The 72089-nt window shown below is 38.6% G+C and overlaps 3 protein-coding genes and 1 non-coding gene across 4 annotated transcripts in view; 1 reads left to right on the forward strand and 3 right to left on the reverse strand.

Annotated features, from left to right (window-relative positions):
• The first annotated feature begins 19490 nt into the window (after positions 1-19490).
• mrps5 (mitochondrial ribosomal protein S5) lies at positions 19491-45202 on the forward strand. The gene is made up of 12 exons (XM_015001461.2): positions 19491-19591; positions 20913-21065; positions 23732-23857; positions 24530-24643; positions 25986-26105; positions 29358-29392; positions 39105-39195; positions 39411-39457; positions 39620-39677; positions 43021-43083; positions 43234-43370; positions 44686-45202. The coding sequence occupies exons 1-12, from the start codon at positions 19543-19545 to the stop codon at positions 44908-44910; spliced, it is 1218 nt and encodes a 405-aa protein (XP_014856947.1). The 5' UTR covers positions 19491-19542; the 3' UTR covers positions 44911-45202.
• A 1403-nt stretch (positions 45203-46605) lies between these two features.
• Positions 46606-46698, reverse strand: trnai-uau (transfer RNA isoleucine (anticodon UAU)). The gene is given in 2 exon segments: positions 46606-46641; positions 46661-46698. It is a non-coding gene; the product is annotated as a tRNA-Ile (tRNA).
• Positions 46699-57266: 10568 nt separating this feature from the next.
• Positions 57267-63407, reverse strand: malb (mal, T cell differentiation protein (MAL blood group) b). Its single transcript, XM_015001462.2, has 4 exons — positions 63173-63407; positions 59222-59389; positions 58993-59124; positions 57267-57887 (listed from the first exon to the last, which is right to left on the reverse strand). Exons 1-4 carry the CDS (start codon positions 63263-63265, stop codon positions 57813-57815), a joined length of 468 nt encoding a protein of 155 aa, XP_014856948.1. The 5' UTR covers positions 63266-63407; the 3' UTR covers positions 57267-57812.
• A 2242-nt stretch (positions 63408-65649) lies between these two features.
• The window catches only part of LOC106926484 (myelin and lymphocyte protein-like), an 8930-nt gene continuing 2490 nt past the window's right edge, over positions 65650-72089 (reverse strand). The window contains exons 2-4 of the mRNA XM_015001459.2: positions 68159-68323; positions 67911-68048; positions 65650-66770 (exon numbers count right to left, since the gene is read on the reverse strand). Coding sequence (XP_014856945.2) covers positions 66696-66770; positions 67911-68048; positions 68159-68323 — 378 coding nt within the window. The 3' untranslated portion in view covers positions 65650-66695. The remainder of the gene's footprint in view (positions 66771-67910; positions 68049-68158; positions 68324-72089) is intronic.

Here is a 72089-nt window from a genome sequence, read left to right on the forward strand (position 1 = left end):
AGCTGGCACTATTGAATTCGTCAGAATGCATGCCGGCCGCGTGTTTTTTTTAGAACAGCTGAGGGACTAGGAATGTTTTTCAGCAAGTCCACAGAGCACATTCACTTATTGGATAATGTTGTCAAGTGCTGTTTAGTCAGAGCAGCGCCTAGAAGGTGGAATTCTAATTTTAGGCTGCTGCAGACAATAAAGATGCACCAAAATGATGTGCGTGCTGCGTTTCATATCGTTTTGGAAAATCCCGGTCGCTCGGATAATGACACGTTGAAGATGGCAGCAGGATACGATCGGTGGCTGTCAAAGGCATTAATTACTGCCTATTTTCACATTTTCAATGAAACATGCACACTTTTCAGAGTGCTGCAAAACAAAGTGATGGACATTGAATTTGTTCTTGCATGCATCGACGACGGTTTCAGTTATTAAGCGCGTAAGACTGGAGTTTGACAGTTTATACGACCAATGTAAGCAGAAATGCGGCGCACTTGGTCTGACAGCGTACAGACAGTTGGTTAGAGATTAACGGAGACGCATTTTGTGTATCATTCTTGACGACATCAGCAATCAAATGAAGGGTTGACCATTTCAATTAAGTTGCTTTTCTCAGTTTGTGGATTGCACAAAATTCTTTGAAATATTGTGACATTTTGATGACGTGAAACTGCAGAGCCTGTCAAAGTATGCCAAGTTCTTTGACTTTGTCAGACTAAAGGCGAATCTCATTGGACTGTGTCGCTCAAAAAAGGTAAATCTCTTTAACAACTTCTCAACTTTTTGGCCAGGAAGGATCTCATTGCAACTGTTGCTGAGGCAACATAGTTGCTCCAGCTAATGCCACTGTGCCAGCTACAACTGTGTCAGTGGAGCGGTCATTCTCAGCACTGAAAAGACTCAAAACGTACAGCCGGAATAGGACTGAACAAGGAAGGCTTTCTTCCCCGGCAGTGATCTCTATTGAGACGATGACACTTTTAAATATGAAGGAAAATAAGAAGGACTTTTTCCTGAAAGTGACGGATGTTTTTGTGCAGAAGGAGGGCTCATGGACTTCAATCATAAGTAAAGGTAAGATGGCAATAACATTGTTTTTTTGTTTAGTTTTTTTGCCCCAACTGGAGGTTGAATGGGAGAGTCCATTCATATGATTGGCAGAAACAAGGAAGCTATCTGATTGGTTGCTGATCATCCAATCAGATAGATCATTTATTAAAAGAGACATTTGTGAATTGAGTGAAGAGTCTCAAAAGTCACACACAAATGCGGTGCAACTCACAGGACAGAAGTAGCTTGTAAATCAAGAAATATTTGTGTTTGCATCAAAAATACATGTTTTGGATCTTGTTCTGTGCATTTTTGTAAATCTTGTGCATTTGTGAATTATGAGATTTCTCCTACTTCCTTTTCTTCAATTTAACATGTAATGATAAAGAGCAATATGAGTCTTTCAGTAACAGAAACAAGCACTTGCACTCTGACAATAATCTGCCGGTGTAGGTTTTGTCCCAGCAGTTTTGATGCTACAGACTAATAAAACACAGCAAAACTAAAAACAAAAAGAACTTGACAAGTCCCCCATCATCCAGGAAACAGCACACAGGTTTCCGCATTTGTCAATGCTGCACAAAAATGTCATTTTCTGTGTGTGTCCTGCTTGAATGACAAGCAGACTATTAGTCTTGATGAATTGTTTTCCTTTGCTTTTATTTGACACAATAAGCGTAGACAAAAAGTTCAAACTAATTAACTCTACATGGCTGTGGAAATTGAGGGTTTGTAGTCTCAGTAGGTGTGAGATAAAGAACACAATGAAAGCCAGCGCCATAAATACGCTGCCTCCCCCGGAGGACGACTCTGAATTCTGCAACAGCTGCCAAGGAAGTCGTCCGACCGGCTGAACGCTTCTTGTAACTGTGATAATTCCTCGGCTGGAGACAGATGGTTTGCGGGCTCCTCTGTTGCTTTGGGCTGTGTCCGGGTCCGGCTTCAATGTGTCTCATGGCGCTCTTTAAGATGTTTTGTGTTAAAAAGAAAAAAAACAAAAAAAAAAGAATAAACGGCGAAGCTTAAGTTTTAGAAAAAATACAAAACGGGATAGACAAAACAGTTTATAGAACTGCATGTCTACACGTGTAGAGATCTGTTTTCTTTTTGCCTCCACGATGTCTGAATGTAATTGCAAGCACATGTCACTTTTGATCAGTTTGCAATAGCTTCCTCTATGAACTGCACATGCTACCATTAATGCTTAAGTGAGTCCACTGATCAGGAGCTGCTCAGCTGCAGGATGTTAATGATGTCTCACAGAGAAGCAGTCGTCAAGTGGCGGGACAAACAAATTTATCTTCACCAGTAGCTGCTGGTCAGCTGCAGGACGTTGACTGCCAGGATGTTTTATAGAACTGCTAAAGACGGATTCTTAGCAGAGGGCCTCTTTTGGTTCCTTTACCAGCCACCATTGGCTTATGTTTTATTTTTTATTTTATTTGTTAGTTTTTATCATTTCCAGTTTTAGTGAGTTTAGCCCACTTCGTGCCATATAGCGGCTAGCATGCCGCTATATAGTTATAGCGGTTAGCCTGGAAGCTAACTGGAAGCTCTCAGTTAGCTTCCAGGCTAACTGAGAGGACCCTGAGGGCTGGACGTGCCTGATCGCCGCTATAATAATCCGGGAAGGTGGGTTGGAGACTATGGCCGCCCACGTTTCCACGAGGAGGGCAGTCCGCCATCGAGCTTTCAAGTTGGGAAACTGTATAACAACCTGTCATCCTCTACCGCCAAACCCAGCTCTCACCCCTAAAATCCCTCTGTCACCCAGCTCATTTATTATCATAAGGTTGTCAAAAAAACCTTTAAGATGCGTCCTAGCCCTTATAAGTAGAGATGTTTAGAACCTTTTGTAACCCATATTAATACCTTCTGAGATTCCCGATTAATTGTCAAGTGACGTTTGTCCAGTGGAGTAGGCAAATAAAAAATAGATTTCAATAAAATGAGGCGACTGTGGACTGAAGCACCCTTAGGGGTGAATAAGGGATAGGCTTTGCACTGTGGAGATTGACAATTGTAGGGCCTGGTGCTTAAGTTTTTACTCTATGTAAATGTCAGTGAGTCAGTCTAGAAAAATCACATTATGGTAATTACTGCTATGTCATTAAACCTTAAGCTAATCCTGTCAAAGCACAATGACTTTACTGTAACACTTCATTAACAGTTTATGTATGTTATATTGTGTCTTTGAGTGACTGGAAGTATCAAACATTCAGGTTTCTTAGCAATGGGGGTGATTTTAATAATAAATCTGTATGGTTAAAAATGCTGCTTAAGAACGATCCTGTGAAAGATCACAGTTAATCTGCCATCTGTTTCAGAGCTGCTCTGACCTTAACCCCTAGAGATGCTCATTTTTGAAAGAACTCCATCGGGTATTATAACCATGCTTCCATTTCGTAGCATAATTTCATTTTAATAAAATCCTTGAATGAGTTGGACAAAAGGTGTCATTTTGCTTGACTGAAGGAGTTCCTTGTAGAACTGAGCTCTAATGTCTGCATATTGAACATTTTCAAGTTCTGGAGTAGATATCAGTGTAAAAACACTGCAATTCTTTGTTGACAACTCACACATACAAAGCAGAAGTCGCTGAGTGGTCACTCTGCACTTGTATATGGAAATCCTCCATTGCAGTCGGGGCTCTGAGAGCATTACTTCAAGAGCGGTGCGCTGCATGATTTGCTTTTCATTTCAAACCTGCGAGCCAAAACAGCTCGGTGACTGCCAACTCTTGAGGCAGATATCAACTGTGGCTTGACTTCACCTGTTTAGCCACATCCATTTCACAGATGAGCAAGTTGGCCGCATGAGGCTTTTCTTAAAATTACTCGAAGCATACGACCGGAGCCCTTCGGAAACAACAAATTCAAATTAAAGCTCCGCGGAGCCTCAAGCGGCCCTCGCAGCCAAGCGCTGCTCAGGCCTATAGCCAACGCGGATGTTCCAGCACCGCCTCCTGCCAGCCACCGCTGACACTCGCGCGCCGTCCTCCATGCGATCCACTTTGATGCCTTCGGCAGCGTTCCCTGGCAATGCACCCAAAATGTGGAGCAGATTGGGCCATGTAGCAAGGAGATACAGCTGTTTGATTATCCTAGGGGGCGCAGTGGAGTCAAATTACAATAAAACTCTATTGGGCTCCTTAGAGGTTCACAAGTGTCACTCATAAAAAGTCTGGTGCAAATCGGATGATGCGTTTGTGAATAAGAGACGATCGTATGCATATGGCGAGGGACTGCCATTTTTGCCACGCCCCCACGGGTCAGTAGGCATTGACAGAGTTCATCATCATCTTATTTTATGTCAGTCTGCACAAGATTAAACCCATATGAATTAGAGAGTAAAAGTAAGACATACAGTAGAAAAAACAGGTTACTTCCTGTCGGAAGTGGGCAGGGCTAAGGTGATGTCATCAATCGACCACCTAACTGTGATGAGGGATGGTCTATAATGAGACATAGAAAGTCTGATGCAGCTCTGACCTTGCATTTGGAAGTTATTTCACATTCATGTTTCATGGTGAATAGTCAAAGTTTGGGACTTAGCCACGCCCACATGCTTTGACATACAAAAATTCCTGTGATAACTTTGGACCTTTAATGTCTCAACTCTCTGCTGACTGAGTTTGAAGTCTGTATCTCGAAAGCTGTAGGAGGAGATAGATCAGATGCGACGTCTATGAAAAACAGTAAATGGCGGATTTTGATCCGAAATTGCCGACTTCCTGTTGGGTTTGCACCATGGCTCCAAGAGACTTTTTTGTAGGTCCTGACATTATACACATGTGTACCAAGTTTCATAATTCTAGGTTAAAGCATGGCTTGGGGCTGATTATTTAAAAAATTCTAGGGGGCGCTGTAGAGAAATTAGGCCACGCCCATCAACGACTGTTACGGATTCCTGTTCGGGGATGAATAAGGATGCATCCTAGTGAGTTTGGTGCAGCTGGGCTGAACGATGTGGAATCTAGAGCCAAACGTATGGCGGCGGCGTCACCTCTGCTTCGCCGCGCTGCCACGGCCACGCCCTCTACTGAAAACTCTTGGCGCTTTAAAGCAAGTGACACCAACATGTTATCTGTCATCCAACACAGAATCATCTTGATTAGGTTGATAGAGCCATAGATGGAGCTTTACAAGTCAAAAAAAGGCACTTCCTGTTCTGAGGGGGCAGGGCTTAGATGACATCAGACTATGACGACATAGGATCGTCAGGCATCCCACCAGGATCACTCATGTCAAGTTTCGTGCAGCTGGGCTCAAAATTGTGGAATCTACAGCCAAACGTATGGACACGGCGTTACAGGTGACTTCGCCACGCCGCCACGCCCACCTGCTCCATCAAAACCAAACAGGGTTGGAATCCACGACACACCAACATGTTTTCTGTCTGTGGACACAGTTTCATGTTGATTAGGTCAAAGGGGTCAGATAGCGACCGTTCACAGTAAAACATGACACTTCCTGTTCTCAGGGGGCGTGGCCTAAGTGATGTCATCATTTGACCTTTGGGTATTGTAGGGGACCCGATGATGATCAATCACTGAAAGTTTGATTGCTGCTGTGAGTTTTTTTGTAAAAGTTATAACCGTTTTCTTTTTCATGGCGACTAGGTGAACTTTGACCCCAGGTAACTCCATTTAGAAAAAAAAAAAAAAACGCAAAACTGTGATAACTTTGGATCGGCCATGCCTTATGAACGATCTGACCGAGTTTGAAGCCGATCGATCGAAATCCCTAGGACAAGTTCGATCAAATGCGAACCCTGTAAACGGCCAAAATCGGGTCAAAATCGGAACTTCAATCCAAAATGGCTGACATTCTGTGATACTTGCACTATGACATTAATTGTAAATTCTGAGTGTCTTGGGGAGCTCTACAAGTGTGCCAAATTTCAAGTCTCTACGATAAAGTAAGTGAATAGGAAAGGTTCTTTTGAAAGTTGCTAGGTGGCGCCCTTGAGCCGTTTCTGTTGCAATTTTTCCGTGGACATTAAAATACGTAAATTTTACACGGGCTCTATGCGCCCGCCAAGTTTGGTGAGTTGTTGAATATGATAAAGCCCCCAAAAAGCCAATTTATTTGGCACGGGAAAAATAATAATAAACAGCACGATTACAATAGGCCTTCGCAGCGCTTAGCTGCTCGGGCCTAATAAATAAACCATGATAAATAAGTCAAATTGTTCTCATTTAGTCTAATTCGTTCTATTGTGTGTTCCGTTCAGAATACTCACCCAGGGGTGCCTAAAAAAGAAAAAAACCTGATTAGCTTTTTATTCTGTAAGCAAGCATGTAGTTTATGCCAGTACTTTGCTTGCAGTGAGCTCAAAGGCTTGACGTTCCTCCATCTACTTGAATAGTTCTGCATAAAAACCACATATGGCCGACCGTGCAGAGCTGCCCACAATAGTTCCACTTATGATTGAGGTGACAGGCACATAATAACATGGCGCAATGGTTAATGGCTCCCACACAGTCAGGCCTTTAAAATGTATTTCTCTCTGAATATATAACTCCTGCTTCCTCCCCTCCCCTTTTAAACATGATGGGATAATGCATCTAATAAAGGCAATGATTAGTTCAGAAGCCAAGCACCAGTTCACACAGAGCACTCAGAGTCAACGTCTCCACACGCATGTTCTTTATTGTCAATTTGTAATGAACATTCTTACTTTTATTAAAGCTGTGAGACTCCATCTGTGCATTAAGATTATAAAGTATATAAAGTAAGCAGGTGAGTGGTGAACACACCCATGTTTTCTCGTGTCAGTATATTTCTAATGTGTCTATTAGATCTCTGAATCCACTTAAGAGACTCACTGGTTGTACGTTTGAAGCCATTTGCCTGGAAAAATCAACACTTGTTTCAAGAACATCCGGATCCAGTTCGTTCAGTCATATGGAGTCTGCCGGTACCATAGGGCTGTAAGACAACCCACAATATGATTTACTCATCTGTAAACGTCACAAACTCTTTAGCAACTCTTTTGATTTTCACTTTGACTCCCACAAAGAGGAACCTGGCCGATGGGAAAACATTCTCTACTAGGGGTGCACCGATTGCAGTTTTCTGGCCGATTTCTGATCACCGATCTTTAAAAAATATGACCTGCTGATTCCGATTACTGATTTTTTTATTTTTTTTTTTAAATAACCAACACTGCGTTACAAGGTCACAGTTCACGTTCAATGTTGCAATCTTATTTTACTGAAAAACATTGTAGCCTTGACGCAATATAAACTTGTTTTAACTGCCCATGAGGTAGAGCTCTGACATACAAATAAGGTTGAGATTTTTTGTGCAAACTTATAAATAAAACAGACTACTAAATTAGTCTTTCAATTTTTTACATTTAAAAAAAACTTGAACAGTTTTAAGGCTCTTACCATAAATAAGTTGTATAGCAGCACATTGATGGTGCCGTTCCACCTTGTTGAAACGTCTTGTTGCAACAGCTTCCTGGGCTGACCTAACTGTTTGCATCTCGTGGAGTCGGGAATATTCAAGCGACAAATGCTTAAAATGTCCAACATTCTCCTCCCCGTTGCAACAATGTCTGCGCCGCCGCTGCACAAGGTGTCCCTCATTTACAGCAAGTTGCAGTGTGTGTGTGCCAGGCAGGGTAAACTTTTCAAGTTGGCATCTGTTACAACCCCACCCTAAGACCCTTAAGGTAGGTCTTAACACTGGGTTTAACATAAAAATGAGTAATCTGAACAGTTTATGTCAGTAACAAAAATGTAGTTTATTTTTCTGGTAAAATCACAAAAAAAAAAAAAAACATAGGGGAGCATTAAGCTTCAGGGTCTCCAAGGCCGAAACAACAAACAAAACACCCCTTTTAACTATAAAATAAAACAACCACTTTCTAATACAGAACCTGAACTCTCTGGTTTAACACAAAACAGGAGAAAACGGTTAACAAAAATGGCAGAGTACCCCTACCGGCTTCAACTGTGAACAGAAAAACACAACTTTAGTTAAACACTAGATCCCTCACAATATGCCCACAGCACAATCACTCATGTTCCCACAAACAGTCAGACAAGATCACATCAGATCAAGGCCCAGGGTCGAAAGGGATCTGGCATCTCCAGCATGAATCTCTTTATGGGGTGGCTGACGAGCTCCAATACATTTCACCTGTGGCAGCCAGGTAGCGCTGAAACACAGAGACGGAGAGCTCCCTCAGGAAGAGAGCCCCTAGAGGTCAGTGACCGTAACAGCATCATCTAATTGGTCATATTACTGCTCACAAAATAAATTAACTGAATTTAATTGAATAAAGTGGACATAGGTGATGTTGACCCAAACCAGCACAGCAGAGCAAACTACCAGAGGTAAAAATAAATAAATAAATAAATAAAAAACAATAGAAAAGAACAACTGTGGTACATTCAATGACCCGCAAATCCATCACTGAGCATGGAATACTTTTCAAAAGTAAGTTTGGTCCTGCTAAACCATCCCAGTATATTTTTTCAAACTCTCATACTTTCCCCCGCTACAGTTTACGGTTCTTAACTTATCGTTTCTGGCTTTTGGCTGGGATCTGTTCGTAAAGACATAGTTCCTCTGTTTGTGTGTAAAAGTGTGTAGGTGTGTGTACCGTCTCGCGGTAGAACTGCAAAATCATCACTGTTCCAGTTAATGTTCTGGATATTTATGTGAACTCAGGCATGCTACTGAGAGTGCTATAAAAAAAATAAGGGAATAGGAACAAATAGACCGTTAAATGAACAAGGTTTTATATTGTGAACCCTGCTCATGTTAGTGAGTGATTTCATGATTGCGTGTATTGTCAGTAGACCTGGCAAACATTTGAGGGAATTAAGAAGAAAATACTGCTAAAGTCCCCACCTGTCCTGGAGTTTAAAAGCTTTATTCTTGTTGCCTAACGCAGCCCGATGCCTCCTCCTTTATGTATACTTGACGATTTGCTTATATTTGCTAACTCGTGCCATTATTACTGCTTATGAATTTGTAAGTTATTTCTTATTTTTTTTAATGTAGCTGTGCGTGTAGGTGGTCGTGAAAAGAAGGCGAGGAAGTTTTATGTGTGACTATAAAGGATATCTTCCAATTTCCTTGCTGCACTGAGCTGTGACAGCACTCCAAATGGCTCAAAGGTCAAATTAGTTCCATTGGAAAATAATTTCAAATGGGAGAGACGATGCGTTTATGTGCGCGCATGAGCATGAAAGGCGGGGGAACCACAGGAGCTTTTATCAACTTTATGCTGGGGATGTTATATGACATCCTTAGAGTTTGAAGCAGTCGGCATGAAGGGTGGTTTCACTGCGGTGTGCTGTTTATTGTACTGTCACTTTAAATAACTCAGACAATGTGTAACTAATGGCGATGATGTATATCTTATAGTGGTTGAAGGAATGGGTGTTAGTTTAGCCAGGTGGATAAGTAGCAGGGCACCGTTTTATGATTATGACATTATTTGCTTTGAGATAAATCACACATAAACCCCTTGTAGAAGTATTTTACTTTGCCTAAAAATGTCATGTTCTCAGTCAGAGAAAGTTATGAGGAAAAAAATCTGTTGTGACTTTTAGGGTACAGGTAGAGCTAATACAAATAACCTCATGTCCCTAAATCCTCTTAAGCAGTCAAACTGAATAAAGTTGGAGATGAAGGAGTCTGAAATAAATTTGAAAGAATATGGGGCAGCGGCTGAATTTAATTCAACACGGCGAGGCGAATTTGTCAACTGCTGTGCCAGAAATCCTAATTCTGATTCCTAAAGCAGCATTAACTCAAGGCAGGAAGAGTCACTGCAGCATATAAAACGCAATGAAAAGGTTGAAAGAACTTTTGATGAAGAAAGATAATAAAAAAAACTTAGAAAGAACCCACAGGGAACCAGAGGCAAACAAAAACAGGTTTCCAGAACGGGTTAGCAATTCACACCAACAAACGCAAACGTGGAAAATCCGGGACGTCATGGGGTGTAACAGGAGGAGGCAGCAACAGAAGTGTTTACATACTGGGAGAGTGAATGTGGAGCAATGGACCTGGACTTATTGGCTAATTGATTGTAGATGTGAGGAGAGAGAGAGGAAGTGGGAGAGTACAAAGGGGACTTGGAAATAAATCCAACACTAAAGGATAACTCGACCTAAAGAAAGATAATTAAACTAGAGTAACAAAAAACTGAGATATAAGAAATAAACTAGAGTCACTGAGAAGGACTGAACTAAAGTAAAACAAAAATAACACTGAAGAATCATAACCAGACATCAAAACGACCCAGGATCCTAACTAACAAAAATGCTCCACTACTTTGTTTCAATGTCCTCTCTTTAGTTCCTGTTTTTTTAACAAAGGCAACTGGAAATTAAAAAAAGTACCAGAGTAATCAACGCCATGATCGTTGATTAAATCTAAAACTCAGAAGAAACAACACATTGCTTTACTTCTTCTTGGAACAAATGTATATTCTAGAGTCGCTTCAGGATCGTCATGGTGAGTATGTGGAAATTGAATTGAAACTGAACATTGTGAAGGTGAATTTAAGTTGTTCTGCAGGGGTTTTTTTGCTGGGAAGGAAGGTTTGCATGTGAGCCTTTTTCTTTGCAAAATGTCCTCTTTAGCGATTTCCACGAAAAGTCACACGTCTAATTCAAAGCTAAAAGTTGGAATTACCTGCAGCGGAAGGTGTTGTTAGATCAGCACTTTTGCAAATTTGGCAGCACTGAGAAGTCTCCGCGCCAATATGTGCAGTTTTTCATCATTAAGCCTCTGCACCTCACACGCACACACACACACACGCTGGCGCGCATATTTGCAATTCACATTAAGCCTCTGTAGCCGTTTCTCTCAGTGAGAAATAATTGTTGGGCTTATTTTCTGGAGAATGTTGCTGTTGGATAATGACCCCTCACTGTCCCTGACCCTCAGTGAGGAAACAGAGTGCTTCCAGCCTGACTGACGGACGGATAGACGGGCAGACCGCACAGCGGGATTATTTTATGGTGGATGCAGTTTGGTGATTTTAATTCCACTGAACGTGGTGTGGCTCACAGCTACATTTCTCCATGTCAATGAGAATTAAACTTACATGAGCTGAAAGTAACTTTAATGTTCAGCTGCAATGCCCTCAGCTCCACATGGTTCCATTTTATGCGCATATTAACTCTCCTCTGCCAGACTCCTACGGCAAGCCAGCCATTACACTGTTTACTACGAGAGGGCCAAAGATGTTTTGCAAAACATTTTTATTTTTTATTTTTTCCCGATTCCTAGGAAGATTCCATGTCAAATTCTTTTACTGGACAAGGCCAATGAAGAAAATAATAATTAAAAAAGATTTATTAAAAATATGATGAATATAAGATATTATATCTTCTACCTGCTCCTTTTCGAACAGAAAATATAAAATTTGCATGTCACATGGGCAGAATAATTTGTTTTACATTTTTATTTCTTATGTTTGTTTTATTCTATTTTGTTGTGTTTTTTTCTTGATTGTCTTTTCAGTCTGTTCAAAATACATAAATAAATAAATAGTAAAAAAAAAAGAAGAAATTTGTCAGTTTGATTCTGTATAGCTTTCTTTATTGATTTTAGCTAAGTTAGAATAGAATAGTTAATAATGGTCAAATAAATGCCTTAAGATGGTCCTTAAGGGATTGATGATGTTCTACCCTTTTGCATTGTAATTGCTTATAAATTAGCTGCTTGTCTGACGTTTGTTGTGTAGCACATGTCTGAACCTTTATAAAACTTTGATAATGAGCTGTAACAGCTGACATACCTCTTGTTTTGAAATGAAAAGTAGTGACATAAAAGTTGGAGTTTTGATCATCTAAACGCAACAATCCTGTCAACAACAAAAAAGAAACGGGCTGCTGGAGAGAAAAGACTTTGACTACTTATCAAATCTTTTGTAAGCTCCTCAGACTTAATCAGCAGATTAAAACAAAGCCAGGTAGGATTTGCAGACAGCTGCTTAATGGCTTGCATTTTTACCGTCAGAGGAATTGCTCTGACCCTCCTCGAGTTCCTGGCTTTTTTGCAGAGAGGGGGGGGAGGGAAGAGAAAGAGGAGGAACGGAGGTGAGTGTCAGAAACAAAACAGGTTTGCAGTATCGATCCAAGCCATGTTAGAATGACCTGAAGACAGGTCGCCTGGGAAACGCTTTCATCTCGCTCTCTGTCTCCTGTATCGCTGCATCCAGATCCGGTTCTTCTGTTTGCTCTGCCGATCTTTAGAGCTGATCAGATGAAACCCAAAGGTGCTTCCAAATTTAAAAATACTGAAACCATGAAAAGTAGTTGTTTACGATATAAAAAGAAAAAAATATCCTTCTGTAATTGAAAGTTTAGCTTTCTAGTAATTTGGTGGTATTCTTTTTTCATGTGGGCTATTCTTCTGTTAGCAAAAGGAGGTTTTCTCTCTCTGTTCTTAGATTAATTACTCTCCATCCCTCAGTTCCCTCTCCTTGTACTTTCTCACAGCTGTTCAACATCCCTTTGGTGAAACTCACCTGGTTCCCATGTCAATGATCATCTCTTTGATTATTGTTTGGTGTTCGAGTCCCTTTGTAAGTAAGTTTCTTGTTTCTTTTTATTTTTCATTGAAAGTCTTCCAATTAACATCCTGCTCCCAAATTTCTGTTGCACTTTGTTTCCTGCTTCAACCACTTAACCATGCATTAGAATGGCCCTGTCAAAGTTCAGGCCTGAATCTAATTGGGAAGACATAAACATTGATGCGCGCAGTAATTCTCTGTTCATTTTGACTGAGGTTGAGATATTTTGCAAAGAAGAAGGCAAAAAATAAAATAAAAAAAAAGATATTTCATCAAAGGCGTACCCCCAGTTTTAACCAAAATATGGTTCTACAAAAATATTGACTCTGATGGGCTCAAAACAAAGGCAGATCATATTTTAGACATTTTGCTTTCATGTAAAATAAATAAATAAAAATGTATTTTTTTTTCCACTTCACAATTATAAGCTTCCTTCTGTTGGTTTATCACATAAAATCCCAATGAGGATACTTGAGCTAGACACTGTGTGAAGCAAAGCGGTGAAACAGGATGACATGACATTTTTTTAAATAACATAAGAGAACAAACTTTACAAATGACTAATATGAGAACAACAGATTAAATGTATAACTAACACTACCCCCACCCCTGCAAATAATATCTCCACATTCTTCCAGTGGCCTCTGTATGTACTTCTAATCTTTTAACTCTCTAAACTAGGCCAGCATTTTTGTCTGCAGCTGTTTCATCTTCTGCAGTGTAGGCTAAAATCAAGGCTGCGCGTTTACTGTTTTTATGTGCAGCGTTACGAGTCCGCCTCCTCCTCCTCAGGTCGCTTCCTCTGCTTCAGGTTAAACAAAGCTTTTAAAAAAAAAAACTTTTTCTTTATGGCGACGGCGCGACTTGCGTCGTTCTCGCCGAGTGCTGTTTTGTATTCATGGTTTTTTCTAATGCGCTTTTGTTTATTCCCACTGCGGATCTAGAGGTGGATAAAGCTGAAGTTGACCGTTATATCGACTGTCTCCCTCACACGGGAGGAAACAATCCTCCAAAATCACCGTTCAGACAAATTCTGTTCGGCTCCTAACTCCCCGCTTGCAGAGAGACGAAGGTCTGACAGCGGGTGTGATTGTTGTCTAATCTCTGAAGCCACATTGAGAAGATGGATGGCTGAAGTTTTTTTTTTTCTTTTGTTGTTTTCAATCCCTCTTCCTATATTTTTTTATCCAGTTGTCTGTCTATCTTGATCCTTCTCAGTCAAGCTGTAACTGCATGAATGCTGAGTCGACACGTCCCTTGAATGCTGCATTAAAGCTGCACTATATTGCTTTTATAAACAATATGTTTTTCATCAGTTTGTTAAAATTGAAACAATAAATTGATAATATGAGGAAAAAATTGAGCTCCTCTGCCTCCTTTATGTAGTCCTAATGTCATCTGTAGAAATGTGCCGTTCTTAGTCAGCAACAACCAATCAAAGCCAGGAGGAGGATCTAAGCGCTGTCAATCAAGCCTGTGTACACATTGCTCGGACCCTCCACCTTGCTCTCTGCTACATTACAGCTTGCTCACCACATAATAGCCTGCCATGAATGCAGGCTACGCTAGTTAGCGTAGCCACCAATGACAGCGGATTAACAGATTTCCTGTTACAGCAAGTCGTTTCTCTGCCATTTGCACATTGAGCAGCACATACATGAGCATGACTGACAGCGATAAGACCTTCCTACTGGCTCTGACTGGTTGTTTTTGATCAGGAGTGGTACATTTATGGAGATGGCAATAGTAGCACTGAGAGAAGGTGGAGTAGCTCAATTTATTTTTTTCGCAGATAATTTGTCTCAGTATATTTTAACAACACAGATGACGTTTTAGGAAATATATAAAAGACATGTTGTTTTTTTGTTTTTTGTTTTTTTAATAAAAGTTATGTCTGAAGTACGATGGTCAGAATTACTTGTTTTCAGTTTCCCCACCACAGACAGACGAACAAGCAGTACCCAAGTTTATTGACAAGAAGAAGAAAATGCAAGCTTTTCCATCATGAGGTGAGGATCATTATGAGAAACCTGAGAGATGAGCTCGTCTTTACAAAGGAGAGCCATGTTGGGACAGCAGATCCCCGGTGGTAACACTGCAAGTTATTAAGCTGTTGCTAACCCTTGCTGAAAAAGGCGGGTCGCTCATCTTAAAGTGGTTTAGGGTCATTGAAATGATTCTGAGGAGGTCTAAGAGAAAGTGATGTGTTCACATGAGGCCAAAACCAAACTCTTTCACATCAACCCCATGTCCTGTTTGGAAGAAAAACGATGAAAGAACACTGTTTCTACTGTATCGCAAAAATGCAGCTCATCCTGACTGCTGTAATTCCAATAAATATTTTTCCTTTGATAATTGAGAAGTGTGTCATTATTGAAATGCCTTATTTTCATAATTAAGTGTAAAAACGTAGATCATTTGGTTTTTAAACTGTTCTTTTGCTTTACATAACTAGCCTTTTGAGAAATCCCCGTTTCATTTCCTTTAAGCAACAGAGATCTTTGTTGAATTAATGCAAATTTAAACCTGAATTTGTGTGAATAATTTAGGCTGAAACACGCTAAAAACTAAACCGACTAACAAATTAAAGTCAGTTTTAGGCAGACCAAATCCATCCACACATGATGTCTAATATCTAGTTTATTCGTGTTTCTCTGTCTCTGCATACAGAAAAAAGACAAGCTTGGATTTATTGAAGTGTGAAACAATCATTTTTTGATTATCCTGTATGCAAATTAAAGTGTCAACACAGTGAGCAGCACTTCCAGCTGCTAATATCCTGACTGGTGCTGGAATCAGCTCCAACACCACTGTGATTGGAGGGGGAGGGGAAAAAAACCCTCTTCACTCCAATCTCTGCAAAGCCAAGAAAAGTGAGTCATTCTTTTACATAAAGCCCTGGATGACTCTGTCATCATGGGGCAATTATTTTAGAGAAAAGTTCCAGCGAGTCCCTAATACTTTCAGCAGCAGCTTCAGCCTCCCGCTGTCACACAGCTGGCGGACTGTCCGTGCTTCAGAGGCTCTTTGATTGCAGATCTAAACGGTAGATGGAAATAGGCATGAGATTTCGTAGAAATTATCCCTAATAAGGTCAAACTGAGACACAGCACTCACCAGTAACTCTGCTGCATGGCAATCATTTCCAGAGGTAAGACGTGTCGACTGGTGGTCTGCTGTGGGCCCTCAGAGACAGATTTGTGGGAATATGAACACAGCCTGAGCTCCCGCTGGCATGAGTGGAACGATCAGCCGAATTGGCGCTCGCTGTTTCCCCATTGTTAGATACACGGGTGTCATTCTTTGCACTGACTTATTCAACTGTAGGAGAAAAAGCGGAATGATTTGATACAATAATTATTTTTGTCTGGAATATGTCAGCACCAAGTCCACCAATCAAGCCTAGCTGGCTGCCGGCAATCAACTTGTCTTTGAGTTCAGACTGCTTTTATGTTACAAATGGTAAAACTTTGTTCACCTCTAAATTTTGGTGTGAATGGTAATTTGGTACAGTATTCGTGACACTTGAAGTTTTTTGCATTTGTCACGTTATATGCCCAAATCTCCATGGTGACGGATTACCACACAACTATAACTCTGTGAGAGGAAAAATGAGACGTGATTGACCCGGGAAAATCTAATATAATTCGAACCAATTTTGCTGTGGTTGTACTCTAAAGGGTCAGTATTTTATAAGGTTGACTATTAGGAGCTTTACGTCATGTAATGCTGCGATTCCCTCATTAAAAGCCTACCTGGAGTGTTGCCTACATTCTTTTGTCCATGTTTGAGAAATCCTTTGGTCTCTTGTGGCAACCGTCCATCTGTGCAAAACGCCTGGGTGGACTAAGCTCCGCCTTCGAAGACGAAGCTCCTCCTGAGAGCTGCAGCTTCCAAACTTACAAGCTCCCGTCTTGCAGAGTACTTCGCCCACACTAAAAACTCCGAGCTCTCGACAGAAAAATTATAACCACACGGAGATTAAATTACACTCAGCTTAGATTTTATTTGCTGCCTGCGTGACTTCAGAAGACAGTTTATTTGCAATGGATTTTTGCATCTTGGAAAAAAAAAGGAAAAAAAAAAAGGAAAACTGTATAATTTTCCTTCTACTTTCCGATTATGAACCCCTTTTAATGTTCTATGAAGCATGTGGTTGTGATAGAAAATAAATAAATAAATAAAAGGTTATAGCTACTTGCATGTCGTGCATATATGAGGTCATTTCCCTGGAGACATCATCACTTTTTCTCTCAGAGATGAGAAAAGCTTAAACTTTTCCATTATTTTTAACTAAGAGCCTCTTATTTCAGCTAATTTAAACATTTAAAGCCAGTCTTACTGTTTTTAACAACACTGGAATATATCCCACCTGTCAGAATATGTAAATTATTTCACTTCCTTCTCGAAACACTTTTTTTTTTTTTTTTTTTTTTTTACTCTTGCAGATGTTGCCGCATCTCCGGTTCTTTTTATTCTGTTTCCAGACACATATTAGCCCACCTCCACTAGTCAGCGCTCCCTGTCATCTGTTTCTCCTTTTTCTGTTTTGTGAGATGTTTTATCTTTGTTATGCCTCACCTCTTTGGTTTCTAATTGTCTTGTTGTCTCTCTTCTCAGTGTGATAACCGTGATGAAAAAGTAAGAAAGAGGGCAAGAAGGCAGATTGATTTATTCAGCCAATCAACAGACCCCAGGAAAACTCTTGACAGTTGTTTTCCTCTTTCTCTGTCTGATTATTTCCCCCTACCAGAGCCCAGAGCTGCTCAGGAAACCACAAACATATTCATGGTTTCGAGGAGCCACTTTCCTCAATGATGGTGTTTACTGGGTGTACAAACATAGCCAAAGGGCAGCAAAGACACCTCATTAATAGCAACTACTGGGAGCAATGATGGCTGAAAGAAGCAGCTAAGTCTTAAGCAATAGAAATGATGAATGTCGTTTTGTTGCAAGGAGTGGTATTACTGTTGCGAGAAACGGGGAGGTCTGTTGTAATCTGACATAGGAATGAGAAAGAGAAATGTAGGGTGAAAAGAAATGGGTGACAGTTATCAAATTATGATTTATCTTTCAAAGCTTGTGTTATTTGGTCCCAGAAAGCTTAACCATGTAAACTAGTCTAGAACAATGCAGTGCTGCTGCAGTGGTTAAATCTGTGAAACACACAAAAAAAGGCTTGAAAAAAATCTTTTATTGTGGATTATTTCATGGTTTTATATCAAATAATGTTGCATATTTTTTTTTGCAGCAAGAAATTCTGATGTAAAATATCAACGCTACCGTTACCGTGACAATCAGAAGTTTACATATATCCGTTGATGTGCTTCTGGCAGCTTTCTGACTGGATGTTTGACTGCTCTTCTTATTAAGAGACAAGTTCATTTAAGTTGGTTAATTTCCTGCACAGGATGCAGCTTTAAAATGCAGTCTACACATTTTTAATCGGGTCGATGTTGGTGCCATTCCAGAAGTTTATGTTACTCTGCCCTATATATTCAAAAACTTGTTTTGATGCATGTTTGGGATGGTTATTTTGTTGATCACCCAGTGTTTCAACCATCTAGCTGTAGATTTGAGGTGGAGTTGAAGAATCTGGAGGTATTTCTCCTCTGTTATTCAACCACTTTTTGCAGTTCACCAGTGTCACTGGCAGTAAATGATGCTACCACTCCAGTGCTTGTTGGACAGAGTTTTCTTAACTTTTACTCCTCCAAACATACTTCTTGTCACAGCTCAATCTTTGCTTTATTTGGCTATAAAACTTTTCTGCAGAGGACAGTTGTTGTTTTTTTCTATTTCAGCAGCTTCAGACAGTGTTGACACATTTTGATTGTGGAGCAAGCAGCCCTTTATTCCTAGACACCCTCTCAGAAGAAAGAAGTTTTGTGACCGAGTTAGTGGATTTTCAGGCTTTTATAGCAAAAATAAAACCAACCCAACTGAAACTTTATGGGTTGTGTTTTAAGGGTCCTTGCGGAGAAACCAACAAACATAAATTCGATTTTACCAGTAAGAAGAGTGGTCATTTATCCTAAAATCCCTTGTTTATGGCAAGAAAAAGCATTCATTGTTTTCCTAATTATAATTCACTAAATGACATTTGTTGGAATATTATGGTAAATGCCTGTAGTCAGTAATTTTGCACCTGTGCCACGAGGAGAAAATCTGTGCAAACCTATAACTTGTGCAGACAGTTTTCATTTTTACATTTCATCTCATCAGTCTGTAGTGTTGTCACTCTATCTGGAATATGTATAATTAAATACAAAATTAGGATCAATATCAATAATGAGTGTATTTAAACTTTTTTTGTGAAAATAGTGCATGATTGGTGTGAAACAAAAAATGTTCTGTATTCTGTTTTGATGGTTTTGTTTTCGACAATTGACTGAAATACAGTTTTGGTTTGTCATTTTTTCCTATCATGTCATAATTCAGTATTCAGCTTTAGCCTATTACTTTTTTGGTAAATTATGGGTTTGTTTATTGTTATTGTTATTTTATTTATTTATTTGTTTCCTGTGTTTGATGTTGACAATTTACCAAAATAAAGTGAGTTGACTGATTGTGTCCAGTTGTATGGCCGGTGTTCTGACTAACGGGTAGCACAGATAAACGGAATACCTGTTGCAGTATGTGACGTAAGCATCGATGTGCGGATGCGCATTACCATAAGGCAGGACGGATTTATGGGTAGCATAGATGAACAGAACGCCTGTTGAAATTATGACTGAAAAATATGTACAAAGTTACAGGGCTTTAAATCTGGCTAATATATTAGACTAATAAATTTAATTAACTTCTTTAATGACAGCTAATAGTAGGACTACTAATGATTTTTTTAAAAGTATTACTTTGATGTTTTTATTTCTTCCTTCTATTTTTTAACAGGCAACAGTACAGTCGCCTGTTGACTTCCGAAGGACCCATTATTTCCCCAACATGGCGGCGTCCGTATGGGTGTGCAGTGCCCTCCGCATCACACTCGGAGGTTAATTATGTGTCTGTTTTATCTTCTATGACTTTGATATCTCTGTTATCTCAGTCTGTCGTTATGTGCTAGCTGATGTCAGACTGGTGTGTTTGTGTTATTCTTGTCTGTTGCCTGTGCTAACGCTAAAAAAGCCTTTCCCTGCAGATAACTAGCCACAGTCAAAACCCAGCCTGCTCTTGTAGCAGCAGTACTGGCATTTTACCTACAGTGGTTGTTATTGACAACGTGTTTATGTTTTAAGAGTTATAGGTCAGTGCTGCTAGTTGTTTAACTTGCTTAATCTTACAGCAATCTCGGCAACGCAAACGTGATTTGACACGGGATTTTTCTTCGGTTTGCACTTTAAAATGCTAGATGCTAAAAAAAAATAAAACAACAACAACTCTGCAGCAAGACAGTCGAGATAAATCGTTAAGTCACTTCCATTTATTATAGGACAAAAGGATGTCTTTCTCCACATTGGCGATAAGCACCATGCATCACTCATTTTTGGCCCAACAACTGTTCGTGCCACGTTTAGCAGTATCAGCTTTATTAATTTGTGATAACTGATTATTTTTCAGACGGGCTGCTGTGAATCATTGTTTTACTGCATATCTACACTGTGCTTGAGCTTGAGGTCATGATTCGATGTTCAGTTTTTCCCCTTCAGATTTCATGGATCCATCAATAATCCAAATAGTCTAGGCTCTGTAGCGTCAAAATAGCTTCAGAACATCACACTACCATCATGTTTTAATTACTTCATAGTGTTTTTTCTCTATATAAATCGAGAGTCACCAAGATGAGTTTTTGATGAATGTGAGATGGATCTTTGAGGTCTTTCGATCAGCAGTTGTTCTGGCCTTGAAATTTTTTTAATGTCATAGAAATTTTAGCCCAGTCTCTTTGTTGTGGTTGAATCATCAACTTTGACCTTAACGAAAATCACAGTGCTTCATATGCAGTTCTTGGTTCTTCTGTGACTTCCTGGATGAATTGTCAGAGAGCTCTTGGAATTATAATGAGAAAACTCAGCTTTTCTGACAATAAAACAAAAATGATGAGTTAGAGGAAGTTCTGGATTTCCCAAGAGGTCAATTAATATCTAACATTGGGCTAAGTTACTAGCTTTTTTTTTTCCTTAATTGCACACTTGGGCAACAAGTTTATTGCTTTTTTTTTACATATCAAACTATGATTACAAGGATTTTCATACAGAATCCCAGCATTTTAAGTTGGGATTGTACACTTAGGAGATCTACTGTATGGCTTACCTCGATGAAAAAGACATTTTGCAGCTTGTATACACGTTTTCTGTCTTCTTCCTGTCTGCCAGGAGCAGCATCACTCCGTACCGTGGTGGGAGCTGTTCAGATCTCTCACTTTGCCTGTCGAACCTCAGCAGGCTCTCTGCAGAGACGCCCAGAGTTTCTGTTGAACCCATCAGCAACCTGGCAGCAGAGCAGACATGGCAGTTTCTTCAACAAGTGTGAGTTAAGGACATTTTTTTTTTTTCATTATAACTCATTACAACCTTAAAAACTCAAACCCTTGGTGTGATTAAAAAATGGGGAAGAAGAATAAGTCTAGTTGAAATAATACTTCTACTCTGCTTCTTTTGTTTTCATCTACACATATATTTATATAAAGACATGTAGTTGGATCCTCCAAAAAACAAAACAGTAAAACACGCCAATAAACAAAAACAAAAGGCAAATTAAAAAAGTATGTAATATTCATTGCAAAATGTGTCCACACTCAATCATAAAATAAAAAAAATAATAATCAAACAATAAGGCAGAAGAAAAAAATCACAAGAGAATATTTTGATATCCAGATTTTTATTATGGAATGCAAAAGTGAGATTTTATTTATATTTATTTAAACAATTTGTTGAACATGATCAAGCAATACTTGAACACAATGTGTTAATAAAATGTAAATCATTGAAAATGCATCCAGAGGGTCACATTACTAATGCTTAATATACAGGAACTAAAAGGAGAAAAGAAATGTTTATATTAAAACCCAAAAAGCAGAATCAAGCATAAATCAGAGACAAAAACAATATACATAAAGCAAATAAAAAACATTTATTAACAACAAAATGTTACATCAAAATGAAAATATAGCCGACCGACTAAGAACTATAAAACTTTAACCAAGAAGAAACTGTTTTAAAACCGAAACTCGGTTTATAAAACCAAAATAATTTGACAGCTAATATTTTCTTCAATAATTTTTTTCAGTTTTGTTTTGTTGTTACGCTGCAATTCAGAACAACTGCACTGTTAAAGTATTACTTACATTTAGGGCCCCAGAGAGACGTGTCGTTATTCTCAAAGCTATAAGACCATACAAGTCTTGATGAAAATGACTCCATACTTTTTATGGAGTAACTACTGCAGCAGTAGTTCGTACTGTAATAATCCTAAACCTTCTGGTCCAAAGGTTCCTAAACTGTGGGGTACACCCCCTGGGGGGGGCGCCGTGCCATTGCAGGGGGGGCGCGGGAAGCCGTCTGGATAAAAAAATAAATAAATAAATAAAAAAAACATTAACACTGTATGCGCTCGGTTTTTACCTTAGAATGGCCAACTCTGTTATTCCTATGTCAATTTGATACAGTAGAGGCTTCCACACTTCCCATATCTGTGTCCTCTGTCACTTTTATCAGCAGTTAAAACTGTTTAATCCGTTATTAACATGTCGTAGCCTGTTTTTCCGAGCCGCCTTTAAATGCAACATGAGCGCTACGACTCTCGCGCTGGGTTTACACCTGTGCGGCAGTGAAGGAGACCTGCCGCTGCTGTACGAAGCTACACAGGTGGGTTAGGATCACGGCAGCAAACCAGCAAAACACAAAGAACTTTTCACAGTTTTTCCCCCAAACTAACCGACTGAGTTGCGTAAAGCTGTTGGATGCAGGTAATGTTAGCTAAACGATGACTAGCCTGTAGGCTACTGACGTTGTTGTCAATGTTCAGCTACGTAGATTCATTTTGCCCCCAAAAAAGTCCCCGCCCCCCTGTTCTTAGAGACAGGGAATCTCTAAAAATCCTCCCGCCTGACCCTCTCCCCTGCTCACACACATCGTTCAACTAGACAGCTATTTGTTATCCATAGGGGGGGTGGGGGGAAGAAAATGTTTGGAAACCACTGGGGGGGCCCAGGAGAAAAAGTTTGAGAACCGCTGTTCTGGTCCATCTGCAGCAGGTGAAGCGTAAAGAAACGGTTGCTTGTTTGATCTTCATGTCAGATCGATGAAGTGAACTCTCTCTGCCTCTCATCCTGACTGCCTTCGTGGCGGCTCCTCATTTTTCAGTCTTACTCATGTCCAAGTTGAGAAACGTTAAATGTCTTCTGACTGTCAGCATGTCTCACTCACAGTTTGCGTTCTGATCACCAGCCAACACAAACAGCAACAACCTGTCACTTTACATCGACTCGGCCTCTGATCAGAAAACACGCTCATTCTCACGAGTAAAATGGTTCTGCTGCTTTTCTCGTCCAGATTTTTCACACAAGAACCAGATGGGTCTTCTTGATTCTTATTCCGAGCAGGGTTATGGATATACTTTAATATCCACTTGAAAAAGAAAGTGAATCTTTACATTTGTTATATTAAGCAAATATTACTTTCAGTCTCGTGATCGAAACGAGTTTCTGTAATTTTTATTATAGAACTATCAAATATTTTACCCAATATTTAAACCACTTTTTTATTCTGTGAAATTACTTTGCATCATACAGATGCAAAGTATCTATATGATGCAATAGATACTTTGCATCATATATATATATATATATATATATATATATATATATATATATATATATATATATATATATATATATATACACACTCTATATGTGTGTGTGTGTGAGCGTTTGTGTGTATACTTCAAAAATCTTCCCACATTTTAAATTGTAAAATTCTTTTCAATTACATTTGGCCTTTAGATCAATCTGCTTGTGTGGTCAGTCTGATTTAACTTTTCAAATAATTTATTCATAGTTAATTTTGCTCTTATTTTAACATTCTGTCATTTTTCTTATCATGAGGTAAATATGTACAAGAAGACAAGATAAGAACCTATTTAAAAAAATAAATAAAAAAGTCTTCAATTATGATTAATGTGTGTGTGTTGGCAGTGACGGCTGAGGAACTGTGGAAGGGTGTGTTGGCTGAATCCGGAGCCGGAGGCAGAAAGGGCCGAGGGAAGCGAACCAAACGCAAAATGAAGAAAGACCTCAATCGAGGACAGGTGATCGGAGAAGGTGAAACAGCATCTGTTTGTGTTTGGAAAATGACTCTTGAAGTGTGTGTGTGTGTGTGTGTGTGTGTGTGTGTGTGTGTGTGTGTGTGTGTGTGTGTGTGTGTGTGTGTGTGTGTGTGTGTGTGTGTGTGTGTGTGTGTGTGTGTGTGTGTGTGTGTGAGTGTGTTTGTGTGCGTGTGTGTGTGTGTGTGTGTGTGCATCTCCTGGTTCCTTCAGATATAAACATGAGGCTGGCTACGTGATTTTCCCTTTTCAAACAGGCTATAATTTATCCTCCTTGGCTTTAGAGAGATGCTTCTAATAATTTGGCACTTATGCCTCTAACTAATGCTAACAGACATCTGATGGACTCTAGAATATTCATAAGCCAGTCTGAATGAATGAATTGCAGCTCTTTGCTGATCGGAAAAATGACTTTTTGTTCACTGTGCCCTCTTTTTAGGATTTGGAGTCATTTTTCCTCACTTTTCTTTCACTCTCTCTCTCAGGCTTTCCTCTCGTTTTGACCTCATTTTAGCTAAATATCATGTGTTCATTAGTCTAATTCTCTGTCTACTGCAAAAAAAAAAAAAAAAATACAGCAGCTAAATCTTTAAAATGCATCATTACCTCCCTACATGTTTGAAGTTTTGCTGTTTATTGAACGGATGTCCTTGTTCTCGTCTGTCTTTAGGTCGAGGTGGTTTTTTGTGGCCTGGTCTGAATTCTCCTGTATTAAAAGACGGCGCCGTGCAGAGCTTCAGCCGAAGAAGCGACGCCGAGCAACAGGAAGTTCAAGCTGAACTAAGTAAAAACACACATCGACACATATTACATTTTTTTTTCATCTGCTTCTGCAGACTTAAGATTGAGGTAAAAATCATAGCTACTTTGTCACCAACCAGAGGTGGAGAGTTGGATAAACATTGTACTCCAATAAGAGTAGCAATACTTCAGCATATTTTTACTCACGTAAAAGTAATAAGTAGCCGTCCAAGAAATGACTCACGTAAGAGTTTAAAAGTATTTGGTTAAAAAAAAAATGCTGTATCTGATCAAAACATCCATCCATCCATTTTCCTTCACCCTTGTCCCTCAGTGGGGTCGGGAGGGGTGCTAGTGCCTATCTCCAGCTCACGTTCCGGGCGAGAGGCGGGGTTCACCCTGGACAGGTCGCCAGTCTGTCGCAGGGCAACACAGAGACACACAGGACAAACAACCATGCACACACACACTCACACCTAGGGGCAATTTGGAAAGGCCAATTAACCTGACAGTCATGTTTTTGGACTGTGGGAGGAAACCGGAGAACCCGGAGAAAACCCACGCATGCACAGGGAGAACATGCAAACTCCATGCAGAAAGACCGGGGCCGGGAATCGAACCCAGAACCTTCTTGCTGCAAGGCTACAGCTCTACCAACTGCGCCACTGTGCAGCCGATCAAAACATCAATCATTTAATATTTAGAAATTACATAATCGGACGGACCAAAATGTATTTTATGTTGTAAAATGCATTTTTGTCTTTTACAACCTAAATGAAAATAATTCATATAAATAATATGATTACAAAATAACAAAATAAGGCATTTTACATGGTTTTAGTGTAATACTTATGAAACTTTCACAAAACCTGCAGGTGTGTGCGTATGTGTGGTGACTTTTTTGGTTAAAACTTGTTTGTTCTTCATTCAGTGAAGTAACTCCAGAAATTAAAAGTAGTAATACTTCATAAAAAAAATGACTCAAGCAAAGTATAAAAGTACAGAATAGTAAAAAATAATCCTAAAAGTCCCCCCCCCAAAAAAAAAGTTACTCAAATAGATGTAACTAAGTAGATGTAACTAGTTACTACACAACGCTGTGCCCAACACAAACCTGTGTGAAATTGTTACCTTCATTTAATGCAGTGGAAATTTCCTTTTTATGAAACATGAGAAAAACAGCAGGGGGGGGGAGGGAGAAATGAAGTCTTCAATTTGAGAAATTGAAGCACCGCTGGCGTGAGAAGTTTCCAATTTGTTTCCACTGTGATCTCATTAGTTAGCAGTAATCACTCGCCTAATTTGACAGTGACTGAGAGCACCTTTGACGGGTCTTGCGTCGAGCCGCTCGAAGTGAGATGTTCGTCTGCCTTGTCTCCCGGCAGTTCGGCAGAGGGACGAGTGGGAGAAGAGGAGGAGGATGAAGGTGAAGAGAGAGAGAGGCTGGACCGGAAGCTCCTTGGGGGGCATCAGCCTGGGGCAGCCTGACCCTGGGCCCTATGGAGGTAACCTGTCCGCTTTAGGACCGCAACTGACGATTAATCGATTAATCGGATAACGAAATTGACACATTGTGCTGATTTTTAATTTCTTTTAATTTTTTTAAAAAAGATGAACATTTTAATGCTTAAAATGTCATAACATAGTATTCCTTTAGTTTTCTTGCTAATTTGTAGCTCAAAAAATAAATACTTCTGACATCAATTCTGCTCGACTTAACGACAATACACTGTAGGGATGATCTGTTGACTATTTTTTGGATTAAGTGATTAATAATTGGAAAGCAAAAGGTACATAATACAATTATTATTATTTTTTTTTTTTACGAAAATTGAACCCTTTGAAGTTCTGGGTGGAGCATAATTACAGACAAAGAAGGCTTTTATTAACCTGAAATACAAAATGTACTTTTTTTATTATTATTTCAGGCTTATTTACTCATCTAAGTATGTTGGTCTTTTTCAATTGGCCTGTTTTTGAGTCAGTATTCTCCACAATTAATCGATTGCTAAATTAGTTGACGATTATTTCAATAATCGATTCATAACAATCAATCCGATTAATCGATTCAGCCCTACTCTGCTATTGCTTTTATTTCCAACCCCAAACAACCTGGAGATGAATACAAACTTCTACTTGGAGTACCCTGCAAAATTCCTCACACGCATTAAACTTTTACATGTTGTGTTACAACCACAAACATTGTATTTCATCAGGATACTTTCTTCATCATATTTTGTAGAAATTAGAACCAGTGTGTTATGCAATTCTTTAGCACAGCTACATCATCAAGTCTTGGTACTTTAGCAAAGATGGCGTAACCTCTGCAAAACGACACGCACTAGGCGACCCGCACTAAAACCCAGACACAGACACTCCAGTCTAAAAGCGACATCTAAGCGCGGCCTGAGTGCAGACTGGATAATCATCAGTGAGTCCGCATCATGACACAAACGAGGCTCAGAGGCACAGCTCACTCTCGGACAGACGCGCCGAGTGGCACAGGAGGACGTGGAAATAACGGCAGCGGTGGGACGAGAGGGAGACGGATGAGGCAGCAGAGGAGTAATAAGGGGCTGTGCAGCTGTGTGTGGGAGAGGAAGAGTGACAGGTCAGTATGGGAGCCCATTATCAGTGATGAAGATGAGGCTTCGACTCAAGTGTCAAGTGGGACGATTTCCTAATTTAGAAAGACGTTTCTGTCCTTCCGTGTTGATTTAGATGGGTTTTCACCTCCCTTTCCACTTTCCCTCTGGTTTCACACTTTGCGCTTATATCACACCCCGAGGTTTTCTGTAATCTCTGTTCTTTGCTTGTTCTTTTCAGTCTTCATCTCTTGTTTTTTTTTTTTTTTTCAATCTATCTATAGTCTCCTTCCTAATTCACACATTTTCAATCTTTCTTCTCCTTCAGGACCAACTTTCTTGTCGCATTCTTTTGAACCTTCAAGGTTTATGTTGGCCTTTATTATAAAATTTCCTCTTTTATCAAAGTTTTTTCGACTTTGTTAAAAGCTAATTAGACTACGTTAGCGTTTGTTTTGCATTGAGCGCTGTAACGTATTAAAGTAACTGTTAGTGTTCTTCCCATTTCAAACTATTACTGTATTAATTGTAAAGGTTCTTCCAGGGACAATAAGGAGCTGTTGTAGTTTATTAGTGTAATTATTGTAGATTTCATTTAAAACTTTTGAATGTATGCAGTGAGCCGGTCAGGGTGGAGTGTTACAGAGAACATTTCTCATCTCCATGTTGTCAGCCTGACCTCATAGCCAAAGTTTTAAATTAAAAACTATTAATTCTGTTTTGTTTTTTTTTGTTTTTTGCGTCAAACTAAAGAAAATTCACTCTTGACTCAGTGGCTGCATTGGGGTTTGGTCATGGACGGACACACAGATATAAGTCGTGTGTCACCAGGATACAAATATAGTAAGAAATTTGAAATGAAAGAACTAATTGATGTTTAGTGAAAGTTGTCTAAGAACAGAAACTTGAGGAACGCCTCAGCTGATGTTTATTTACCCAGATTTATAGTCGCTAAATGACTCAAAATAGAGCCAAATAAGACAAACCAGACAATGCTGCCGGTTTTACAAAGCCCAACATTCAGCATGTCATGATGAACTAAGTTACATACAGGTGAGCTTTTTATGCAACCAACTGATTGGACTGGATTTTATTTAGGGGTGTTGGAGTAAAATGTCTTTCACATTGTTATTGTAAGAAACACTTCACACTCGTATGTTACCTTATGTCTGTAGCACAAAATCACCTGAAAATACACTGAAATTTGTGGTTGTAACTGAACAAAATGTGTAAAATCTCATCAGGTCTGAATAAATTTGCGAGGCACTGTATGTATATTTGTTGTCTTGCGCCTATTTGCTCACACACACACACACACACACGCACACACACACACACACACGCACACACACACACACACACACGCACGCACACACACACACACACACGCACACACACACACACACACACACGCACACACACACACACACACACACACGCACGCACGCACGCACACACACACACAAACGTTTGTTTTGCTATCTTTGTGGGGACTTTCCATTGACTTCCATTCATTTCTACTCATTTCTACAGCCTAAACCTTACCTTTACCCTTTTCCTAACCCTAACCATCACATACCTAACCCTAACCCTAACCAAAACTCAATTCATACCTTAGCCCTAACTCTGACCCCTGACCCAAAAACAGGGTTTCCCCTCGTGGGGACCAGGCTTAGGTCCCCACGAGGAGCGACTGGTCCCCACAACGTAGCATATGTCAGGAAAATCGTCCCCACAAGGTATTACAAACAAACGCACACACACATACACACACACTCTAGTTGTTATTCTCCCACAAATGATGGATGCAGGTTGCATTTTCAGCTCGTTTCCCTGTGATCAGGTCGGCTTTTATGAAGACGGTGGGACATTCCCCCCAGATGACAGATGTGTGCTGATATTGTTTGTTTTCTCTTTTTTTCCCTCCATGGCTTTTTGTTTAATTCCGCCTTTGTTTGTTGTTAATTGGCTAGAAGTGAGCAGATTGCCATAGGGAAACAAACATCCTTCAGAGGTCACTGAAAATGAGAAATGCAAACTCGTTACGCTGCTGCAAAGACTTCTGGGCATTTGACCTGCTAGCAGGAGGCCGGTCTAATCTGCTTATCATGTTGGGATGTGTGCTTGAGTTTCAAATCGTTCTCTTTTTTTTATTTTCCTGTGTCTTGGCAGAAACCTATGAAGGCTTTGATTCTCGAGTCATTGAGGTGAGTCTTTTTTTGTTTTTGTTTTTTTACTGAACAGATTACAAATGTACAGAGGCTTGTTTCAGGGCTGATTGTTTTAGAAAAGTTATTATTTTCATACATTTTACAATCAGGACCATTACAAATTATGCACTGAGTTTGTAATCACCTTATTTTAATCACATTTTACAGAATAAAGTAAAATCATACTTGCAAAGCGTAATGTGGCAAAAAAAAAATTATTAATAATACATTTCTTTTTTATAAAGCAAAAATGGACATATCAAAATATATGCTATTGGTTGATGCACTAACTGAATAAATTGAGTTTTGATGGTTTCAGCGACTAGAAAAAAGACATGATCTGCTGATCACTAATCGGAGCCGATCAGGGGAAACTTCTAACACATACATTTATTTGAACATGTCAATAAATTGATTTAGTTTTGAAATTGAAGCACAAATATGACACTAAGCTTGAACATACCCCAGACAAATAAGTCAAATGGAAAATATCACTACAATTCGAGGCATGTATATTTGCTAAAGTGAAATTCTTTCACTTGTGCCTGATTGGTTGATTTTGAAACAAACTTTAATGGACCTAAAACAAATCAATAGCAATAGCATTTGGTTACGGTTATTTTGTACATATTATCCAAGACATGGGTTATTAATTCCTCTTTAATTTTCATTTTAAGATTATGATACAAAAAATAGTTTTAATATGTCAAAAAAGTCTGCAGCACATCTTTTTTTCTCTACTGTGGTCTGGAACACTTTTTTTTTTCTTCATTTACATTTTTATTGCTTAAAGTCTTACGTTTCGTGCAGTGAAAATCAGAAGGGAAATATCAGCTGTATGAACAGAGCTAGACTAACTTTTTTTGTGAGTCTTTGAAAGTAAAAAAAATATATACCTAAAGAGAACCGCGACGTATTCTAATCTTTCCGGTTCTGTTCAGGGTCACTGAGCAAAGGAAGCAGGAAGTCTGAAAGCGCTGAGCGTGTACTGTCTGACGTTTTTCCCCTCGAACAAAGAAGGTCAATACTTTCAGCCGAAATTATCAGAGCAAAAGTAAAAGTTTTTGTTGAATAAGAAAAGAGAAGGTGTCGGTTTGGGAAACTGGCTGAGTTGTTTCAGAGGTGAATCTTTAATATTTCACCTCCGCTGCACGAGTTAGCAGACATGTTTTTTTTTTTTTTTTGTCGTCGTCGTCTTCTTTTATGGTTTATGCAGACACATGGACATGATGCCATTTTGGAGTTCTACTAATGTTTTCCTAAAATCACCAAAATATTAATTAACATTGTTAAGACTCACCTTAGCTCTGTTTCTGTGGCGTTATTTAAGCTGCAAAACTCTTCATTGCTTTACCCTTTGTACCTTAACAGGTACAATATTAAAGAGGTAAAAATAATAAGCTAAATAAAACGTCCACAAAGTTAATTGTCGGCACAAACGCAAAGTTTTATAGTACTGCTATAAAACTGCTGCTCCACACACACACACACCTTTGCATTAGTCTTCTCATTTTGATGGCATAACGAGATACGGGACAGTGTGACCGCATCTATTTAAAGTGAGTGAACAGTGCTGAGGACCAATTATATGTAACTGACTGAGCAGTGGTTTTTGAGATGGGCGTTTGCCCTGGGCGGTGTTGGGACGGGGCGGCATGCATGCCAAGAGAGGAAAAGAAAGAGACTTTTGAACTGCTCTGTTCTACTTTAAATAAACTTTGTTTTCTGTTTCTTACCTGAGCTGTCAGTAAGAAATAGGCTATGCTAATTGTGCTAACTCAGTTAGCACAGAAAAAAAAATACCTCTAGTCAGTGAGATCTCAACTTGTCAGAACAGCCGTTTTCCTCATCAGTACAACTGTTTTCAAAAATAATTTCATCTTTACAACATTCCCACGGAAAATGTATATTTACATTTTAATGAATTTTCAGGACATTTTTATGTTGAAGCTTCCTGCTTCATGGAAGACGGATTTTGTCCAGAATGCATCTGACCACCTATTTAATCCACCTGTCACTTTAAATTGAGAAGTTTAGTCTTTAACTAAATATATTTTGTTGTATTTGTTTATGTTTTAAAACTAAGCCAAAGAAAATATTCTAACATGCAACTCTAATAAAATGTAGCAAGGCAACTTCAAGCTTCGGCCTACAGCTGAATGACTCCACTCAGCAGTTGTTAAATTGAAAGACCGAAGACAAAGTGGCTGTGTGCGTGCGCATGCATGTGTGTGCATGCGTGGGTCTGTGTGTGTGTTGGATGACATATGGATACGGTACTCTCTGCGGACAGTTCATTTAGATTCTCTGTTCGTCATGCAGAATCTCCCCTTAATTCAATTAGCACTAATGGGCCCTGGTGAGCTGGTGGGAGCTCTGCCACAGGGTCACATGTGCACACACCAAACACCCAGCTATGCCTCTGTGGCCCTTCTTCACACACAATATTCTTCTGTAGGAAATAAGCTGTGCATTATTCATGGTTACTGCACAGCTGGATGTCATTTCTAAATATTTCATGTAGATTTCTGTGGTGCTCACTTTTTCTTCATGATAACCATTTTTAATCACCTTTTACACATGTTTTTTTTTCTTTTCTACTCCATAAATGCACATTAATGCGTGTGGGTGTGTTTCCCATTGATAGTCTTCCCCAGCTCTCCTGCGCGCATTAATAAGAGCGGTGTCACAGACATTAGACTTCCCCTTGGAAGCCGACAGACACTTTTATGGTGCCATCGCCTTCTATAAATACACCCTTCATGGGGATGAGTGTGTGTCTGTGTGTGGCACTATAAATTCAGGCCTAATGAAATGGAAGAGGCTTACTGGAAAAAAAGAGAAAAAAAAAAAAAGGGCTTGTCTCCCAAGGACGATGAGGCTGCATTAGTGAGCAGATCCAGCGGGAGAAGAGGAAGAGGGGATGGAGACGGATGAAAAAGCGAGAGGCGGAGCAAAGCCTGTGAATCTGAGTTTGGGAAAACAAGGAGACACAAACCACAAAACTCAAAACTTTGGGGTTTTGACTGCAATTGGAAAGTTAGAGAAACATCAGATTTTTTGCAGTAGCTTTTGATGCTTATTGGCTCAGGGCAACGCAAGTGGCGCTCTTCTTTTAAGCCCTTTTTGTGCAATATTAGAAATTCACCAAAATATGCAAACTATTCAATTTATTTTTATATAAAAAACTTAAACATTTAATTGCCTACAATAACACAGCATTCCTTTATAAAGCCTTCGTGTTGCTCAGGAGGAGCCCAGCAAAAACCATAGACAAATAGCAGGGAGGAGACTAGAGGGTTGTCCCGTCAGACTGTCAGTTCCCGAAACCACAAAGAAAAAAAAAACCGCCATACACACAGCAAAAAGCTTGTTTGGGTCTAATGGATCCCATCTCTTAAGACTGTGGGAGGGTTAATCTACAAAATATGCAGAAAATTCATATTTTTTCCACAGTTTTGGCTTAATTACCACTCCGAGGGTATTGTTCTTTCAGCAGTTGACCTTTTTTTGGGTCTGTGCACGCAAGTTAACAATTAACCAATTACTAAATCCAATTCATCATTTCAGCCCTAATAGCCGTACTCATACTAATACCACCTACATCTCTGATGGCTCCACCACCCTGGCTTGGGATTACTCTCTTGGGTCGCTTTAGGAAGCAGCTGCATGCTGTTGTCTACTTCTGCACGACTTCATCTGGCTGTCGGCTGCCTGGGACGGTGTAGCTGAATGGGATTCTTTAGCACAATGATCTCTGTGGATTTCTAGGCAGGTGAAAAAACCAAGACATTACTGAGACTCAAAAACTCAACTTGTTTTTCTTCTAACCGTAAAAGGAGTTCTCCAGCTTTTCCCTCTTTATCATTAAACTCCATGCATTAAAAGTTGTGGGATTTTCTATGAAAGCCTATTGCTTGAAAAACCCAAAGTTGATGATATTCGTCCAGCATGGCAGTTTCAGGAAAGATGCTAGAGTATGGCACTGTATTCGTTTTCTTTTTTTTTTTTTTGCTGTTTGACAAGTCTGGATTGGTTGTCTCCGTTGCCTGAGAGCTTGTTGCTCAAAGCTAGAGCAGGGAGAGGAGCGCAACAGAAATGGCAACCAACTCACCTACTGCCTGCACATGGTGAGTGTGAAGAGGCGCAGCTGGCTGCTCGTTTTTCAAACTATCGATGCCCAAACCTCATTGGTGTTTCCTGCAGGCCTCAATCCGGGTTTTCCTGCCTCCGTTCTCCAGAATGCTCCTTCCCAGGCCGCCTACATGCTGCCACCATGATAATAAGCCACTTGTACCTCACCGCGTTGTTTACAGGAATTGTTAAAATAGTCAAGCAATTCTGACTCGATGCCAAGCCCACTGCACCTGTGCCAAAAAACCTTAAAAGACCACTCACATTCTGTTTCCTGACACCGAGCTCCTAATCCTGTGTAAATGGGACCTAAAGGGAAGATGCACATGATTAATCCAGAGTTAAGAGTTATAATGTGGGAAAAAAACCTACATTTTACCAAGTATTTTGGTCTTGTTTTTAGTACAAATATCTTAGTACACTTGAAATGAAACAAATACGAGTAACTTTTCAGCTAGCTGTAGGAGCTTGTTTTAAGTGAATAATTTCTTAATATTAATGTAGAACTACTAGTTAGAAGTGAATCTGCTAGTGGAACAAGAGACTTTTGTTTCAATACTATCAGTTAAAATGTGAGAAAAATATCTTGTTCCATTGTTAGCCTTACAGCTTGTACTGTTTTTTTTTAATCAATCTTAAGAAATAATTCAGTTATAAAAAAAAAACTCCTTTATCTTGCTGAAAAGTGACCTGTCAGTTATATCTGTTGCATTTCAAGCACACTAAGATATTTGCCCTGGAAACTAGACCAAAAATACTTAGGGGAGATTTTGTGTTTTTGCAGTGCATGTTTTAAACTTAAGCATTGCAGAAGTCTCTTACTAATGTTTTAAACTACTTCACACCTTGACTTTTTATTGTATAATTATTAATCCTGTAAAGTCCCAAGTTCCTCCCACTTTAAAGTACATTATCTTTTAATGATCAGATTAAATATTTTATGACTCCCATCAAGTTTAGGTAAAGCCAAATGTTCCCTACCTGGATGGGGAAATGCTATTAAACGTCGTCATGCAAAAACTCATTTAAAGCCCAGCGATGTCACAGAGTGGCGTAACATTTAGTTAAAAATAATACATCACAAACATCAGGCTCTAAGAAAAGAGAAGGCATGTCTGGCACGCTCACAAAGTAGTTTGTTGAAAATGAAAAGAAGGGATGACAGAGTTAAAGTGAAACAAGATGAAAGTGATGTTCATGGCCTCCCTCCAGATTCAGCAGCCTCTTGGACTGGATTCAGTGATTTCATTAACGGAGATGGAGCCTTGTCAGTGATAGAACAAGTTTTTTTTGTTGTTTTTTTCCTCCCTGAAGTTAAGAACCTTGAAAGTTTGGTTGCAAACAAACAGCTGGCAGAAAAAGAGAAATTTTATGTGCACTTTTAGACGGGATGGGCTGCTTGTGGTAAATTTAGATTGCAGCTGCCAAGCACATTAGATTTGATCAGAAAAACTATAAAATCACAGGGGAAATAATAGCAGGAAAGTAGAACACACACACACACGCACACACACACACACACACACACACACACACACACATCAGTTTTGTATTTGAAGCAAGAGTAGTTGATGTTGAGAAACATACCTGCATGTATTACACACGCTGTTTGAGTTTGTATTATCCTCAGTGTTTTATAGTTTTTGTTTTACCATTTAAGAGAGTGTTTCAGATTTACAGATATTAAAGGAGACCTGTTATGCAAATTTACACTTTTTTTCTCTACCACTTCAAAAAGTGCTTAAAAAATCCATCCGTTTTTCCGGCAATAAGTACATTTTTATTTTTTTTTAGTTTTTGATGTCTGAAAAATGAGCCGTTTCAAAGATCTCCAGATTATTAAGTCTCTTAAATCAAAGAAATAACTTTACTCGAGGTGCATTTAGGACACAACCAAACGTAAACTTTTGCCACAATGAAGTACATCAAACCCCTTTATTGTTCGCAGAGCTGGGGGAACGTGAAATCCCGAGTTGCCGAGATAATGCATGCTAATGCAACGGTGATGTCATTGCAATTGTCAGTTTCTTTGTGCTTTCTCGTCGCCCTGCGGTCCCATGTGCTGAGATGATCTCCCCCCTGCCCTGCAACTTATAGACAAATACAGACAGACAAGGAGATGCGAAGCAACAGATTGAGAAAATAACCGATTAGGCAGCAGCGAGAGCAAGATAGAAACATCCTCCCACCAGCGTTCTGTCGCTCATCCGCCTTAGAAAGAAAAAAAAAAATCTCTAGCCCATCTGCTGTGCTGCTAATTCGCCGCCAAAGCCCATGCATCCTCACCTAAAATGGCAACTGCAGCCAGGAGCTCCTCATCGTCTTCACAGGCGTCAGCTCTAGTAGCCAGAGGCAACACTGGAACTTGGGAATGAATAACTTGATGGAATCTGATTCGCGAGATGCGTCTGAAACGCCATCTGTGCGGAAACCTCGCCGTTTCTTTATCCTTGACCTCAAACGCAAACTTGGCTACGAAACGAAATGAGAGGTGGCAAATGCCCACAACATCCTGCGAAAACATCAACGACAAGCGTGTATTTAGAGATGGAAAACCAAGAAATTGTGTAGATTCATATTTTTAACCACGGAAGCTGAAGCATCCAGGACCCCCTCCGTGTGAACGTGTGTGTTTGTGTGTCCTGCAGGATTGTTGTAGGAGTGTTTTGGCGTTCGCTGCTACCCTGACCCCAATTCTTCGTTTGTGGCCCCACGGTTAAATTATAAACCCTTCACTGAAATGTGCTTGTCGCATAAGCTAAACTTTGGAGCTCCATCAGAGGAGATGCAACACTTTTCTGTCACTTGTTCCCTCTGGCACGCAGGCGCTGGAGCAGGCCAGGATTTATAGCCGGGTTGAGCCAGCTCAAAGTAAGAGCCGATCTATGAAAAAAAAAAACGTAAGGTGGTAAATACAGATGTACACAAGATTTTAAATTTATAGTCTTACTACCATTATCAGACCATTGATTGACTATATTTCCAGGTAATTTTTGTCTGCAGTCAGAAATTATAGCAGCTTTTTCATCTTTTAAATGTCCCTCCTTTTCCAAATAAACTCCCTACATGGATGTAATTGGTTGAAGTTAGCTTGTAACCGTTAGCTTCTTCAGATGCAAGTCGCACATTATTTTAGTAATCAATTTTTAATTTTATCATTTTAGTTTGCTTTTGTGCAATACTAAAAATATATTAAAATATTCCTATTTTAAAAAAAAAAAAGAAAAACATTTCATTGCCTTAAATGCAATAGCAACGTGTCTTCAATTTACGCTTAACATCTGCAGCTAACGAATAGAAGTGGAAAGTTCATCCACTTTTGCTTCACTTAGCATAATTATAGTGTACGGCTAATCTGGTAATTATTCTTGAATTAACTCATTGTGAAGCAGATTGACTACTGGTTTGTTTTTTGGTGGGTTTCTGCTCTGAATGTGTTGTTCTTTCTGCAAATAGCCTCTTTTTTAAAATCTGTCTACTCCAGTTTGTTACTAAACTAGTTGACGATTATCTCCATAGTTGATTTATCATGATCAAACCGATAAAGCTTGTCAGCCCTAGTTGCAAGCATTCCTTTGGAAATGTTGACCATTCTCTAATTGGGTTTCTGCTATGGGCAGTGTGTGCCGATATGCCATAGAAAGTGAAATGAGTTTTCTCTGGTGGTATAGTGCACAACACCTTTCCCCTCCCCTACCTGTCACCTGGCACTGTGAGGCCGTTACATTTTTAAGCCGCAGCTGAACCAAAATTGCAACATTTGCTACATTTTCACCTGGTGCTGTTCGCTTTCACACTGCATTGTCAAACGATCGAAATCCTTTTAAAGATCTGTTCCCCTCCTCGCCTGTGGTGGCGCTGCACCAAGAACCGCTGAAGGAAACGATACAAAAACCTCTAACGACATGAGGGCAATTTCCTCCTTCGCAGTATGTAAATAAAAATGGAGTGACGTCAGGTTTGAGTGGTTGTAGGATTTATCTTTTGATGTCACTAAGAGACCAGGAGCCATTTCTCCAGCTAGCGCTAGATTTGCACGCTTATTTAGGTTGTATAGTCAGCGCTGGGTATAGCGCTGACTATACCCAGCGCTATAGTCCACTTCCTGCTTTTGGAGCGGTCTCTGGTCCACTTGGTATTCACATACGCATTAGAAACCGCATCAGAATTCACTTCAACCGAATCGAGCCCTAGGACGGTAGGTGGACCAGAGTTGGATTGCGTGTTCACGCCTCCCTAAACGGACCAGACTTTCTAGACGAGCAAACCAGAGTTCGATTAAAGCGGGCTAAATAGAGCTGGTGTGAATGCGCAGTTACATTCAGGCTGACTGAGAACCATGAATAATGCCTTAGGTGACAGGGTGTCAACTGCGTAATAATCCCATTAATTAATAAGTCCATTATAACATCTTTAAATGTATACTCTGATCAGAGCTCTAATTTTCCTAATGAACTCGGTTTAATGTGCTGATTTTATGTATCGCTGTGGACACTGTGCAGCTCGGCTGCTCAAACTATAACCCAGCATCCCATCTCACTCTGTGTTTCTGTGCAGGTGTGTGTGTGTGTGTGTGTGTGCGCGTGTGCGTGTGTGTGTGTGTGTGTGTGTGTGTGTGTGTGTGTTAGTCGTGTACTTTATGCTGTTTTCCTGGGAGTCAGCAGTTTGCCTGTGTGTCATCAGGGTGCCGCACAAACTCATGATCTCACAACTCACGCTCTCTTTTTTCGTTTTTGTCTTGTTTTTTACCCCATCGCTGTAACGCATGTTCAGCTGCGCAGAAACGCTCCTTCACAATACTTTTCACCATAACCATGTTGTTTTTCTTCTGTGTTTTGTCACGTTGTGGCTCTCTTCTTCTTCACCTAATTTGCCAGATTAAGTCAAACCAAATTTCCATCCTCATCTTTAGAGATTGTTTTTCTCCTCACTTCTGTGTTGTTTTCCTCATTTTGTCTGTTTGATCTCTCAATTCTCTTACCTTTCTCATAATCTTGTTTTTTTTCCCTTTCGATTTGTCCTCCAACTCTCCTCTGCACAGCTTCTTCAGCTTCTGTTCTTTTTCTTAAACTTTCATTTTTGTCTTTCTGGCATGTGACTGCTGCCCCCTACAGTTTCAACTGAACACTGCAGGGGCATAATCAACAAGCAGTACCATCAGCCCAATCTTAACCACATTAATGAAAGATGGAGCAACTTCAGAAATACATGCTTTTGTCAGTTGACAATTATTAAAGTAAAGTTTGGACCTCATTGACTAAAACAAAAATGTACAATTGGCTAAGTAGGATGCAGTGGAGTTATTTAAAAAACGTCACATTTAAATTTAGAAAACTAATGGATTTGGAATTCGTATGCATCTTTTCCTGTATGTCTTGGATCGATTTGTAAGGACTATTTTGACTGGAAAAATTCAGGACTTCATGAAATATCAGTGCAAATGTCATAATTCTGCTGTCTCTACCTCCAAGTCTGATTTCTCTTTTTTCCTTCCTTTCTTTCTTTCCCTTTTTAATAAATACTGTCTTTACGTGTTGCCAGGTCACATTGTGGGTTTGCTGTTCTTGGATTTTAGGTGAAGAGTGTGTTCAACATGACGGCCAAGGAGGGCAGGAAGAGATCCATCAGCTGTTTGGTTGCTGTAGGAAATGGCAATGGAGTGGCAGGTTTGACTAAAACAAGTCGGGCAGTTTGACTCTGAATGTTGTTTAGGAGTCGACAGAATTTTTAAAGCAGACGCATCAGAGCAGATTCCTTGTAAATCCTGACTTATTCTATTTTTTCTCGAACTTATCTCTTCTTTTAATGCAGAAAAAAAAAAGTCCTTTAGGGCAGAGAGGAAAGTCAATTTGTAACCTGTCTCTCCTTTCTGTGTCATTAGGCTTCGCTTTGGGTAAAGCAGCAGACAGAAATGCAGCTCTGAGGAAGGTAAGAACTCAAAGCACGTCAGCTTTAGGGTCGACTTGCTCATTTTCTCGCTACCTGGTGTTTATCCAAATCTTTATTTGGATAATGACCAGGTCGTCAGATATTTAAAATGTGCACCTTATTTTTTGTCTACCTGTTTTGCCCTACATCTGCGATTTGCAGGCCAAGAACCGAGCCAAACGCCATTTGTACCACATCGAGCGATACAACAACCACACCAGTAAGTTCCTCATCTCAGTAGAGCTGACCAGTGAGTACTGGTTCATATCCAGTTTACTGCCTGCTCATTATTCAAGCACCCTTTCAAAGAGTTATTATGAAAAAATACTTTTCTAATTTAATGAAATTATGACCCAAGTGTGACCATGAATTAGGTCTGTAAAGCAGCAGAGTGCAGGCTAGCTATCGCGTCAGATAGTCGGGTTAATTGACTAGCTAAAAATCGCCATTAAAAAAAAAACAATAAAAAATATTATATATAACATTATAAGTTTAAAAATCAAAATTATTTTCAGGAGCAGTCTGAATTTTACATTTCAAGCAAATACAGGAACATTTCTTAACTTTTCCAAACTTAATTTCCATGTTTTTCAATGGTAACGTGTTTCTCATCGTCATTTTAGAAGCAGGAATTTAACACGTTTAAATTTTTTACGCAATTATTCAACGTTTTGCTTGTTTATCTAAAAAAAAGTCCAGAGCTGGAGCCTTTATATTTTGTTTCTAGTACGCCCATAAATCTGACGCACAAGCAACATCCACAAACAGCAGCGATGGATGGCAAAGCCGCTTCTCTTGCCACTTAGCCACAAAACTGTTTTTTTTATTAAAAATGTTGCTTATTTTGTCGACATATAGTTTTCGATTAAAAAGCGATTAAGTAATTACTAACCCTGCAATTAACTTGGTTAAAAATTTTAACTGAGTCTCTCCGCTAATTTACCAGGTTAGTTAGAATACGGTCATGGATACTTTGAGGCGACTAAACAGTCTATACATCTTACCTCTTCACCTTCCTGTTCCCTCTTTGCTCATAATCTCTTCAACTTTGCTTTCTCCTTTTTTCCTCTCTGCTGCCCCCTTGAATCACCTACTCATAGTCTCCCAAGTGACATAATCTGAAAAATGGTTTTGTAAGGCAATGAACGAGAATCAGAACGCATTATTTGAACTTTCTTATGGGAAAGCTCCAGTTGGCTTCTTTCGCCGCTGCTGGAGAGCAGCGTCAGAAAGATTAATGCGAGTGAGTCATCAGCCTCTGCCGCGCCCACCGGAGGAGAAAGTTAGCTTCCTAATTTGGCCCCAAACCAGCCAGGGTGTGTGTGTGTGTGCGTGTATGTGTGTGGATCTGTACCCTGCTTGACTTCAGGAATGGTGGTATATTTCATTTTCTCAGGTTCAGCTCTCTCTGTGCTGCCATCTGCAACCTGTCTGTGTGATTGCTTTCTTTTTCCCTCTTTGTCTCAATGTCACCACCTCAGATTACTTGAATTTCTTCTTCTGCAGCTCTGTGACCGAAGTTTCTCTCTGGAAACAATTTGACCCAACGGATGTTTTTGTAAAGGAATACAGCTGCAGCATGAGCCGGTCTGCTGAAATGTTGCTTTAAATATAAAAATACCAGTTTGAAATATTTTTGTCGCGTTGAAAACGGCGGCCTTTCATTCATTCTTTCAGGTTTTTATGGATTAGACACAAAGAAGTGCAAAATTGGGGAGTTGATGGGAAATGACACAGAGTTCTAAGTTTTTCTTTTTTCACCGTTTTGCACAAACCAGCTCAAGTTTAGTCAGACTGGATAGAGTTAAGACGTGAACCGCACAGATTCTCAGTTGGATTTTGCTCTGGACTTTGACTAGGCCATTCTAAAACATGAAAATGCTTTTGATCTAAATTGTTCCATTGTAGCTCTGCTTGCATGTTTATGTTGCTGTCCCTTTTAATAGGACTAATAACATTGACCTCATTACTTCTGACCAGCTGGAGCGCAGCATGATGCTGCCACTTCTTTACAGCTGCACCTCTGACCTGCCTGGTGTGTTACTTTAACAAAGACTCTCAATAACTTTGGCGACGGATTCTACAGCAATAAATAATGTTTTAAATATGCAGTCATATTCAATAAGTTAGAACATCGTTCAAATTAAATATATTAAATACACACACTGATGTTTTCAATTTTCTGTTATTTATGAGGATCTTTTTGCTGGCAGTCAATAAAAAGTTGTTTCGATTAGAATGAGTAGCATGTTATTTATTATTAGGGTTAATATTAGTTTTACGAGGTGTTTTTAATCTGACGCAGACCCTAATTGTAGCGCATAATCAAAATTATTGAATGAATGTCAATTTAATGAATTAAAGTTTTTAGCAGTTTTTCAGCTTTTCTGTTGTTCAGAATGACACTAAAAGTAAATTTTTCATCTTGTTTTATGATATTAAGTCAGTTTTTTTTTTCTAATTTTCCACAAAATTCACATACAATAGAAGAAAATGTTCTCTTTAAGCAAAATGCATGTTCTGTACTTGAAAGCCTAAACATATTTCTTTCTGTAATGGTGGCCCTTTAAAATGACAACAAATTTCATCTAGAAGATGTTTATATAAAGTTATAAGTTGTCAACGATTACATAACATTGGTGTCTCTAAATGACTTATTTGGCTGGACTGAAGGCAAAAATGGCCCTTCGAATCGTAAAGTGCTTTGGGATTTGTCGTCGGTTTCGTGTTTTTGGTAAACGTTCCTCCAAAAACATAATTTTCTGTTCTTTGAATCATTGCTTTCTGTATAAAGTTAAGTTTGTTTATAAGTAGCAGCAGCGTCGAATATATCAACCCCGCTCACTTTCGGTCTTTGCTTGAAGAAATCCACCGGATTTACTGATATCTTCTATCCGTTCGGTCTTCCAGCGTCTGAAAGATAAATTAGTTCTTTTCTCTGAAATAAAAAAAAAAGAAATACAAATCTGTTTTGATTTTCTCACTGTCAGATGAGGCCGGACCCCCTGCAGCTACAACAAATGCTCGTTTCCCTGCGGTGGATGAGTCATCTAAGTGAATGTGAAGTTTATATTAAGTTAAATCAACTTTTCGATTCTTCACTTACCTTGACTTGTCAAATGAGCACTAAAAAAAATAATCTTTAGAACATTCATTTACTCGAATTTCCTTCTCTGTCCTCATCCATGCCCATCTGCACTGCAGCAGCATCCGCGTTTAATATCGAGTTCTTTGATTCACTGGATGTCAGCAAACGCAGGGTTTTCTCCTGAAGCAATGCGTCTGGCAGCGGGGAAGAAGTGAGTGTGAATAAGTAAAGGGCTGCAGCTGCTGCAGTGAGCAGGAGGGACATCTGGTGGGCATGTAGAGAACTACAACGTAAAAAAGTTTTTGGGAGGCGGATAAAAACCGCAAATCAAAGCTCAAGTGCCTGCAAAACACGTGGAGCTCGTTAAGATTTCCTGGATTTGTTTATCACTTATTGGTTTGGCTGTTTTGCTTCCATCTGTCTCTGCTCTGCCGTGCGTCTGATGCAGCTGCTGTTTATTTTCCTCCGCCGGCAGTTTATCACGACATGGACTCCAGATTCAAGAGGACGACTCTGCGCATGAAGAAGCAAAGCGAGGGTTGGTCGGCGTCCGTCTTGCCAGAGCTAATTCGAGCCAGATGTTCCGCTCTGAACATTTCAATTTAATCATTATATACTCTGCTGTGACTGCAGCTGGAATTTAATTGCGTGTGTGTGTGTGTGTGTGTGTGTGTGTGTGTGTGTGCAGGTTATGGTCTGCGCTGCCACAGGGCCGTCATCACACTGTGCAAGCTGATCGGCATCAAGGACATGTACTGTAAAGTTGAAGGCTCGGTCAATCTCCTCAGCATCACGCGGGCGCTCTTCACTGGGTTGGCCAATCAGGTGAGATCATGTTGGGACGTCAGTAAGAAATGAAAAATTCTCCAAAAATAAAGTCACTAGATTTCTGGTTTTAGTTTTTTTGTTTGTTTGTTTTTATCCTTTACTAGGGAACAGTTGAACGTGCCGGTGACTGGTGTTGGTAATTCTTTGCGTCCAGTCCATTTTGAAAATCCTAATTTAGAATTGTCCATATTTGTTTAGGCCAGTTGAATCGGCCAATGAGAACAGACTCAGGCAGAGTTTCATTGAAGTACAAAACTGTACTGAGTCGGTTTTTAAAGCGTAATTGATTTAAACCAGGAGTTTTCTTATTTTTACTGGGGTTGAATATTAATTTTCCAGATATTTAATCCTCCTCCCCCTCCATCTAACAATTGTCTAATAATCCTTAACAAATACAATGGCTTTAGTTTGTTTGATCTTCCACAGCACATGTTAATTTTATCAGCTCTCCTCTTCAAAACGGGGTACCTCAAGGCTCCATACTGGGTCGTATTTTATTTTCATTGTGCTTGCTTCCTCTGGGATCCATTTTTCCGGAAATATAACATACCATTTCTACGCAGATGACACTCAGGTTTACCTTCCATTAAAATCCAGTGGATCGCCGTCTGTGGATAGGTTACTGAAATGCTTGAAGGCTGTGAGAGCAGGAATGGACCGGAACCTTCTTAGGGGTGGCCTTGGACAATGATTTTAAATTCCGTGAGATCAGTGCTGTCTAGCTTTTATCATCTGAGGCATATAGCTAAAGTCAAAAGACCATGTTCCTCGTAGGTGAGGGTTAATCATGAGTTCAGAATTCAGCAAATGGGAAGAACGTGACATGACCTCATCACGCCGGGTTTGTATTTCATTCAACGGCTGTTTCTTTCAGAATTACTAAATTTAGTTTTTAAATGTTTAAATATTCCAGCACCTCTTTTTCAACCACATATTCCGATTAGATCTCTGAAGATATAAAGATCAAAAGCCTTTAGTTGTTTCTATGTTTCTAGTCCATTGTCTGCGAAGTCTGCCGGATCTCTAAATGATTTTAAGTCTCTTAAAAATTCTCACGTCTTAACTGCTGATTTAATCGATTTCATAAGCTGATTAATCTCACACGGACATAAAAGATAAATTACTCCAGCTATGTTGCAGGAAATTGGCGGTTTCCTTCTTTGTCGGAGAAAAGATTTATCTGACTGTTCTTGTCGTCTCAGACCATCATAACTCCTGTGCTTTTATTAATAACTCAAGAGACATAGCCCTTCTCGTCTCCTCGTCATTATTACATTGCTAAATCTCTTTCACTCCTTCGACCACCCTTCAGGAAACTCATCAGAAGCTGGCCAACAAGAAGCAGCTCCACGTCGTGGAGTTCCAGGCCCAGCGGGGCCCGCTGCCCATGGTGGTGGCCAGCCCGAAAGACGGAGCGCGTCTCCAGCCGGAGTCCGTGGACGAGGTCCCCGACACCAAGCTGCACTGGGACGACGTCCGAGACGCGCAGGGAACCAAACGCTCCATGTGGGTGGGGCTGAAGCGCACCGTGTGGTAGAGGAGACCACCGGGTGGATGGTGGTTTATTAAAGCTCTCTGAACGGAGGAATGGCAGGAAACAGAAAGGACTTGTGGAGCCTTTTCTTATAGAAACATTAAAAAGCATCAATCTGAATTTATTGGGGATTTTCTGTTTAAATGTCAATTTAATAAACTCACAAAAGTTTTTGTCAGCAAAACTCTAAATCATCATCATTCTAAGAACAGTCAATAAAAATGTCATTGTCCGTGTTTGTGATGTTACATAATAGAGTGACAGTAAAATAAAGTTTTTGTTCTGAGTCTCTCAATTAGATTTTTATTTTTTAATTTTAGTTTAAAAAAAAAAAAAAACTACAGCAGGAAGGAAGTCAAACTTAATGATAAAATTCTCCAGATGAGTTTCCATCTGACACAATCTGCACTGCTCCACTGCGCACTGACTTAGAAATGCAGTGACCTGACAGACGGCACCGCAGGAGCCCACTCATCATTCTTCGGCATGTCGCAGCATCTGCATATGTTGAAGAGTAATGAGCTGCTGCTGAATCTTCGAAATGTAAAAACCTCCAATATAGGTTTAGATTCTCTGGTTTGTTTTCTTTTTTGTTTTTTTTTTTGTATTAGAAAAAGCAGAAGCTCAAACAGACAGAAATGAACTAGGAATCAATAAAGAGATTTATCTCATTTTACTGAAATGACACATTTAAATTAATTTCACACTCACAAGCATCTTTATTAATCACACCTTATACCTGGTTGGACCCCTGTAGGCTGTTTTAAAGCAGAGAAGTTTATGATCAGAAAGCAATATTAATATATTTTAAACTAATGAATTAGTTATGAGCTAACCCTCACTTCACCCCTGCAGCTTACAGCTTTATGTCTGACACAGAGTGTTTTGTCTGTATGTCGTAAGCTTTCTGTAGATTTTTTTTTTGTACATTTCATACCCAGAAACAAAGTTAGCACATGTGTTGTTATTGCTCAAGACTGAATCTAATTCTATATCCTGACTGTGTAATATGAGACAGATTATCTTTGAAAAAAATTCTCCTCCTCTGCCTCCTCCTTGTGGTCCTATTTCCATCTACTCCAGAAATAAAACCGCTTGGTCAGAAACAACCAGTCAAGTCCAGTAGGAAGGTCTTAGCGTTGTCAATCACCTTGTGTACGCACTGCAAAATATGGGACATTCATCATCTGTGGTCATGCTAACTAGCCTTTATTGTGGGGAATTAGATGTAGCATAGCGGAGAGTAAGGAGGGAAGTTTGATTAACAGCGCTAATACTCTTCTATTGACTTACTTTTCAAATGACTTAAAGTGAATTATACTGTTCAATACTGTGAATTACATTTGTTATAGTTTTAACAAATATGTAAAAAAAAAAAAAAAAAAAAAAACATTTTATAAAAGTTACCTTCTTCGGCTTTCTGTAACCTGAAAAGAGCAATAAAGAGACTTGTTTCAAAATACCAATTCATGAAAAATCCTAATTTCAGATATTTACTTCAAGGACCCACATGATTTTTGTCTTAAATTTCTCATTTAATCACTTTTTATATTCCGTTAGTTTATATATTAAATATTATCTGTTACATACACCCACAGAAATATGACTGCTACAGTCTGTAGGTTCCTTCTCTGTTCCTAGATCGGATGTTTATTCTTACCGTCTCTACATAATAATATAGACCCGGAATTAAACAAATGCTCCAGGTGAGGCTCGAACTCACAACCTCGGCATTGCTCAAGGTGTACTGTCTTATAAGTACCGCGCGCTAACCGATTGCGCCACTGGAGCTCGCGGTGTTTTGCAAGATACTGAAGGAAAAATCTTACCAGCAAAACCATTCAAGTCCATTTTGTTTATTTATGTATTTGTTTGTACTGTAGTTCAAGTATGGTGTGAATTTTGGGGATACCAAGCTGAGCGCGCAGCCACGCCATAACCGAGCGAGTTTTTGAAAATACCAAATATATTTAAAGTACTCTGGAAAAAGACAGCGATGAACTGATATCTGTAGTGGCTCCAGGGAGGCGCTAGGAGGTGCTATAACTCCCCATGGATCAGACGTAGCACCCCAGAGAAATATTTAATAATTTATTTGTTTAAATATTTTATAAAATTTGACTATGATTATATTACAAATATTATAATCTATTTTAAATTAACAACAAGACTCATTGCCTCATTTGACATCCTGTAAACAAACAAGTGGGTGGTAGAGCTTGACTGGTGATTATATGGGCAGAAAGACTTTTTTTTTTTTTTTTTTTTGTAAACAGTATCCAACGTGTCTAAGGCTGAACAAAGGACTTTCAGAAGAAGTTTCCAAAAAACATATTTTCATTATGTTTCTTGACAGCTAGGAGAGCTCCTTCGTTAGCAAGATGCTATAAAGCAAAGAAGGGCATGGATGTAGCATTAACATCACTCCTCCTTACAAAAACACATTTTTACACTTGTATGAGTTGTTATCTGTGTTGTTGACATTTCCAGTTAGTCAGTGTGAGTTATGAAGACATTTTCTGTTGTGGGGGGGAAAAAAACCCTACCTGAGGAACAGCATCAGGGACAGTTGAACCACCAACCTGTCATAAAAATCAAAACAAGCTATTTAAATCTAAACGTCATGAACAATGTAATGGAATGAACTGGATTGATCTGACTTAAATTTGGACCAATTTAGGTTATTTCTGTCTAAATTGCAATTGTGTGTGTGAGTGGGCGTGTGCATGGTTTCACGTGTGTTGCTCTAAACACGCATGGAACTTTTATATTTTTGCTTCTTTGTTGGTAAAAAAAAAAATCTTATTGAAAAGAAAACATAGATGAAAACATTGCATGAAAACAAAGCACATTCTATAATTACAATAAACTTCAGTCATCAAATCCTTAAAATGTACCCCCTGAGGTATCCCACATACAATCTCCAGACAATCAGATTCAGTATCTCCCATTTTCACAAATTGTTTTCTGCTCTTTAACTCCTCATCCAGTTCAAAACTACTCCTCGAATTCCATAATGTTCTAATTTTTTAATTAGGATATCATGATTTATCGTGTCAAATGCTTTCTTTAGATCTATGAAAACCCCTACAACTATTTTCATACTATCTCTTGCATTGGTCATTTCTTCTATGAAGTCGGTTACACCTTGTGATGTTGACCAATTTGCTCTGAATCCATAGTGATCACTGCTAAGTAGTGTATGTTTGTCTATGAATTTTTCCAGTCTCTTCTTTAAAGGTTTTTCTAGCATTTTAGAGAACTGAGGGAGAAGAGAGACAGGCCTATAATTAGTGAAAAAGTGATTATTACCAGTTTTATAGATTGGTATAATCTTTGCTGTTTTCATATTGTTGGGAAATTGTCCCGTTTGAAATGAGAAATTACAAATGTAAGTTAATGGTTTAGCGATACCCTCAATTACCATTTTAATTGTTTTCGTGTCTAGATCATCAAAGTCAGTGGATGCTTTGCTTTTACATTTATTCACAATATCAATGAATTCTTTCTCTTGCATTGGGGTTATGATACATTGAACTTGTATTATTCTCAGTATAATTTAGATGGGTTGCTGTTTTAATTGCAGGTATTTTTTCTTCTAAGTGAGGTCCTACATTCACAAAATAACTATTGAATTTATTTACGACACTCTTCATATTGGTAATATTCTGGTCATTATCTAAAAAATACTGTGGACAATTGTTACTGTTAGAAGTTTTACTGATAACACTATTTAAAATGTTCCATGTCGCTTTAGTATTATTTTTATTACTATCCAGAAATGTATAGTAATATTCCCTTTTACATGCCTTTATAATATTAGTTAACTTATTTTTATATTTTTGATATTTGTTTTCTGATTCAGAAGTTCTATGTTTTATAAATCCCTAATAAGTTTGTTTTTCTTTTTATATGCATTTTGTATTCCGTTTATAATCCACTGCTTTTTTTTTTTTTTTTTTTTTTGCCAGCTTTTCATCTTATTTTCCTTAACTGGACAGTTTTTGTCATATAGTTATTTAAATATTCTTAAAAATTCTTCATATGCTGAATTCACAGCATTTATTCTATAAATTAATCTCCACTCATATGTCATCAAATCGGCTTTTAGTGCCTTCAATGACTCTTCTGACCGAACCCGTCTGTATTGTGATCTGATGTTTCAATCAGTTTTTTTTTTATTATTTTTTTTTTTTGTAGTCGTAGACTGTGATCACTGGTAAATGATTAGTTATGTAATTTATTAATATTCCACTTGTTTAACTATTTTCAAGGTTGCACAGTGCGATGTAATGCGACTGAGCCTGGTGATTTTAGGATACAGGCTTAGACTGTACATGGTATTAATAAATTCTTCTGTCATTATTTGGATTTAGAAGATCAATGTTGAAATCCCCTCAGATAAATGTAACTCTTTGTTTAACTTTTATACATTTTTCTTCCATTCAGTCATTGAATATTTCTATGTTTGATCCAGGGGCTCTATAAATGCAACTCAAAAAAGACATTCTTCTTCTTTTCCATGAGTATTTCTACAGCCACACATTCAAGAACGTTATCCATGACAGATGACATTGTTTCTATCGTCTTATAATTAATGTTCTTGTCCACAAAAAGAGCTACACCGCCTCCATTTTTGTTTTCTCTGTTTCTACACACCATTTCATAACCATCAATTTCAAAGCCCTTTTCACTATTGAGCCATGTTTCTGATAATGCAACAATATTAAAGGTCTGTGAGAGTTGTTGGAGGTACAGTTTGATGTTGCATACAAGCTTCTGGTGTTAAAGTGAGTTATTGAAAGCTTATGTTCAGTTTTAATGCTGCTGTCAAACTGGTCATCAGTGTAATAGTGAAAACTGTCGTTGATAAAAAAAATTGTTATCTGGATCAATGTCATTTTCAATATCTTGCTGATGATAGTCGTACTGAAATGTAGTCAGTTCCACATCGTCATAATCAGCGATCCGTGGCAACATTTTTCTGTCGGGGGTGAACGTCAGCTGTGCCAGTTGCCATGGCAATGCTTGTGTATCTGGCTAATGATTGGCATCGCTGGGTGCAAACCACATACCTGGTTGTCCTTTAAATATCACTGCGTAATTTTGGGGTACTCGAGCGGGGATGGGTGATCAGCTTATCATAACGGAGATAAGCGATGTCTCCTCTTTGACGTGCTGCTTTTAAGTCCTGCATCTGTGAAGTCCTTGTGAACATAGAGTTTGGATCCCTTAAGTACCTTTTTGCACTGCAGAATAGTTGATCTGTCCTTGTGCCTCAGGAATTTGACGACTATCAACCTGGGTCCATCTCCTCTAGGATTCCCAGTGCTTTGAGCTCTTTGCATCTCGATCTCATGTTGTAGGTTTGACTTTTCAGACAGAAACCCTCATCGTTTAGGATATTGCTGCAGGAGCAGTGATGTCACAGGGACAAAGACCATGACATCACTCATGAAATAGTGATGTCATAATAAATGACTTTGGACTCAAGACATTGATGTCAAATCAGAGTTCCAAGGAGCAACGAAGAAAGTACTGTTGGAAAAAAATATTCTCGTAAAACGATTGCTATCCAAAAGTAAGAAGACAATGATGCAACCAAGAAAACATTCGCTGACCAAGGCCAGGTCAGATCACTTAACTAACAAAGAGAAACGTACGGAAAATCAAGATGAAAAAGCCAGAGGTAGAAGACTATCCACACAGAAAGAGGCAAACTCCAAAGGACGTTCTCTGTCCAGAGAGAGAGCTCTACAAAATGAAATGAATTTACGAAAACAACTGGAGATCGCATACCACCAGCAGAAGAAGGAAATGAAACTGCTAGAGGTAAAATATTTTAAACTTTCTAACAAATGTAAAGGGATTTCAACCAAATTTCAGGAAAGTGATGCCAAAGTTCAGGATCTAGAAGGTCAGATAAAAAACTTGGAACGAACTATTGCAGAGAAGACACATGCTCTAATGGTTCAAACTGCAAAGAGAAGAGATTTGTCTGACAAGTTGGCAGTATTGAAGCTCTTCAAGGAAAGAGCGCTTAATGCAGAAAAACAAGTCTCAGAGCTCACAGATGACAATAAAAAATTGGAAGTGCAACTAGACATGTCTCAGCAGAAAACAGTTATATTTAAAAATGAATCAGAGGCCCACAAAGCCGAGGTTAAAAAGCAGACAGATCTCTTGAGAACTAGAGAGAACACGATTGGTAATCTTAAGATCCAATTGGATGCAAAACAAAAGCAAATCGACGCTCTGAAAGAGGAAATTAAGAGACAACGTAGACTTGCAGAAGTGTCAGAACTGGAGGTAAAAAGAAATCGCCAGAATGAAGAAGTGACAATAAAAAGGATACAATACAAAGATGAGGAAAATTTGAGCCTGCGAAAGGAAGTCACGGCACTACACAAGGATGTGAATGATTTTGAGAGGAAGTTGTCAAAACAAGATCTGAAATACCAAATCCTCCAGGAGAAATATGAAAATGCTCATGCAGACCAAACATTCCTGCAGAAACAGAATAAAACTCTGGAAGATTCTACAGCGACACTTGAGAAAGAGGTTGTCGAAACACATACATTCCTGACAAAGTTCCAACAAGAGAATAAGTTTCTTAAGGAGCAAGTGCAGCACATCAAGGCAAAGCTGGCTGACGAGATGCGTAGCAGCAAGGAAGATAAGCTAAAATTTGAAAAAGAGCTCAGGCAGAAACGGGATGAATATACAAGACTAAAGATGGAGACAGAAGACACTCTGGCAAAGAACAGGAGAGCCGCAGAAGCAATGTACTGTCATGACAGAAAAATTGGATTACAGGCCGATTTAATTCGCGAACAGGAATGTAAGATTATAGAGCTATCTAAGGAAGTTCTGAGACTCTATGAGAATGAGCAGAGATTTAAATTGGTTAAAGAAACATATTCTAAGGTACAAAGGCTATGGATGGATGAAGATAAAGGAGATATTATAATTCTCCCAGATGACAACACGAAAAATGAGAAACTCAAATGGTATCGCTGTGAGAACCACAGATTGTCCACAAAACTGAAAGAGAAGGAAGAAGAAATTAAGGATATCAAGCTTGAGGAGGAGAAGCTGCAGGAAGTGATGAAACATCTCAAGTGTAAGTTAGACCTACTGCCGGAAGATGCATTGCATAGAGTGCAGGAGAGTCAGAGCAAATATAGAGCTCTCAAGAAACAGGTACAAGCTCAACAGACAGAGATCAGTGTATATGTAACGAAAATAAAAACGCAAGAAAACAACATCGCAGAGTTGAAAAATAAACTTTCAAATATCTCATTTTCAATGAAAGATAAAGTTCTGCCAGTTCAGTCAAGAAATATCAAACTGAAATCTGAGGAGACAGACCCAAAGCCGTTGAAGAAACATCGAAACATTGTTTATCTTCCACCTCTTTAAGTAACTTCATGTGGAAAGGCACAATAAAATGATCTCCACAGAAGTTTTACAAGGATTTTAAGGCAACCCATGTGCATGGATTTTGACTTTTCAAGAGGGGTGATTGACCCTCAGTATTTGCTCCTGTGGGACATGAAGGGACAAATCGGGCCTTGTGGGTGGATTTTGGCCTTACAGATCCTGAATGGGAAGCAGTCATTCTAACAGCTTTTTTAGAAAAACTTACTGAATGTCTCACAAAGATAGAATTCTTTTTCCACCTTAGTGACTCACAAGAGAGTTGGCAGAGATGATTAATCGCTATAGCAACAGAACACAGAGAAAGGCAGAGCTGCTGGTGTGGACTACAAACACACCATCTCTGTAGTTCTAACTATGGTGGAAGACTTAAGCTGTGTCCGAATTCAGGGTCCGCATCTTTTGAAGGACCCGGTCTCCGTAAACCAGATCCTTTGAAGGCTATGAATAAACAAAGACCAGATGAGAAAAGCTGTGAATTCAGACAGGTCTAGCCTCCACCCACTGTCCCCGCCCCCACCTTGGCGTAACTTATGTTGCCTTGCAACCTTGACAGCGTGAAGCAGAGCGTCAAAATGAAGTTTTACAAGGATTTTAAGGCAACCCTGGGTGGTCAACCCTCTGTGATTGGGGAGGGTTCTGCAGGACATGTAGGGTCAAAAATCCTCCCTACCCTAATAGAGTGGATTTTTGACATTTGATTGACTTTTCAAAAGGTGTTTTGGGCTGCACAGTGGCGCAGTTGGTATCACTGCTGCCTTGCAGCAGGAAGGTCCTGGGTTTCATTCCTGACTCAGGGTCTTTCTGCACGGAGTTTGCATGTCCTCCCTGTGCATGCGTGGGTTCTCTCCGGGTACTCCGGCTTCCTCCCACAGTCCAAAAACATGACTGACAGTTTAATTGGCCTCTCCAAATTCTCCCTAGGTGTGTGTGTGTGCGTGCGTGTGTGTGTGTGTGTGTGCGCGTGTGTGTGTGTGTGGGGGTGCGTGTGTGTGTGAGTGTGTGTGTGTGCATGGTTGTTTGTCCTGTCTGTCTCTGTGTTGCCCTGTGACAGACTGGTAACTTGTCCAGGGTGTACCCTGCCTCTCGCCCAAAACGTTAGCTGGAGATAGGCACCAGCAACCCTCCTGACCCCACTAGGGACAAGTGTACAGAAAATGGGTGGATGGGTGGATTTTGACAGGGAGAGTATTTGATTGACTTTTCAAAAGGTGTTGTGGGCTGCACAGTGGCGCAGTTGGTAGCACTGTTGCCTTGCAGCAGGAAGGTCCTGGGTTTCATTCCTGACTCAGGGTCTTTCTGCACGGAGTTTGCATGTTCTCCCTGTGCATGCGTGGGTTCTCACCGGGTACTCCGGCTTCCTCCCACAGTCCAAAAACATGACTGACAGTTTAATTGGCCTCTCCAAATTCTCCCTAGGTGTGAGTGTGTGTGTGTGTGTGAGTGTGTGTCTGTCTCAGTTATTATAACTGGTTTAACACAACCACTGTTGCACAGTGGTGTCCAAAGTCAGTCCTCGAGGTCCGGCATCTGGCATGTTTTAGTTCTCTCCCTGATGGTAGTAACAACCTTTTCAGCATGTCAGTGTTCTTCTTAGGCCTCTAACGAGCCATCATTGGATCCAGGTGTGCTAATCCAGGGAAAGAACTAAAACACGCAGGATGAAGGCCCTCCAGGACCGACTTTGGACACCACTGCTGTTGCACATGGGATTAGTGTGGGTATTTAAAATGAAGCTTACTGAAATTTTCAAACTAAAAGCCTCTATATAACTCTCAGAGTAACCAATATTAGCCTTTACTATATTTTTCTCTCAGGTCATTAACATTAGCACAAACATTAGCAGTGCACTACCCCCCATAGTGCAAAGCTAATGCTAATTAGCATTGGCCTTTTCCCTAAAAAAACATTTAGATACCTTTTCTTATTTATTAGCCATGTTTAGTACATGGAAGTCAATTGACTTCCATCACAAGGGGTATCACAAGATTACATGCTTGTGATACCCCACATGCTACTGACAGCATTTAGCCTAACATTAGCATTTTGGCTAATTTTAGCTTATATTTAGCTTTTAACATACCAAATGGCACAAGTCCATGTTAGTCAACATGCTTATGACTTCTCCAATGTTAAAGCTTATTTTAAAGCTAATTTTTAGCATCAGAACGCTGGGTTTCTAACCCTAACCCTTTTAATACAAAGTTGTTCTAAAAGTTGCTTTAAAAGTCCACTAAAAGTGCCAACTTTGCAAGGTTTTTGTAAATTATGATAATTTAATGCAAAATTGGCATTTTAATGGACTTTTAATGCAACTTTTAGAGTAACTTTGCATTAAAAGTGTCATTATTTACTGAATGACACTTCATGACAACTGTCATAAACATTCATAAACACTTCGTTATGTTCATGACAGGTGTTATGTCATGTTTTTGACAGCGTCATGTCAGTCTTATGCACACCCCTTCAAATAAAGTGTTACCGCAGCCATTAATCTTAATGACTGGCAGCTCTTGGTGTAACCACGGATTTACAGCGAACACCTTATACAAGGTAAGGAGATTAACGTTCGTATACTTTATAAGTAAGTATGATTATAAAGATATCAAATATCGCATTATGGAGAAAGTATGCGTTTAACCATCAGTAACCATGGAAACAATGCTGCACCGTCATGTAGCCTAGCATGTATTGAAAAATATGATTAGGGTCCCGTCTTCTGTACGTTTTTAAGGCTGCTCCGGTTTAGAGGGAAACGCTGTTTATGGCATAGTGACATAAATTATGTAGTGTGAATTCAGGCAAAGTCGGTAATTTGATCAACACGTCAGGAGGGAGGAGGCTCGGGTCGGTTTCTAAGCTAGCTGTAAATACCGCCGTCTATGAGCCCAACCAGGTGTGCTACGTTCACAGACAAATTAGCTTGATTCCACCAAGTAGAAACCATGAATAAACTGACAAAAACAACTTGGAAAAACAACTTTAGCCGCTCAGATCAATACTCCCTATTCTCACTTCCGATGTACATCATGGCGCTTCGAATGAAAAAGTGACATATTTGCAAAGGGTCAATACTTGGGTATCTCCTTTGTCATAAATGCTGTTTTAACCTAAACAATGTAATATTATCTGGAAGTAATCTGGCTAATGGCTCAAGGCTCCGTGCTGACGTCTAAGCGTCAAATAAATGCAAATGAGTCTGAAAAATAACTATTAATGCGTGTGTGTTGATAACTATAAGGAAAAAAAAGATCCGTCATAGCATTCTCAGTAAAATGCTTTACTTAAAGTTTTTAAGTCTCTGACTAAGGAAAATGCTTCCTCAACATTGCTTTCAAATTCAGGCTGTAATGTCTGATCAATAACCATATCAGATATTTCTGATTTTGGTTTTAGGCTAAATAAGGCTGTTGTCATGAAGCTTTTACTTTTACCTGTCATGGGTTCATTTCCTATTAAATTGTATAAAAAATTTTATGTAGAGCTTATCGGTTAAATTGGGAATAGGCACATAATTTTGAAATTGTAGAAAAATATTGCAGTTTTGTTTCACATTCAACTCTTTTATCATGTGCTCTGTTACTATCAGTCGTCATGGCAGAGTCCATCCCATAGGTAATGGAAGCTTCAACTTGAGTTTTATTCTTTAAAACTTTAACCAAGTAATGAATCTTGTTGAAATTGTTCCTCCTTTAAAATGATCTAAATGAAAAAATGTCAACTCTGTTACCAGTTTTTAATATTTTGTTTTTACTGTTCATTTATTAAAGAACTTTATAGAAAGAAATTATGATTATATTTTTATGGATGGTTCTCTTCCCTTTATTGCTACATTCCTAACTTTACCTAAATTTAATAAAGTCAGAAAACAGTTGTATCAGCTGACATGAACTTTGCATGTTCTCCACTTGATTACAATAACTAGTAAAACTATAAGAACTAGTGATTTCCCCACTTTAAATGGCCTCTAGATGTTTTTCACCATGTAGTGAAAGCTTATACAGAAGATGAATCATTCTTTTTAATCCATACATGACTCATTTAGAAATGCTTGTTGGGGGTTTCCTGTTGCATCCACCCTTAGCTTGCATTAAAATGACATGTTAGCTCAAAACCTAACACAACATGCCGTGTCAAACTTGTAACCAAACCCTGTTGTGGTAAATGACCCTGAGGTGTTCTGGTTGATATAATATCCAGCAGTGTGTGGAACAACAACCTGAAGGGGGTTACTTTAACCCAGCTGTTTTATGGGACGTTTTCTCCTCGAGTTTATTTTATCACTGTTAACTCTCCTATGTTAAAACATTAGGAACTCATTTTGGAAAGCATATTTAGCTTGTTGTGCATACTTGAAGTTTGCTGTGAAAGAAGGTAAAGATTAAGGTAATTGACTGGAGGCCATCCAACCCCAAAGACTTGGAGCTCATCACCAGATATAAATAAAAAAAATACCAATGATGGAGAAGTTAGATTGATTGCTGTAGTCCATTGGGAATTGAGAATGGTGGAAATAATTGTAGACAAGCCATTTTTAGTCAACTATAAATAATAACTATAATTTTTCATAATTAGATTTCATTTTGGAGCATTTTATTACCTTATGAGAGATGCTATCAAAAACAAGCTTTTTAATTCTAAATGTACCACAGTTGTGAACAATGTAATGGAATGAACTGGATTGATCTGGCTAAAATTTGGATCATTTTAGGTTATTTCTGTCTAAATTGCCCTTGTGTGTGAGTGTGTGTGTGTGTGTGCATGGTTGGTTGTCCCGTTAAATGCTTCATGTGTGTTGCTCTAAACACACATGAAACATTTATAGTTTTGCTTGTTTGTTGGTAAAAAAACAAAAAAATCTTACTGAAAAAAAAACATAGATGACATAACTTTGAAGCAAATGAAAAACACACACTTGATTTGATTTCTTTCTCTTCAATTTTCTATAATTACATTAAACTTCAGTCAACAACAGCATCAAATCCTTGAAATGTAGAAAAACATTTTTTTTTCAAATAACGAATGATGAAATGCACTATTAAAATAACTTTTTATAGTTTCCATAGAACTACAATTATAGCAGTTGTTCATCCAAACTGATTGCTTGTTCTATATGTTTTTTAAAACTATATACAGTATTTGCTTGACCACATACAAAAAGACATTTCTACTATCCATTTCTAAACTTTATTTCTACATCTCTAAACTGTTTGGTGCCCAGTCCAGAAAGCCTCAACCCAACATAACAGAATGGAGATCAAAAGCTTATTTGTGAGCCTATGAACTTTTAGGTTGCTGACAACATTGTAAATGAGAATTTATAAGGTTGGAATAAAAAGACTTGGGTTGTTTGTGTTGCCTTTTCGTGCACATCCTTTATGTCAAAATGTAAATTTCTTTGGTGTGCGCAGACGGTGATGGCGATGACGCTCTGTACTTCTTGCATCACTTCTTCCCGGTTCTCCTCAGAAGTGTTTCCATCGGATGGCGGAGAGGATGGCGTGGATGAAGTAGAGGAGTGTGGTCGCAAAGGCAAACACCTTCAAAAGCAAACACAAAACACAAAGGCTAAAGTTAGAGCCATGAGTGGTGGAAATGCCAAATGTGGTTCTGCATAGGCTGTAAATGAGGCTGTGTTTAAAGGTCAGCATTGGGTCACAGTTTATTTGAAGGGGTTTGAATAAGACTGACATGACACCTGTTATGAACATGAAGGAGTTTTTATGAATGCTTATGACTGTTGTCATTAAGGTAAATAGTGACACTTTTACCACTTTTACTGCAAAGTTGTACTAAAACTTGCATTAAAAGTCAATTAAAAGAGTCAACTTTGCAATAAAAGTGTCATTATTTACTGAATGACACTTCATGACAACAGTCATAAACATTCATGAAGACTCCTTCATGTTCTTAACAGATGTTATGTCATATGTCAGTTGAATAAAGTGTTACCCTGTTAACTTATAAATTAAAAGATGCATTTTGTATTTTATCTTTGTCTGACATTTCATGGTTGATAATCTGAAACATTTAGGTGTGAGGAAAAAAAAAACATGAGAAATCTGTAATGTATCAAATATTTTTTTGCAGAAAAACACATGCTGGCTGCTTCTAAAAGTGATGAAACGACGTACATTTCATGCAAAATCAAACCCTGTTTAGTGTTCCACTGCATCAGGATGAAAGATGTTGTATTGAAGTTTTTCTGCTATTACATTGACAGCATTTGTTTTGTTTGTGTCTTCTTTTTACATACTACGTTAGATTAAATGACGCTATTTTGCTGTCGCTATGACATTTCAGAAGCACAACATCACTTCCATGGTGTTAGAGGCTTTTGAGATAATAATAAACTGTAAGGTGACTCAGAGATGTGAAGCTCATATCGCAGTTTTTTGTTATGCTCAAATAACTCTGTGACTGTGAATAAACTCTGTTTGCATCAGTACCAGATGAATAGGAAGACGACTTTGGAGTTTTATTTGCAGAACATCTACCTGCGCCACAGAAATGTGCCACAGATATATAACAGAGTTATTGTGGTATAAATACATGTTCTGGATAAGAATATAATCCAATATACAGCATTTCAGTAAAATCAGGGAGATACTAGACAGTCTGAAAGTAAGAAGAGGAACATCTCACCACTGCTGCAATATCAATCTGGTAGAATTGAAAACCAATTGGCAGAGCTGATTTTCTCAGCAAGGTAATGTAAGCCAACTCCACTCCCGCACTGAGGTAGAAAATCACTGCCAGGCCATGGTAGACAAAGTCCTGCTCATACAAAATAAATACAGGCTAGTTAGTCTCATTTCTATTCTTATGTCTTGTTTTTATTTCATCTTCGCTTCACATTGTCTTGTGCTCTTACAGCAGCGGCCCAGCCGGGGCTGCTCTTGTGGCAGCCAGCAGCAAACATGACCATCCACAGGAAGGTCATGACGAAGCAGAAGACCGAGACAAACATCACCCACCCCAAAGGGTTCACGGGACTGATGTGGGTCGACGCCACCAGGATCCACACCAAACCTCCAAACACCTGGACAGAAAGAGTTGGGAGAAAGTTTCAAGGTGGAACACTTTTTCTCGGAGTGACCCTAAATCTATCTTTGTGGTTTCGGTTTCTGGAATCGGTTCTGAAATGACAGCTTTAGGAGATTTGGGAGTGTTTTTGAAGTAGTAGAAGTAAATTTTGATCAGAAGTTTACACCCACTCATCATGGCATGGATGCCATATTGACTTTAAGGTTATAATGATGCATTTGAACCATATATTTCCATAGTTCAAGAATTATAAATCTACCTCAATTAATTTTAACTTACTTATGACATATATTCTGTTTTTTTTTTCTTTTAGCTATCAGGAAAGTTCATGCCTTATTTTGATATACTTGCTGACTACTCTTCCAGGTAGAATTGGTAGAGTTTGTTTAAATAGGTTGACTTCCATGTACAAATCTGTAAATCCTTTTTTGTAAGGTTGAGGTTAGGACCATACCTAGAAGGTTAGTGTGAGCCTGCTTAATCCATTCCAAAAACAGATTGTTGTCCTTTTTGGAACAAACACCTGTGTCAAAGTTTCACCATCCCTGATAAAAGGAAATTGGCCAGATTCTTTAGGAACAAATGAAGCCTCATAAACTGGAACCTGCTAAAACACCAGCTGTCCTCGTCCACAGCAAAGAGAAATTAACATCAACATGGACTTGGAGGGTGGTAATCGAGAAAACAAAATGTCCAACATCAACTTCAACTTACTAGAAAGAAAACAATTTGTTTGTAGTAAATTTAGTATTATTAGTTCCATAAGAACAAAGGTTTAATGTGCTGTCATGATAGCACCCTTGAGGAAACAAACCTGAGAACATTGTGGTCAAACATGGTGGAGGTACCATCATGCTGAGGGCATTTCCTAACGGTCAGGTATCGATGCATTGAACACAATTGGTGGAATAATAAAGATGGAGGACTGCCTCCAAATTCCCTAAGATCATATTAAATAATGGTTATTAGACATGGTTAAAACATGAACACGACTGGTTTTGGGACTGATAAACGAGGCTAACGTTAAGCTTGTAGGGTGAGTTTGTCATTAGCCCATTTGTGATTTTTGAACTATGCTTAAAACCCGTTGAACTGAGACACACCCAGAACATTTTCAAAATCTTTGCATGATTTTCTAAGCAAACGCATGATAGGAAGTGTATATTTATGCTTGAACCTGTATGTCAATTTGATGTTGTTTGAATGAGGGTGACTCCTTCTACCAATATTAACTCACGCACTAGATTCTTGTTTTTACGTTCACTCATTCTGCTTTTTGCAATTCCACATATGCAAAAACAGTATAGTATTTAGTATAAAACAAACCATTAAAAGCCCCAAATAATGGACCCCTATCAGTCAATGGGAAACAGTTAAATATCGTGTGAAAAGGAGAGAAAAAAAAAAGTAAAATACTGAGTAAAAATGGTGGCAACACAGTTGGCAAATAATAAATCCGCCACCTCAGAGACAATCCCTCTCTGACTATTGACTAAGCAAACAGTGGTCTTATTGGAATGTGGGCGGTGTTTAATTTGCTAAGTCATAAATGGCGTCATTTGAGTAGCTACAGACTAAACTCTGTCGGGTTTTTTTGAGGCCAATTGTTTTTAAAATAAAGGGACAAATAATGGTTGTAAAACCTAATTCTAGTTTATTCCAACAGTTAAATCAAAGGTGTCGTCTCTAATTTAGTACATTTATGAACCAAATTTGCTATTATGGAGAGCTAACTGTGGCGTCTGTCAGGTTAAGCCGTGAAGTGAATACGGTACATTTCTATGTGTTTTTCTTTATTTACCAACATAATGGCATGATTAGTTGGAACAACAGCATTAATTACCCAATTTTAAGACTAGTGAATACGCAAAAGCACTCTTTTCCTTAAAATGCTCAATTTTTTATCAAACAAAAACTTCATTTTTTTTCTTACAATACAAAAGGTTATCAATGTTATTACATTGTTGATTAACTTTGATAAATGGTCAGTGAATCTATAGGACTTTATTACCTGGCTTAACTGTATGAAACTGTAAAATGAAGAGTTTTTTCCCCCATTATTGCTAAACACATGCTCCAACAAATCATTTTGGTTTAAAATACACATTTTAGATGCAGTATTTCAAATTACCCTCAAAATGTAGAGATGGAGCAGTCAGAGTTCAAACTACTAACCCATATTCATGGTCAGTCAAGACAAATGTTCAGTTTAGGACCCAGGCATGGTGGTGCATGCATATTTTCCTGCCTGTGTATCTTCTTAACTATTACTGCAAATTTACCTCAAACCTGTTTACCACTAGTGTCTGTTGATGCATATTTAACACATACAATGAATCACATCATAAATATTGTATCACAACACGATCGAACATTGTAAAACTAACAGTAATAGAAAAGGAGACAAATAATAAAGGGAATTGAAAACTCCAGAGTGAAGCTGTTGCAGCTGAGCCGTCCACCACACCCTTCATGTCTGCGTGCCACTCCCATTGTATTCGCCCTTATAGTTGCTCAAAAACCACTTTTAAAGCAATTTGCTATTGATTAGTCATAGGTCACTGCACTTTTTTTTATCTGCTGAGACTCCTGCAGGCTCATTCGTTACGGTTTTTATAGACTTTTGTAGTTAATCTTTAGCCTTATTTGCTGAAACACAATTATACAGCTGTATGCCGAACTGAAATGACTAAAATGTCCAAGAAAATAAATGACTGGAGGAAAATGTTGCCCTCCCTCTTACAGATAAGATAAAATAAGATAAGATAAGACAGAAACTCTGCATGGCTTTAATACTCAAAAACTCAAACATTTGACCTGAACTGGATCTGATGTGTTTGGATTATAATGTAAATATAATTTGATCATAATTTAATTGAATAGGACTAAAGTTTCATGAAGTTGGCTGTTTTTGCATAAAATTGACATTACTTTAGTACTAAGTTGTCACAGTGTTAGAAGGCAGGATTCAATTGTGAACTGCCTGCTCAAACACTCAAAACGACTTTCTCAGAAATGATTATTTCTGCTTACAATAATTTGTTGTTCGCATACAATTTGACTAAACCTCCAGTTTGGATACAGCTTCCACGCACTGAAACCTGCAGCAGGTATTTTTCCAGGCCTTATGAGAGCGATTTATATTTTTTTATTTTTTATTTTTTCCAGAGACAGAGAGGTTACCACATTCTCCCTTAGATTGGTAACAGAGACACAATGTGACTGAAATATGAGAGGTGAACTGATGTAGGCGCTCCTCCCACATTAGAAATGTTTCATTGTGTTCTTTTATTTCCCCCTCAAAACGTGTGAAGCTTTTAATCCAGATCATCTGGAACCTTTGGGTTTAATAACAATGAGTTTAATTCAAGTCTTTATTCATGACAAATAAAGACACATTTAACAAAATGTGATGTAGTTTATGAATTAGTTTGGAGAAATTATGCTTTATTACATTCAAACGGTACTCTCGGAGTTCTGTCTTTTTGCTTTCTTTTGCGTAAATTAACACATTTATTGCTGTAGCATCATTTAGATTAATACAAATATGTATTAAAAAATTGTTTGTCTCTTTATATGTTTGCCTTTTGGACTGAACAGGCTGAACCCTAAAGCCAATGTGAACATAAAAGTAACATTTGCAATAAATTTTATTGAAATGTGGGCAAGGAACTTTGAATTTCTTCTCTAATAGGTTGCAAAAGAGTATCCAAAAAGGATAAAATCTTCAAAAACTGACTTTAAAAAAAAAAAATAATAATAATAATGTCCCACTCACCAGTTCCGGCAGATAAAATATATCTGGGGCTGTGGTGCATATCTCCATTCCACTGGGCAGCATCCCCATGGACTGAGCTGTGGTAGCAGCCATCTCTCCTGTTTCTTCAGCGAACGACCCTGGGCTCCTCTGAACTAACGGGGCAGCAGCAGGTGTAACCGAACCTTATACCTAAGCCAGCTTCAGCAGACAAACCCGTTCTGCTATTGTGTGTGTGTGTGTGTGTGTGTGTGTGGGGGTGTGTGTGTGTGTGTGGGATCCCTTCCCACAACAGCTCATCGTTGTTGGGCAAATCCAGACACACCCTCCTCACAAGCACCCAGCCCGCTCCCTGGTTTACCGGGAGTTGGTGGTGTGTGACGAGGCTTTTGAAACATCGACAGGAGGAACGTAGTGACCCGAGGCAGCAAGGCAGAGACGCTGTGACAAACTGCGTTGTTGAGTAAAGAAACAGCTGAATGCGTCTTCAGGTAACACCGACACGGTGGCCCTCTCTGGTCTCTCTGCGGCCCTGTGTTTGTACTGCACACACTCACTTTTAAACAAGTTTTCCTTCAGAATAAAAGGGCTTTCCGTGAGCGAACACTTTTAATTGTCGACCTCTTGCACAGAAGGCTTTATTTGGTGATAACATGAGTCAAGGTTTTTATGTCAATAATAAATAACGTCACTGTCCTCAATGAAATGAGTAAGTGGCAATGAGCACATGTAATCTCTGAAGTCTTTGTTATAACCTTGTTTGTATTTGATAAACTCAAATCACGGTAAGGCCGGCTGACCAGGGTAGGAAAATGTTTCAGAATTTTATATCATTTCAGAGAAAATCTGCTTTGTCACTCTGATACAGTAAGATTTTTTAAAGCTAATTCTTGGCTGGTTAGTTTCAGAACCCCTACCGGAAACACAGGAAGTTTTGGGTTGTTTCTTGAACCTGAATGCTGACACAAGTTGAGTAATTTCAAGCAAACATTGGGTCAGAAATAGTCACTCAGTTTGTTGAGATTTGTAAGAGACTAAAAGAAGGATCAGATTGTTTAACGCACGGCCATTTTATGCTGAACAACAACCTAATCCAAAGACACTAATATAGTTTTTTTACAAGATGAAATAATAGGAAGGGAGATAGTGAAATTATCTTGTATATTTATGATCATATCAGTGTTTTATTAATTGCTTTAGTCCAGACTGGAGAATTAATTTGTTCAAAAGCTATCGTTAGCCTTTAGCTAACGTAGCATCGGTTGCTGCTGCCTGTTGTAGCAAAAGGAACGTCTATAAAATCATCTTTTCAGCAGTTCAATCGGTTGCAAAGTCAGGTGTGTGTTTTATGTAAAGTAGTAATTAAACAAAGATTCGCCAGGTCCTGGGTTTTTTTAATTGTTTTGTGGGTTTTGCTTTTTGTTTGTTTCTTTCTTTGATTAGATCAGCCTTGTTCCTGTTTCACTTTAGTTCAGTTCTTCTTAGTGATTCTAGTTTTATTGTGTCCAGTTATTCTTTCTTACTCTGAGATTTATTTTCCTAGCCCCCCTGTAGTGTACACTTGCTCGTCCTCGCTCTCTCTCTCTCTCTCTCTCTCTCTCACTCCTGCTTGCTCTCTCTCTCCTCTCACACCTGCAACCCGTTAGCCAATCAGCTTAGGTCCTTTGTTCCAGCGTTCACTCTCCCAGCATTTATACACCTCTTCAACTCTTTCTTCTCTTGCTGGTTCCTCCCATTAAATCCATTGGGTCCACCATCAGTACGTGACAAGATTTTATAAGTATACAAAAATCCCATTCACGTGTGCCTTATTTGAAATACATTTATGGGACTGTTTTCTATTTTATAGCCGTGTGGTGTGGTTTAAATTGTATTTCAATGAACCATACATTGTATTATGTTCTAAACAACTAGATCAGCATGAGAACTAGTTCTCTATCATCTCACAGACAAAAGTATATTTTACGATCATTAAGAGTACATTCTGATAAACATGTTCATCAAAATCTAGAATTATTCAATAAAGATCAAGGTGCATGTAATACTAATGATCAGTTTATAAATCAAATGATATATACTTCAGTTATTTGTTAATAAAAGTCTTATTAGACATTATGGTGATGTTGCATTGACTTTGTGAATCTTGATTTATTTTAATTAAAATAAAACATGTATGGTTAGGAACTTTTGTAGTTTTTTCTTGCATTTTAATAAAACAAATGGACAAAACATGACAAATAAACAACTAAATGACTTGGTAAATAAAACTTTAAATAAACAAAAAGTAAAAATAATGAAGTAGGAGTAAATAAATTAAACACAGTGAGTGTTGAACTGCTGCTTTCTTTTACTAAAACGACACAAAGTCCAAGTTCAGATGTTTTTCGACATCCATATTTTGAAATAGATGTCAAAATGCTGATTTTATCATCAGAAATGACTTCATTTCAACGTCCATCTTTTTTTATTATTTCATTTAGTCAACAAACCAACACATATTCTAATTTCCAATCTATTTATTTTGTGACAAAGATTATCAACATACCTGTAAAGTGAAATCATTTATTTACAATCTCGAAATCTCCGCATTTATTCCACAGCACAGAGCATAAAAACGGGAACCAACACAGATTGTTCTTTAGGAATAGAATTTAAAAAAAAGTTAATCAAAAACTAATCTCTTCATTCTTTTTTTGTTTTATTTTTATTTAATGGTTTTATGATTTCCTCATTTAAAATGTAAAGAAAACAGATCAAAAGAGCAAACGCAGTCGGCTTGATCATGAAGGATGTGAAATGGATCATGACGTGTCAGACTTTGAACTTTGGATGTTTTTTTTTTTCTTAAAAAAAAAACAGAAGTTTTGACCACTGGAAATTGACTCTAATTTATTTTGACATTGTCATTACTACTACTACTACTACTACTACTATTATTATTATTATTAGTAGTAGTAGTAGTAGTAGTAATTCATTAGAATTTTACTTGATATTCATGTGGTTCTGTTTACCTCTGTGTCGTATATTTTGTGTGTTACCTGTGCAGTTATTGAAATAATAAAGGAAATACCTGAAAAGTAACTTTCGTGAATTCATAAGGAAAAAAAAACAAACAAAAAACAAGCAATGTCGAAACATCTGGAGTGAATTATAAAATTGTACCTGGCTTTGTTTTAAAGGTTTCTGCTGGTTGAGTGGACTCTAAAGCAGCTGCTTTGTGAAGGTCAAATGACTACCATGAAATGAAAACACTGAAATCTTTTTTTCCTATTTGTTAAACAACTCAGACTGTCTGAATGAATGTATTTTTCTAAAAAGACATTTTTTAAGCACTTCTATCAGCAGTATCACTCAGACCTAATAGTTGCTTATCGTGTCAAAACAGCGACTTATATTGTGCATAATGGGTTTCATCACTTTAGTTTTTTTTTTTTTTTTCGCCATTTGTTCTAACGAAACAGGAAAACCAAAAATGCGTCACATATGCCATTATTTTTCTGCGTCTCTCCTTGTGTTTGACGTCTGGAGGGGTTCAGGTTGCGCTTCAGGCTCTCTTCCATCGGATGGCAGAGAAAATGGCGTGGAGGAAGTAGAGGAGAGTAGCCACATGGGACATGACCTAAAAATGATCCAAACAGAAGCGTTAAAGTGCCTGGATGCCAAAAGGAAGCAGAGAGGCGTACATCAGGGGTAGCTTTATTTATGAAACAAAAGTCCAAATTCAAAATGTAAAAATAACTCAGAGGATTTTACATTTTGGACTGAAATGTGCAATCCTGTAATTCTGATCTGGAGAATAATCCCCCTGATGCCTGCAGTAGTTGTATGATCAACAGTGGATTTGAAGAATGTAAACAAAATAAACCACTGAACAACAATAAATCATTTCAAAATGTTCCTGGGTTGTTGGGTTTTTTTTGTCTTTTGGATTTTTATCAAATGTTCTGTACATTTCACCTGGAAAACAAACAAATCTGTCGGTAAGAAATTGAAAAATACAAAACATGGAACAATCAAGGTTGCTGAAGTGTGCACACTTTCCAACTAATATTTTGTCCAAACAATTTTTGATTCAGTATCTGCATTCCACAGTCTTCTGTGATCGCGATCTATCGCTCTCCCACATCTTGCTTTGGCGGCACTTGTCCACTTTACCCTGCAAATCTCCTCCAAATCAATCAAATTGTGACGACAAAACGTGTTTCCGTACTGATGTACGAACGCTTGCTGGAACATTCCCTTATTTTTCACCTGCTGAACCCATTTTTTTGTACGTCAGAGTTTTAGAGCCACACTAAAAAGAATAATAAATATATATAAATAGTGAAAATATAGTCAAAAAATTACAATGATAAAGTCATAATACTACAAGCATAGAACCATACGGGAATTAAGAGAACACAGTCATGATATTGTGACTTTATTCTTGTAATTTTATTATTTTTCTAGCGTGGCCCTAATCCTCCATAATAATTTTGGACACTTGGATCGATGGGTGAAAATAAAATCACTCCTCATCTTCAGCAGACAGCTGTAGGGTTTGGGCCAAAACTAGCTGGTACTGATAAACGTCCCAGTCCCTCCTGAAGAAAAACTGGACAAAACTATTTTTACAGCAGGTGAAGACATTGCACTCACAAAAGTCCAGGTTAATAATCCAACATTCAATGCAACAAGTAAAGTTCCTTGGTACAAAATTTTTAATATTTAGGTCCTCCTGTTAAAGTAGATTATCTTTAGTTAGGTGTGTTTTGCGTACCACTGCAGAAATGTCAAGTTGGTAGGTCTTCAGTATCTCGTCAGTTAGTGAAAAAGCCTTATTCTGAATGGTGACGTAGGCTAACACCACCGACGCACTGAGGTAGAAAACCGCCGCCACAAAATGAAAACCAGCATCCTGCAAGACAAAAGAAGGAAGACTGTCAACACTGAATGACTGTCAGGAAATGTGTAGTTTTCTATGTGTGTGTGTGTGTGTGTGTGTGTGTGTGTGTGTGTGTGTCTAACCAAGCCGGGCCAAAAGCTGCTCTGATTGCCTCCACAGGCGAAGATGAGAAGCCACAGAGTCGTCCCAATGAAGCAGAAGATGGACACGAACATGACCCAGCCCAGAGGATTGTCTGGGAACACTCGGGTCGAGGCCACCAGGATCCACACCAAACCCCCAATGACCTGCGAGGAGAGAGGAGGGCAGGTTTAAAAGTACAAATCTGGTTTCTACTTAACATCCTCAAAACAACAACAACAACAACAACAAAAAAACTATTTCACTCAACAAAATAATTAATTTATTAAATAATTAGGAACTAAATCACTTTTTAAATCACTTTTTATTTTTTAAATCACTTTTTATTTTTTACTTTGCATTTGCAAGAAACGTCTGCCGCCAACCATTTGTCTGTGACCCTTACAGACTGTTATTTTCTCTCATTTCTGACAGTAAAATGCTGTAAATTATCTGATTTGTTTAGATGAGTTAAATCAGCTTCATAAGCTAAAACTGCCTGGTGGCATAATTAAATTTACCATTGGGTGTAGCTCAGAGTTCAGATTTTGAGAATTATTGGTATACATCTTAAAATATATTTCTTGAAGCCTTAGTATAGATATTTAAACTGATGTACATGATAAAGTGGAAAAAAAAACTGTAATTTTATAGTACATTGATGTACGAGGCTCATTTTTAGTCCCTAACTGAATCTAAATTTTTAAAAAAGTGGCTAAATCTTAAAATCTCACAAAAAGCATTTGTACTTTTTTTTTTTAATCAACATATTTCCTATATATTCATGAGTGAAAGGCAATATTCTGGGCTATGAAAAACACACGCCAGCTGTACATTCAGTTTTTTCTCTCCTCCTTTGACAAACATTGGGCTTAAAAGAACCTTCACACAGAAACATGAGGCTGAAGCAAATGTACGTCCATCAAAGCTTTTCCTATCCTTCTGTAAACATTTAGTTTTCTCTCTCTCTCTCTCTCTGCATTATCAAAAGGTATTTTTGTTATAAAGCTTAGCATATTAAGAAATATTAAAAACCACTCTGTGTCTCTTGGAAGGGGATTGGTGACTCTTTTGTTTAAAATCTTCCGCAGCGTGTTTCAGTGTAGATGGATTGTTAATAATATTGTTGAGTAGTGAAACTGTATGTGAGCCTCTGTGGAACTGATTTGTTAAAAAAAAGTATGAATATTGATAATGCTTAAATTATCAGCATTATTTATATTTCCTTCAGTCCTTCAGTAGCTGAGAGGTTAGACAGATTAAAGGGATGACATTGTTCTAAGGCACATGTGTCAAACTCAAGGCCCGGGGGCCAAATTTGGCCCGCTGAAGCTTTTTATGTGGCCCTCTGGAGTCAAAATTACACAGATTAGTCCTTCCAGTTCGTCACAAATCAACAGAACTCCAAATTATTTCTGATTTTACTGCAAATCATTCTCAAAATTGGTCAAAAACATTGAGTTTAAGTGATTGCTGCCTCAGCCTTTCTTGATGTCAAATTACAGTCTGTTATTGATTTTTAAAAAGTCACACTCAGCATCTTACATTAACATAAATATTGTAAAAATTATTTACAAATATTTCTAAATTGTCAGCACAAAATCTGTGACTGTGATCGCAAAATACCACAAGATCAATTCTGGATGAACTGATCAGAGTAAAAAGATGGTTATTACTATTTCACTTTAAGAAACACCGACTGAATGCTGAATCAAACAGCGGTTTATAGATATTTTAATAGTTTAGTGGGTTTTATTAATAGATTCTGGCACAACCGGCCCTTTAAGAACATTCAGATTTTTCCATTTGGCCCAAAATGAAAATGAGTTTGACGCCCCTGTTGGAAGGTATCAGTCAGGAGAAGGTTGCCAGTAAGAAGAAAATCTGTTGAAATATGAAAAACACATAAACACAAATAAAGCTGGCTACGAGAGAGTAAACATGGAAAAACTGGACATTTCTCCAAAGTTGACAAAAAGAAGAGATATAAAGTTGAAGCTGCCATGGAATAAATCAGCAACATATAATACGTCTCCAGCAGCTACTTGTGTTCTCCAGTACACAAGAAACTCAACTTCTCCATATGGGTGGGATAAAAAGTGGGAATTTCAAGACAGAATTCCCCTTTTTGTCCCCAAAGAAAACAACCCTTACTTGGTTAAAATCCCCCAAACCTTTTGGAAAAAATATTTTACAGTCTGGTAAAACTTAACTTCAATTCTTGGGCCATAAGTCCAAATGGAATTATTGGCACTAAATCAAGACAACATCACAAAGAGTAACTTTTCTTCTTGTTTAGGTGGATAAAGTTAAGAGACGTCCTCACAATCTCAAAGATGTGAGGAATATTTGCAAGGTAGCATGGACAAATGATAATAATTCACAAAAACCAGTCAGTTAACAGGGATGTGTTGACTTGTGAGAGCCAGTATCTCAGAACACTGACTTTAAAGAAATGTCCAACAGGAAACGTTTCTCCATCCATCCTCCGTCCTTGTCGTAATTAAGAAACTCCACTATAAAGAAAAAGCCACACATTGTTTGCTGCAAAGCCCCTCTTGAAACTCAATAAAACCGTTGTGCAAACATTGTTGTTTCAGAGGCTGGAGAAGCTAATCACACGTTTCTTTCAAACCAAGCAGCCAACCTGCAGTTTGCCCGACAGGAATGCGCCATTCCCTAAATCAAACAATCAATCTGTAAACATTTCTCAAGCATCGCACGTTCCTTCAATTCCATGAAAGCAAATTTTCCTCTTTGAAGTTACTGTTCCCTGTTGAGTGGTGGATACGTCTCAATGTCTTTGTGTGAGTGACAAAAGGTATTTCTGCTGTGAAGCGCTGTAAACGACATAGTTTGACTCTTAAGACCAATTTATTCAAAGAACATGAACATGAACATACTTGCAGAAACTTTAAATTTTTTGCTAATGACATGTCTAATAGCGACAAACAGATAATTAAAAAGAATTTAAATATCTGACACCAAGAAAAGCAAAACAGTCTTTTAAACAATTCAGTACAGAAACAAGAGACAGAACAAATTTGTTCTGGACAAACACGACAGCCGTTCCACGTAGAGACATCGGCACAAAACTTTTATTATTTCTTCTCTCTGTCGGCTGTATCCATTGCCAAAAGGAACGTTTGCACAGCTTGGTAAATTTCTGAGGAAAAAAACAACTATCCTTCTGAGAAGCCTTGAAATGTTTGCAGTTTGATTCCACTGAAACCAAGCAGGACGTTGTACTTCACTGATCGGTCCTTTCATGATGTGGAGGGTTTTTATTTTCCTAATAATACCATCTAGTTTCAGGATTGCAGCTTCTTTTTGGAGGAAGTGTCTGATACAGGGAAACAGTCTTGCATAAATCTGTTTATATCTCCAAACGACTGAATGAAAAGGTTTCCACTTCATCTGTGTAAAGAGGCTAACCCTTTTTGAAACGCTGTAGAGTAAACTGTGCCTCTTAACGTTCCTTAAAAAGTGAGACGACCAGCCCGGTGAATCACTCCACAGATGTTTCAGTCAGAAATGTATTTTTGTCTCAAAATACTTCACCTAAATCCTTACCATCAGGGGAACTGTTTAACTTAGTTATATCAGTCGTTTTCCTCAGACTGACTCGTCAGAGAATACCTGGTGACTAAACTGATTCTGTCTTGTGAAAAGTTTGACAGAAATTCCTTGAGGGAAATCGAAAGTCCTTCTCCTCAGACTCTCCATGGTGACTTTCTTGTTTGAAACTTTTTGTTTAATTATTTTGTGCACATCTTTTGTTAAAATACACCTCTTTATGACCTCATCTTTTCTGGGGGGGAAAAAAAAAAGGTATAAAAAGCAACATTGTTTTTGCATCTTCTTGCTAAATTACCTTCAGGTAATCATCCGGATCAGAACAGTAAATTTTGCTTACTGATATGAATCAAAAAT

This window comes from Poecilia mexicana, unplaced genomic scaffold (genome assembly GCF_051168715.1).
Source record: "Poecilia mexicana isolate PSO_F unplaced genomic scaffold, ASM5116871v1 scaffold_15, whole genome shotgun sequence".
NCBI classification, from domain to species: domain Eukaryota; kingdom Metazoa; phylum Chordata; class Actinopteri; order Cyprinodontiformes; family Poeciliidae; genus Poecilia; species Poecilia mexicana.

Bases quoted from the DNA above. Each gene is read 5' to 3' on its own strand.
- mrps5 (XM_015001461.2), top strand. From the start codon at position 19,543: ATGGCGGCGTCCGTATGGGTGTGCAGTGCCCTCCGCATCACACTCGGA. The intron at 19,592-20,912 runs GTTAATTATGTG...CCTGTCTGCCAG, and splicing joins CCTCCGCATCACACTCGGAG to GAGCAGCATCACTCCGTACC. The intron at 43,371-44,685 runs GTGAGATCATGT...ACCACCCTTCAG, and splicing joins TCACTGGGTTGGCCAATCAG to GAAACTCATCAGAAGCTGGC.
- malb (XM_015001462.2), bottom strand. From the start codon at position 63,265: ATGGCTGCTACCACAGCTCAGTCCATGGGGATGCTGCCCAGTGGAATG. The intron at 59,390-63,172 runs GTGAGTGGGACA...CTTTCTGTCCAG, and splicing joins TATTTTATCTGCCGGAACTG to GTGTTTGGAGGTTTGGTGTG. The intron at 59,125-59,221 runs GTAAGAGCACAA...TTGTATGAGCAG, and splicing joins GCCCCGGCTGGGCCGCTGCT to GACTTTGTCTACCATGGCCT.